This window comes from Melozone crissalis, unplaced genomic scaffold (assembly GCF_028551555.1).
Source record: "Melozone crissalis strain CALT ecotype California unplaced genomic scaffold, PUWL_Pcris_2 ptg000027l_1, whole genome shotgun sequence".
Taxonomy (NCBI): domain Eukaryota; kingdom Metazoa; phylum Chordata; class Aves; order Passeriformes; family Passerellidae; genus Melozone; species Melozone crissalis.
Genome location: NW_026535805.1, coordinates 82587075 through 82647952, shown reverse-complemented (window position 1 = coordinate 82647952; position 60878 = coordinate 82587075). Strand labels below are relative to the sequence as shown.

The following is a 60878-nucleotide window of genomic DNA, read 5'->3' as shown; positions in this document are numbered from 1 at the left end:
TCTTAGTGTGCATCCCCCCAACTCTGCAGGCTGACCTTTGTGATTCCCATTCCTACTGGCTGAGCTCCCTTCTTGGACCTTTGAAGTCAGTTCATCAAGGATCTTACTGTTAAAAATAAGAGGATAGATTGAATGAAATGCTTGTAATTCTTCTAAATTGAGGGGAAATGCTGGATACATTTCTCTCAGGTATAGAGAGCTATGTACATCAGGTGCAGCTATACATACATACATACATATATAAATACATACATACATACATACATACATATAAAAATACCTAACCAGGGTAGTCTAGAACACAGAGGACTTAGCTTAATCTCCCTTTGCAGGTAACTGAAAAATGCAGGAACTTCTAAAGCATGATTTGTTTGGTGTACAGCTAACATCTATTCCAGGCAAGAAGCGCTCCTAATTCCCTCCATCAGCTATAAAGTGAGCCTCAGGAATCAGCTCAGAAATCTCTATCCATAGTTTGCAAGTGTTCAGCAGAATTTCGCCCATATGTTTACTCTGACCTGGCCTCTCTTTCACAGTGGCAACACTTTCAATTGAAAAATTATTCATTTTTTCAAACCTTATGATTGTCATTAATTTTGTAATATTTTTTTGCACCAAAAGGGCCTATATGCTACTATGCTCTGAAGCTAGGTGGATCTGTTAGAGCTTTCATCCAGAGATAACTAGAGAAAAAAGTACACATAAACATGAGTAAAAACTTTCTGCACAGATTCAGTGTGGCATTAAACAACAAAATCTTTGTTGCAGCAATGTTCAGGCAAACTTTCAGTTTCTATGTGCTTCAGCTTGTTTATTTTTTCACCAAGTTAGATCATATGACAGGATACACAAGCTACATGAAGTGCTGCCAGCATGTAGAATTTGACTGCAGTTTTGCTACTATATTTGGCGTTTGGTTTTAAAACCCCACAAGTTCCAGTACAAAATGGCTTCTTCCTGCAAAAGTCTAAACAAAAGGCAGATGAAAAATCCAAAGGGTATTTTTAACCAGAGGCAGGAAGAGGAGGGAGGCTGCTGCTTCTGGACTGGCAACACTGACTGTGCAAGAGCTCTGCAGTGCCAGCTCCTCATGTGCCCCAGGCAGCTGCCGAGATGTGGGGCTGGGAATGAATCCCCAGATCTCTAACTGTATGCTGGCTACCTTGCAGGAATCAGCATTTTCATCTGGCAGCTCTGACTTTTAACTAATAGTACATCTGAAAATTAAAGCAGTCTTGTACTGCCAGCTCTGCACAATAGCTCACGGCAATTCCCCCAGCTCCCAGCCAGGCTGCTTTGTAGCTTACTTAAATGGGGAAAATATGCACCTTCTTTCAGGGTATTTCTCTTGCTTTCAGTTTATTCAGCTCATTTTCAGCAGTCCTCAGCTCTCATGCAGTTAGAGTGACTATATATCTTTTTTTAGCTGAAAGCCCAAGTTTCACATTAACTGCAGGTGTTTCCTCCTTGAACTATATAAAATGACACTGTAAGCACATCCAAGGGTCAAAGGCCAGAGCCCAGAAGGCAGAGCTGAACTCCACATTGTGCTTAAGTAGTTCATAATAACTACCACTTTATATACAACTTCAAAAATTATCTTCAACCAAAATAGATTCCAGAATTTTTACATGAAAATTCAGATTTCTGAAAGGAGAATACCTCTCTCCTACTTTGGGGAAGGGCACAATTTAGTGACAGATTGTGCCAATGCCCTTCTCCATCTGCACAGCAAGGTGGCTCTGGAAGACAAGGAAAGATAGTTATGACCAAAATAGTTTGTGAACCCAACAGCCAGTGCCTGCAGCTCACCATCTCAAGTGGTCAGATCAACCATTCTTGGCTAGAAATGCTGAAATGTCATCAGGAGTTGCTGGCCATTTAATGTATCTATGGTGCTTTGTTGTAAGAGGGAACCTCAAGGTCTGATGCCATCTTTTCCCATCTCTATACATTAATAACCCTTTATAGTATCCATAGTGCTTTGTCCTGTAAAAAGGACAATTGCTTTGCCCCTTTGAAAATTTTGCTAGCTCATGAGGAGTAAAGTTGCTTTCTTTACCTATTGCTGTTACCACATCACTGTGCAACAGAACAGGAAAGGAAACACTAACATGATTTTTTGTAATATTGAGAGAGTACATGATGGGGTGAAAAATATGCACCCACTCAAATGTTTTATTTACAACTGTTTGCCATTGCTGTTCAATCAAAGTGGGAAAAGGAGAACTGAGACCAAGAAAAAAAATTAATTTGTAAAACAGGATTATGAAGAATATAAAAGTAAGATGAAATTAAGAACAATTAATTTCACAGATTAAGGACAATATGAGCTAGATATGAGCTTCAAACTTGCTGAAGACAAGTACGTAAGAGGTTGATTCTTATTTACAGCTTATACTGAAACAAAAGGAAACAGAGACTGCTGAGATTCTGACCTCTTTAATTTAGATATTGACTGTATGTTCTTAAAAGTTCTATCCCAAATGTATTACACCTATAACCAGATGGAAGAGAAGCAGCTGAGATCTAAATATCTCTCTGTCACTGTGGCATGGAAAAGGTGACAATCAAGTCAAGCTCTTGCTGTTAATACTTGCCTAAAATAATAATCATTAACATATGACAACATTTCAGTCTTTCATGATCCTGAAAACCAACAAACAAGATGCTACTAAGTCCTACAGTGAAGCCTGTTGGGCGGGGAGTGTGTTGGGTCTGTGGGTTCCTGGAAGCCCCTTTTCCAAGCCCACAGTGTTCAAACCCGCCGAGGCCCGGAGGCACCTCGCCCCATCACCTCTGCGGTCGGGGCGGACAGGGCCCATTCTCGGGGCGGACAAAGCCCTTCTCGGGGCGGACAGAGCCCATTCTCGGGGCGGTCAAGCGCCATTCTCACCCGCGCAGCCGCCGCACCCGGAGTCCGCAGCACTCCGTCCCCGCCCGGCTGCCGTTCCAGGGCCGGGCCCGGGGCGGTCCCGGCGCGGCAGGTGCCTCCCCCCGCGGTCACGGCGGGGTTGTCGCCGCCGCTGCCACGTCAGGGGAGTGTCCCGCGGCGAGGCGGGCTGGGCTGGGCCGGGCCGGGCCGGGCCGGGGCCGGCCTTCCTCCTCCGCCCCCTGCCCCCGCCGCCGGAGCCGCCGCGGAGGGAGGGAGCGAGCGGTGCCCGCTGCCATGGAGGCCCGGTACAACCTCAAGAGCCCGGGTAGGCGGCGGCCGCGCCTTTACGAGCTGCCCGGGCGGCTGCGGGCGAGCTGGTCGCGGAGGGCTCGGGGACCGGGGCTGGGGCCGGGGCTGGGGCCGGGGCTGGGGCCGGGCCGCGGCGGGGAGGAGGGCCGGAGGCCGCGGCGGTGGCGGCGGTGGGTTCCCTGCGCTGGGGCGGTGGCGGCGTTCAGGCGCAGGCCGGCCGGGTTCGGTTTGCCTTCGCAGTGCGATGGCGTTGAAACCTTCCTCCGAGCTGTAATTCGGTTCAAAACACCCTGACCGCCAGGTCTGTGTGCCCACGCGTTTTGATGGATCGTGGAAACGTACCTTTGAACGTTTAGTCGGGTGGCCGTGCCCTGCTCCCCCGGGCATCGCCTGCTCTCTGAATAGGTGCGTGTGAGGGACGGCTTGCCAAGGGTGACTTGGCCTGCGTGGCGTCAGTTCGTTTTGCAGAAGTGTTGCTGTACAGGCTCTATTTACTTGCGCATCTGTGTTTGCTCCCATGTTTGGTTTGGCATGTTTGCATGTTAAAATTCATGCCTATAACTCCTGGGCTTTCTTTTGAATCCTTGAAGTGAGACAGATGCCTCAAGAGATGTGGAGAAAATAGCGCTAGAAGGGCAGGTTTGGGTTCCTGGGAAGCAAACAGTGGACAGGCCGTGTCTGTGTCGGAGCAGCGGCCTCTGACCGGCTGTGCCCGGGCTTCACCCCGGGAGCCGCTTGCACAGCCGGAGGCCTGGCTGGCACTGCCGGAGCAAAACCTCTTCTGCAGCTTGGAAGGGCTGGGAGGGTTTCGGTGTAGGTTGCTGTCCCTGCTTTCCCCTAACCGGGTGTTGAGAAATAGGCATTATCAGCTTCATGTTATTGTAATGAATAGTGGCTTTATTTTTTAATCATGCCGTCCTCTTACCAGCATGAGAGGTGAGGAGAAACTGAATGTTATGATGACTTGTACCTTACAAATGTCATGACACGCTTGTGTACAAACACACCTCATGCGGATAATGTGTCTGTTGTTAAATTATGTCCCTTAGCCTCACACCCAAGTTGCATAACTGAAAGATAAGAAGGATCACTAAGCAAATGATGAACTTGTTGTAATTTAAAATATCAGGAAGGAATACTTTTTTTTTAGGGAGATATGCAGGATGTGTGGCATATGTGAATTTCCAAGGCCACACAAACATGCTCCCTGGTTGTGGTTCGCCACGTCATGGGAAACAGTGGTGGTGTGCTGTATGACAAGCACCTAGGATCTGGGTGGAGACGACAAATATTTGTGGCTTAATTTAGAAATGTTCTTCCCCTTTGTTGCTACTTGTCTCCCCTGTATTCAAGAGAAAATTACCTTTACTGGAATTGATTTTCAGCACCTGTTGGTGCTGAAAACCAGGTGGAACCAGCTGTTCCATAGCAAAATGAACTTTATGTGGCAAAGACAAATAATTCATACAATGGTAATATTATTTCTCCAACTTAAGCATGTTTGGTTACATATTAATTTATTATTTATAAATTAATATTTATTTATTAAACTATTTCTTTCCATATAGATGGTGAGAGTTTGTAAATCATATAAATAACTTTTAAAATTTCTATAATGATTTAAAACATTGAGTTCAATAGTCAATATGTGTGAAATCGTTCACTGAACAGATGTGCAAAAAGGTGTTGAATAAATATAAACAAATATTTTAAATAAATATTGTTTCTTTCACCGTTGTCCATTTAAATGAGTTGACAGTAATTATGTATAGCCACTGCTTCTAGTCTGGCACTTTACTTGTTAACCAGGTAGATGAGCATATGCAATTACTTAATATTTCTGTGTATGTTTTACAAATTCCTATCTTGTTCCAGTTACCTGTGCACTTTAGTGCTGGTATCTTACTCTTGCCATTTGACTGAAGGCTTACAATGAACTCTACAATATTCTAATATTAAGGTAGTTTCAATTAATGTAAAGGCACTAAAATACATAAAAAGTGCACCATATTTTCTATTTCAAGAGGTTGTGTCATCTGTGGATGAAGGGATTACTTGGTAACTGAGCCCTCTAAGGCTTTAGAACAAGTAGCAGACCTTGTGCCTGTTGTTGCTTTGCCTTTAGTAGAGGAAGAACCAAGCTGCTAACCTTTAGATCAGCTTTAGGGATTTGGAACATGCTATCTTGAGACAGAGTGGAAAAAGTAATCGTTTTGTACCTGTACAAGAGGCTTCTACTGCTGAAATCTGCTGTTAGACTTGAGCAAACTGAAAACGATGACTTTGTCTGCTCAGTAGACTTTCAAAGGGCAAATCCTACTAACCCTTTTAGTATCAGTTGCTTTAATATAATGTTGTAGATGAAAATACATTTTAAATAGGAAAATATTGTTAAAAGAAACATGTGCCTTTATTGGTTTTTATTTTAACCCAAATTCTGCTGTAGAGTTGTGAAGGAGCTGATGGTCATCTGTGGTTAATACCTGGATCTTCTGTGAATGTGCTAGACCAGGTTGATGAGTGGGGATCAGTTAGGTTCTCCATTGCTGTACTTTGTGTGCTCTCAAGCAGACCACAAAAGAGCACTATTACTACACATCTTTGTCCTGCTTCTGATTGCTCCTAGGCAATGTGTTCATCTTCTTCCTTATCCCTGTTTCTACAGCCAGTTAGTTCATCCCAACGTATCAGAAAGGTGGTAGCTCTCCACAGCACAAAGCAAGTTGTTCCCCTCACGCCACGTCTCTGTCGCTGAGAGGCAGCGCAGCTCTGGCCCGTCTCTGTTTGCCTCAGGTACAGGCCATGGCCAGTGCAGGTCTGGGATGGCCCAGCAGCTCCTGTCACTTACCCTCTGTGAGAGCAAGGTGCCACGGGGGCATTCTCCTCATGCTGTCTTCTCACTCTGCCTATGAACTTGAGTTTCTTTTTTATTTCTTCCCAAAAAGACCATTAATTTTGGAAGAGATGAAATTTCACACTCCACACTTCAGGTTTCTTTGTATTGCTTCAATAAGGCAAAGCCTTGTAAGCTGTTACTTCATATTTTTGTGTGTATTTTCGGCAGTTGTAAAAGGGTAAGCTATTTTCTGTCTTAGGATTTCAAAATGGATTAGTCGATGTATATCAGCCTGCTACCACATGGCTGATAAACCTCTCCCATCAATATTAAAGCTCAGCTGACTAAAGTACAGGCTCATCCTCTTCATGCCTCAGGAACATCCCTATTTTCTGAAATTTATAAGACAGCTACTTGGAATAATCTCTTTACTTTTTTTTCCCCCAAGAGCTGTGACCCTTGGCCTGCTGTAGGAGCAGACACCAAATCTTGTAGTCACTGCTCTTGTTGTGACAATGTCTCGCTTTTGTCTAGGCTGTGACCAGGCATCTGAGTGGGTATTTGCACAGACACTTGAAGAATTATGAACACCTACTTGCAGTGCCTCACACAGAGCCCACTAACAACCATGCTTTTTAGTTTTTTGGGGAGCAGTTTGTTTTGCTTTCAGCAGACCAACTCATTGAGAATTTGGTTAGTGAGGGCACTGGAGGCGTAGGGAGAGCACGTGGAAGGAGGCATGGCCTGCTGTCCTGCATTTATTGCCCAGGGCAGTGATTTGGGAGCCTCAAGGCATAGGGAACATAATAATGCTGAGATTGTGATCCTCTTAGCTGTCATCTTCAATATGATTGCTGCTTTTCCTACAAACTCTACTTCTTTCTCCACTGCATATTTTGTACAAGCGATCCGTGCCAACAAGCACGCGTCAGTTCTTTGTTAACTAAACAGAGCTAATAGGAAATAGCTAGTAGCTGTTCCGTGTATGAAATAAGGATAGATTGTTTAAAAATAAAACGTTGAACAGATGTTAAAAATTTATTTATTGTTTGATGTTAGTGGATTCAACAAGCACCTTGGATTTTGTAAGTTTTACCCCCCTTTGTGTTGACTGAACAGTTGTTTTCAATTGCAACTACAAGCAGAGTGCTGTACTTCCTGCTGCCCTGAGGGAAATGAGGACTAAAGGTTGGCTGTTTCTGAGGGTGAGAGGAAAGCAAGACAAGACTAATTAAAAGTTTTTGTGTTTTTTTTAATACTTGTTAATGCTTTGTTGATCATGTGAAGGAATGTACGTCAGGCTGTGAAGATGTAAAGGAGCTATTCAGGAGGCTCATGGGTCTTGAGAAGGGAAGTATCTGAGACCCTGAGGATGGAAAACAGCTGGCCTGTTTCTTGGCAAATGGTGTTTACATTTGTTTTGTAGCAGAAGTCAAAGGAACTGCCGGAGGAATGTCCTGGTCTTGGCTGGGTGGAGTTAATTTTTTTCCTAGTAGCTGGTTCAGTGCTGTGTTTTGGATTTATTTCTATTATTTTTAGTTCACAAATGATCACACATCATTCACAGGTTCTAAGCTGTCTGGGAGAATCACATCCACAACATGTCATACAGGTCTTAGTGACACTGTGCAGGTTGCTGTGAACCTGTTAGAGTTTCTGTATGTTTAGATTTAATAAACCATTCTCTAGAGAGTACAGCAAAAAATATAATTGAAAAAATACCATTTTCCACATCAAAGAGCTACTGTGACTCTTTCTTTTAAATATATTTTCTTGTGTGTGTCAATGACCACATCACTTAAAATGGAGATTTTTTTTTTTAAACTTAAAATGTCAAAGCTCATCAAGTACTGCCATTTTATGAGCAATCCTAGGTACTTTACACATAAACTTAATCCTGATGGGTTTTTTAATGATGTGTAGTGGAGCTACTGACAGAGTGATTCACTGCTATTTTCCTCTTGCAAGAAATTTAAACCCTGCCTTTATTAAATGAGATTTTTTTTAAATGCCAATGCAGTTTGGGTTCCCAGGTGCTTTGGGCTGCTGTGGGTACTGGTGGTTCAGCAGGTGATGCTCTGCACTGTGACCTCTGAAGTCACTTGGGGGTTACACCAGCTGTGGGTCGGGCACTCTTGGCTCAGTGGTCAGCTACAGAGTGGAGGGGGGAAGAAAACAGAGCCAGCTGGATTTAAGAAGACCCTCCCAAAATGTCATCCATGACACCTCCATGTAATTGAAAGGACTTGATGCTTGTCTCAAACTGTTCATGTGATTTCATTTTTAAAATTTTTTTCTATTATTGTTGTGTAATATTTTTCCTAATTGTCGGTAGTAGCCTCATTAATAGAAAATCACATAACAAAGATGACTTGTGTTTTACTAATAACTTAAGTGGATTGAGTAGTTATAAAAGTTTCTCTGAGATGAAGGGTTTTGTGGGAGTTTTACTTTCTGGAAAACCTGTATTCAGTAAATAAATTGCATCTTTACTTGTGCTGTTTTGATTAGCAGAGCCATAGGGAAAAAGTTACTACTTCTGTATTTTTTCTGAATAGACCTCTAAATCTTGCTTAAAGTGAAAAAAAATAATAATAGCAGCCATAAATAAAAAGGTAGGAAACATTTGCCAAAGCAATAAAAGCTGTCAGGTTGTTTTACTCTTCTTTTCCCAGCTTAGATAAGTCATCTTGAAAGATTGAGAGATCTCTAGCTTTATGCCAGCTATTCTGGATTCCATTATTTATCTGTTCATTATATCCTTTCTTTTTCAAACAGTGGAACTGAAATTTCAAACTGAAGTTTGAGAATTCATTTCAGAATGAAAAGGTTGCTGTACGTTTGAGGAAGATACTGTCATGCACAACCACTTTTTTTTTTTAAGAAAAGACATAGTGACTTACTAAGAAAACACCACCGATGTTCAAATCCTGTCATCTCTTTAAGCAGTCACACTGACTGATCACTTTACAAAGACTGATCACTTGCATTTTCTGTGTCCAGAAGGTTTCCCCAGCCACTAGCTACAGACTTTTCTGGTTGGGCACACAGCAGGAGTACTTGAATGTGACCTGCAGATATATTCAAAGGAAGCAGTTGTGTGAACTGAAGTTTGAGGGTAGCTTGAAGTAAAGGATGACAAAAGTGGAATTTGATTGGACGTGGTTTTTGGCAGAAATGAATCTTTGATTCACATATGCATTTATTGTACAAATTTTGCTCATTAGTTGTTATTCCACCACCACTCCTAAAGCAAGCTGGTGGCTTGAAACTTGATTCTTAGATTTTTAATATCCATATTTTGCTTTTCAGAAAATTTTGTTCAGTGTAACAGAGGAGGCAGATTGTCAGGCAGAGCCTCTGACCTGTAGTATTCTGTCTTTCCTCCACAGAGCAGTAGAGAGCTCCCACACCTCCTGCTTGGTGGGAGCTCTCCTGTATTCTCTAGTCCAGAAACTTAATTTCCTCAGGATTTAATTTTGATGAACGTTAAGTGTTACTGGGTGTGTCTTTGAAAATGTGGTTATTTTTCATGCTGATGGTCATGTCACATTAAAAAATAACTTATTTTGTCTCTAAAACCTGTCTTAGACAAATTCTGTGTCTTGACTTTTCTTTTTTTTTTGGCTGAATTAGTGATACTCTTTGACTTTATTGACAGTCTGCAATTCTTTATTTCAAATGGGTCCAAACCGTTCTGATTTTTCAGAATTGCCATTGTCCAGTGTTTACTCAGTGACTCGGTATGACTTAAGTGGGTTGAAATACCACGACTTATTGCAGGCAGACTTTGTGAATTATGCTTGTTTCTTCCACTGCAGTATTTGGCAGCCAAAGGAAGAACTGTTTCATGAATACTGCAGCAGTGCTTAAAGAAGAAACAAATTTCGTGCTTTCTTCACTGGATCACGCGTTCTCAGGATGAACCTTTACCTCTCTGGGCTTCTCTTTGCAGCCTCTCAGTTGGTATTTTTCAGCGAGGTGGGAGGAGAAACACAAAATGGTTTGGTTTGGCAGGGATCTTTAAAGGTAATCTAGTTCAGCCTCCCTGCCTCAGGCAGGGACACCTTCTGCTGCACCACAGCTCAGAGCTTTGTCCAACTTTGCCTTCAGTGCTTCCAGGGATGAGGCCTCCCCAGCTTCTCTGGGCAGCTTGTTCCAGTGTCTCATTGCCCTCACTGTAGAGAATGTCCAATCTAAACCTACTTTCTTTGAGTTCAAAACCATTCCCTCTTCTCGCTACAGGCTGTGGTAAGAAGTTACTTCTTTCTTATAAGCATCTTCTAAGTGTTGAAAGGTCACAGTAAAGTCTCCCCAGAGCCTTTTTTTTGGGCTGAACAAGCCCAGCTCTCAGCCTTTCTGCATGCAGCAGGTGCTGCTTAGAATCATGGAATAATAGAAAGGCTTGGGTTGAAAGGCACTTTAAGGATCACCTACTTCCAACCCCATGAGCAGGGACACCTTTCACTAGACCACCTTGTTCTGAGCTCTGTCCAGCCTGGCCTGGAACACTTCCAGGGATGGGGCATCCACAACTTCACTGGATAGCTTGTTCCAGCACCTTACCATCCTCACAGGGAAGAAATTCTTCCTAATATACAATCTAAGTCTACTCTCTTTCAGTTTGAAGCAATTCCCCATCTTGTTGCTACATGCTCTTATAAAAATCCCTCTCCCATCTTATTGTAGGCTCTCTTCAGGTATTGGAAGGCTGAAGTTAGGTCACCTGGTAGATTTTTGAGATGTCCTGGGTTGCTTCATACTGAAAACTTCTTATAAGCAAATTATCTCTGATATTTGAGAGCTAAATTTGATGTTGCTGTGTTTCATGCCCTAAGAGTGGCATAGTATTATGCTCTAATAGGTTTCCCTTGGTGAATGTGGATGACTCCACATGGTGCTTTTATGGGGGGGTGTATTTCTGTTCTGTCCTGGTCTCTTAGCCAGGAAATCTCAGTAACAGTTGTCTGCCTTGTCCATGAGTGCTCTGTCTTTATTAGGGTTTGTTACATAGATTCTCAGTTTTCTCACAGTCACCGTTTTGCTTCATGGGGTGTTCCCTCCTGAATTAGCTCATCCTGCTGTGTGCCACTCTTCTTCTAAAGGTGTCCAGCCTTGTTGGCTGTGAAGCAGTGCTGGGTCCAAAGCCTTTTCTGGTCCAGACTGGTTTTCTTATATTCCTCTCTAATGAACTGGTGAACCTTAATGAAGATGAAAGAGACAAACTGTTACTCAGCAGAGCCTGAATGCTGCTGGCTGTGCCATGACCTTGTGGGATCTGTAGGGTGTTTAATTGACACCTCCCTGTGGCAGCAGCATGACTGAGGTAACTGGCAGCAGCAGATTTCCATGTAATTGGTTTTCTGTTTGAGTTCTAAGTGAAATTCTCAAACTTTGAGCCGTTGTTTACAGCTGTCCAAAAGTGTGAAGGAGGAAAAGAACTTTTCGCAGTAGATTGGAAGGAGAATTCCTGTGTGGGGAGGTCAGAGTTTTTTATTAATGTATGGTGCACATGAGGGCACCTGAAGTATAAGTGATGTAACAGAACTTGTGAAAGAGGGCACAAGAAGGAAATACAGAAAATACAGGTAGGTGATGCTGGTATTTCTGAAGTGGAAGGTTGGAGAAGGTTGCTAATGAGTATCCTGAAGTCATAATAGAATACCTGGGTGTTCACACTTGGTGGCAGGTTCCAACTGCAGAGGCCCTGGGTAAATTTTTCAGGCTGGGCATATGTGTTTTCAAATCTTACATAAAACTTCTTCTCCTCTTCCTGGTGATGTGTTGATTTCTCTCAAGTATTACTGTGACCACCCTTTGATCAACTAAAGGAGTATTCATGTAATTGTCATGGGAGGTGTCAGGATAAAGCTTTTCAGCAGTTGTTAAAGATGCACATGTATTGTAAAATATTGAGGTTGTTAGCCTTGTAAATCGTGTAGTCTGAAACTCTGTTAGTGATACATATGTTTTTCCTCCTGCTTGGTGCAATTACCAATATAAAGCTACCTTAGTCCAGGTGTTCAGTGTTGAGGAGCTCTGTGACCATGCACGGATTTTTCATAACTTTATGCTTGTATAACCCATTTAGGGTTTATTCATCATAAGTAGTTATATAGTATCTTGAATTATGAACTCCAGTGAAGAAACTGGAATCTGCTGGAGAAAATTAGTTAGCTGAAAAGAGTTCTTCAAGAAATGTTTTATGTATTTTTCTATGTAATGCGTATTAAGTTATTTTCTTCATTTTCATGTCTTGTGCTTTCCTTTTTTTCAGCTGTCAAACGTTTGATGAAAGAGGCTGCAGAACTGAAGGATCCTACAGATCATTATCATGCACAGCCTTTGGAGGTTTGTTTCTCTATATGTTTGCAAGAGCTTGTAATTAGGGTGTTTTATTAATATATACTCTTAATTAATATATACTTCTCTAAAATGCATATATATTTAAAATTTACATATTTAGATGATAGCAAACCGATTTTTTTTTCCCTATGATGGAAATCAGCAGCAGAATTCAACTTCAATGGTCTTCTAGTTCAGGGTATTGGTAAAAGTACTTAGTAACAGTTTTACATGGCACCTGTGTAGTTTTATAGCATGGGTGTGTTTATTCCCCCCCATTGCCTTCCCAAGACTGTGGAAATACTTGATATGTAAATCAAGCTTTTCGTACCCAAACCTGTCATCTGGCTCAGTTGCTGAGTTGGTCACTGAAACACTTAAGGTGATCTCTGAGGATTGTTGTTTTGCTTTTAAGAAAACCTGTGAAAAACACAAATGTGTACAATTCTGGATGCATTGTAAGAGAGAGGGATTTCACTTAAGGGGTAGCTTCTTGTCTAAACACCCAGTTAAGTTTTTGGATGGAGAGGACAGTGAAGTTCTGGTGATTAGAAGCTTAAACAGAAATCCCTTCTGACTTCAGTGGGTTAATTTAAAAAAGCAGTGTTCTGTGGTATTCAGTTGGGAGGTTTGATTTTTAGCTGTTTGCAGAAATGTATACCATGCTTGATGTGCTCACATAATAATGCATGTTCCTAGGTGCTATAAAATATTCCTTATTGTCTGCTGGTTTTTATCTGTAGCTTGCTTCTCCTTCCTGTGGTAAAATGAGAGGTTTAATTCTTGCTATTATTTGTAACCTACATGAACATCTTATTTCTGGATTAGAACAGTGTCTCACTGGGAAGAGAACACTGGCAGATGAAAGGAAATGCTGGAAACCTCGACAGTTATCTCCTAGACTTGAAAAACTGCAACTATGTGGGCAGTCCGAGTGCTGTGATACCAGTGTTTAGCATTAGCTGGGGGATCTCATTCACTGACAGCAAGCCTCATTTAGGCTCCTGTCCTAACAGTAGGAGTTGTTCTGCTTGTAAATATTTAGGAAGTTGTTGGCAGCACAAGTTCTGATACACAAATCTCAGCTCAAAGTTCAAAGAAATAATGTTTAGAGAGAAGTTATTTATATGTCCAATGATGATAAAACTCTAGATTTCAATGTGTATCTTTCAAAGTTGTGCAATAAGGCACAGTACCTGTTTCAAAATTGTTAGTGGAGGAGGGAGAATAGTTCTGTGGGGTGTGAGTCAAATCCCTGTGTTGACCAGGGCACGGAAGGAGCTTTGGGAAGGCTGTCATTAGTGTTCTTTCTTGGTGTAGGTCTCCCTTTGGTTCTCCAGAAATTATTGTTCACTGAGGCAAAGATCTAAAGATTTTGGATCTTACTCTTAATTGACTCAGTTTTCCATCTGTTGGGTAGTAAAGCTCTTCTAATAATTTGTACAGCTAGCATAAAGAATTTGGATAATGAATTTGAGGGTTTTGGCAAATTTTTGCACAAGAAAATTACCAGAACCCTACATTGCTTTATCCTTAGTGCTGCGTTCTCTTAACTCTCTACTTGATTTTGGCTTCATAAAACTTCTGCCTGTGTACTGGTTCTTCAGCCTGTCCTTGTTCAAGAAAATGACATCAACTTGTCTGTTTCTGTGATGAACACTTTTTCATTTTTTTTCCCCTCCCCCCTTCTTCCATTGATGGGGGCATTTTAGGACAATCTTTTTGAGTGGCACTTCACTGTTAGAGGCCCTCCAGATTCAGATTTTGATGGAGGGATTTATCATGGGCGAATAGTACTACCACCTGAATATCCCATGAAGCCACCCAGCATTATTTTGCTGACGGTAAGTAAGCATGCTTACTCATTTTTCCTTTTTATTGTTATCAGTTTTATCATAGAGAGATTCTTGGCATTTAAGATGATGTTATTTTTCTAAGAAAGGTGGCACATACAGTATAATTGAAGATGCAAAGTCTTCCAAGATTATTTTGGTAATCTCTGAATTGCGTGAAGCCTTATGCCTAATAAATGGAAGTTCTTTCCTCTGGGAGCAGTCACATTGCTGATGTGATTCTCTAGCCTTCTGTTCTCCCCATGGGCCTGCTTGGTTTCTATTGAATACATTGCTCAGATGTAGGAAGGCAGACCTGTAGTTTGAGGCAAAGGCCTTCCTTTGTGCATAGTTTTGTAGAAGGTTTTCTTCATGCATTAGTAGACTCAGATGACAGAGTTCTGTTTTCAGCAACTTGAAATTTTATGGTGTTGGCAGTAGTATAATTGTCACGTATTGTTTGTGTATGGAATTCTTTTGATCATGATTTTTACAACTTTAACAAAAACTCGAGAGTTAACTGCTGGCATGCTTTATTGTATCCTCCTTCTTCCTTTGAAGGCAAATGGCAGGTTTGAAGTGGGGAAGAAAATTTGTTTAAGCATCTCAGGGCATCATCCTGAAACATGGCAGCCTTCGTGGAGTAGTAAGTAACAGTTCCTTGATAAATGTTACCCCCATTAAACAACTTGTTCTTTAAACTAAAAAAAAATCTCCTGAAGAATGTTTATAGTGTAAGAGGAGACAGATTTTGAGGGTGTAAAATTATGGGAGAATTTGTCAAATGTAATGTCATAAAAGAGTGAAATTGAATGATTTGGAAATCTTACTAAGTAAATGCCAGGGCTGAGAAGCTGAGGGGTGATGGTAAGCTCTTCTTTACTTGGATACATAAGCCTTAAGAATTCTCAGACTACTTAGAATATTCTTTGTGTGTTTTGGTTAAAATTTTTCTTACAAAAATAAATCCTGTTACTTTACCCTGTTTTTGCATGATCGCTAAGCCAGCTTGAATAATAATAGAAGTGAGTTTTCAATTCTAATGATGTGGTTCTGAGCACTCAAGAGGAAGATAATGTGATCTGAGTTCAGAATAACTGAATCTTCTCTTTATTTTTAAAAATACTGTTATTACAGCTGGCACAGTTCATCCAAGGCAATATGCTTATGTTCAAGTAATTTTAGTTTTGCTGAGTACGGTATATAAATTATTTCTATATCAGTTTCACTTTTAAAATATGTTAGTAAGATTTTAGGACTTTTCTAGCAGACCACTCTTCAACTTTTGTTGAGTCTTGAATGTTCTTTTAAAGAGTAGAAAATACTGTGTTTCTAAGTAGTTGTATATATGCTGTCTCTTTTCTGGTACTTAATTTGATATGATATTTATTTACCAAATCTGTTGGCAAAGTGTCTTGAATTCTTAAATTTCATTACTTCTGTAAAACAAAGTCCAAGTACAGATGTTGTCAAAAGAGATGCTTCAGGTGAAATTGTATTACAAGCAGTTATTAATATTTTAAGTGAGCTCCTTTCCCTGTAATGATGACATAAAAGGAACAAATTCTGCAGTACTTTCCAAAAAAGAAAAACTCTGAGCACATGTACACTAAATTGCAAAATTCATGTCTAATAGAAAACAGACACACACAAAAAAAAATTCCCTGTGAACCATCTTATCTTTTTCCTCTCCCCCTGCTCCCCTTCTCCCCTTGACCACCTTTTTATATGTTAGTTCTGCTTTACCTTTTTTCCTCGTTTTTAAAGTCTGAAACACTCACCTTAATGCAACATTTTTGTGACAATTGATTTTTTTATTCTCTGTTGGCTGTTGGCTTTTTCTTTGTTTACAACCTGATGTTAAAACAGAATTGAGAGAGCCTTGCAGTGTACCAAAAAAACCCCAAACCAGTGCTGCTTGTAGGAAATTCAGACTTGGTAAAATGAAGTTTTGCAGTCAGAAATGCAACTTTGCCAAGTGTGGAATGAGATTACATAACTGTTGTTTCTGCCACCTTGTTTATATCTCTGTTTTCCCATTTTAGTAAGAACAGCTTTACTAGCCATCATTGGATTTATGCCAACCAAAGGTGAAGGAGCAATAGGATCTCTAGATTACACACCAGAAGAAAGAAGAGCTCTTGCAAAGAAGTAAGTGTTAAGTTTGTTATTGTAAGTACATTTACATTCACTCACTTTTAGGGTAATGCATTGAGTAGAAAATAAGCTATTTTAGTCTCTTATCTTCAGTCTTTATCTTATCTCTTCCAAATAAAACAAGTTCGATGCCTTGTATGCATGGTCACGTTTTTCTTGGAGTATTGTACAAACCTGGAACTTGCAGTCAAACAAAATATTTTGAGAGGACTTCATTCCTTCCAATATTGTGTGGTCATATTTGAAGTTTGTCTGAAGTTCAGTCTTGGAGATGTAATTAAATTGTGATACAGTACTAATTGCAGCATGGAGAGGAAGTGGATATGATGGAATTGATACTAAGGCAGGGAGAAAACAACCAAAATAATGATGTATAATTGTCTTTAAGTAATAATGAAATTAGTTCAGAATTCTGAAGCAACTTCTTCTAAATGATCTTTAGGAAGTTAATTTAAGATTAGGTTTGTGACTATGATGAAATTATTGGCTTAGTGGACAAAGGGAAGGCAGTGAGTGTTGTTTTTTGGACTTCAGCAAGGCTTTTGGTGTCCTTTCTCTTATCCTCACTTATGGAGTACAGCCTAGGTGGTTGGGGACAGTAAGGTAGATTAAGAACTGGCTGAGCTGCCTGGCTCAAAGGATTGTGATAAGCAGCACAAAATCCAGCTTCAGGCTGGTCACTATTGGTGTATTCCTGGTGTCAGTGCTGGGGCCAGTGCTATTCAGTGTCATTAATGACCTGGATAATGGGACAGGGTGCACCCTCAGCAAGTTTGCTGGTGATACGAGGCTGGGAGGAGTGGCTGATACACCAGAAGGTTGTACTGCCATCCAGAGGAGCCTCAGCTGGCTGGAGGAATGTAAGAGAAAAGTCCTGCCCCTGGAGAGGAATAGCACCAGCTGACCAGCTGACTAGAAGGGAGTTGGAAGGGAAGATTCTGGCGGTCACCATGCTGATCAGGAGGCAGCAGGGTGCCCTTGCAGCAGAGAAGGCCGATGGTGTCCTGGGTTGCACGAGGAGCAGCCTTGCCAGCAGGTCAGGGGAGGTGATCCTACTTCAGTACTCAGCACTGCTGAGACATCAGGAGTGCTGGGCTCAGGTGGGGCTGTGACCAGGTCAGAGTACAAGAAAGATAACACATCCTGGAGCAAATTCAGTGCAGTGCCACAGAGGTGATTGAGGGGCTGGAACATGTTTCATCCATGGAAATAGTAAACGAGCTGGGAGTGTTCAGCCTGGAGAAGGTTCAGGGGATCGTATCCATATGTACAGTTATCTGAAAGGAAATTGTAAAAAAGGTAGAGCCAGGCTCTTTTCAGTGGCATCCAGTAACAGGAGTGAGTCAGTGGGATAGCTTGGTCTTGATAGTGTGCTGTTGAGTCTCTGTGGTTCCTCACTGGCCTGGAGAGCCACTTGCAGTGTGCCCTATAGAGAGATGGTGTGGGAAGGTTATCTTCTCCAGGAAGCTGAAATTCCTGGATTGGAGGTGCAAGCTCCTGGGTCCAGTATAACATTTGTAATAACAGTTAAATCTTTATAATTTATAGTTTTTATTTGCTGCAGATATAAGTATTTTAATTGTAAGAAATTATTAATAAAGTATAAATAATAGTGATATTTAAGTCGGTTGTTAATACTTTCCTAAATGACATGAGAGAATTTGTGTTATATATAGATAATATAATATAGATAATTCTCAACATATTTTTTCAAGATAGTGTGATTTGAGGCAGAGGGAAGTACTTCTAAGTTACTGGCCTTGCTACCACTTGTCTTTCTGTGGATTGTTCTGCAAATAGTTTATTAAGCACACAGGAACACTGAGAACATGCTATTCTGAGCTATGTCATTTGTGGGCAGGTCACAAGACTTCTGTTGTGAAATGTGTGGCACATCTATGAAGACAGCCCTCTTACCACTGACATCTGGAAGTGTGTCAAGCCAGGCAGACAAGGAGGCTAAAGAGCTTGCCAGGCAAATCAGCTTCAAGGTAAAGTCATTGTTTAAACTTTTATCTCTCTTGTATAGAATTAGAAAAGAAAATACTGAGGGAAAAACTTGGAAATCACAGAAACATTCATCATTTCAGAAGACCTTCATCAATTGCTATGTGGAAGCCTGTTTATTTCAGTATAGTCTGAAAGAGAAAATAAGAATGGATTTCTTGGAATTTGCTGCTTAGTAAGTTGTGCATCTCAAGCACTGATTGATTAGTTTTAATTTTAGTGGTAACCACTGTGGTAAAAACTGCCTATGTTGCTTTTACTTCCACATTTTCCAACACTAATAACTTGATTAAATTCTCCAGAATTAGTTTTATCCAAAAAGTGTGACAAAAGTTTGGGCAAAGCTAACCTAAATTTTTTACCTTTGTGATTTTTTTTTTTTTCCTTTTGGCTTATGGAAGGAATAAAACATATTACTACTGAAAAATGGTTGCAAATTCTTTTGAACTACTCTGCTACAATCTGAAGATACTGAAAGTTGAACTCTGGTATGGAAGTTGCTGTGACCGAGAAATGTGTTCTCTAGCTTGTGTTTCAGTGAAAGCAAGGTTTGTTTAGACAAATACATTCCTTAGAGAATTGCATGTCTTGCATGCACAGTGTTGTTTTTCACTGGGTTTTCCACTAAACTCTTAAATCAGCCACTAAGGAAGACTACTGTGCATGAGGGCAGGGAGCTACAGTTACAATATGACAATGTGGCATTAGTGTAGAGCACATCCTCACTACGGTCAGGGCTGCCAATATGTTCCCTTTTATCACCCATGTTCTTCTAATAGTGTCCTAAAGGCTACTTTTTACTTCTTTTGTGTGTGCCAGGAAAGTAAAGATTGTCTTCTGAGCATTCCTGCCAGTTTTGCAGGACGTGCATATTCCTATGCCATAACACTTAGAATAAAAACATCTCCAAATATTTTACAAAGATACAAAAAACAGAGACAGAATTTTAAAGCTGAGCTGCTTGGAGAAACAATGGATTGCCTTTTCCTGGCTTTTTTACAGTATATAAGGGTTTAAAGTTGTAGGTTTGTTTTTTACTTAAGAACTGCTAATCTTCAAAGAAATTCTAGAAATATCAGAGTTTGGTTTTGTTTGGCTTTTTCTTTTGTGAGAAAGAACTCATAACTTACATGAAAACAATGTTTTCATGCCTTTTTCAGTTTTAAAATTAAAGGCTTAGAGGTATCAGTCTTTAAAGAATACAGGTGCTTTCCATGTATCTGTGTGCTTGACACCACCTTCTCAGAACAAGCACTTGTTAGGGGAAAAAATGAACAAAAGCCTTACGTTTCTGCAGCCTTTCACCATCCAGTGTGATTTTGTGTTTTTTTAAATAAAGTAAATCAGTTCTGTCCTCTGATTGCACTTTTCTTCCCTTCTCAAATCAAATTTTAGGGGTTGGCGTTTTTTAAGCTTCCTGCTTCTCTGCTTTGCTTGACTTTCTTATCTTTTGTTGTTAGGCAGAGGTGTTCAATTGATGTGTTTGTAATAAACTAATAGTATGAATTACTAGCAGAAAATAAAGAAGTTTTTAATCATTTGGATACATTTAATATCAATTTATGGGGTAATATTTAACATCAGATTGCTGATTGAGTGTATAATTTGAGAGAGTCTCTCTACTAGCAACCTCTGCATTCGTCCTTTAATAAGAGGTTTCCTAACTATGTGTAGATGATCCCAGGGTTATTGTGTTTCTTTCCAGCTTTAAACAAGATGGTAACTTTTTAAAAAGTTGTATTGAGATAGGAATATGAAATTCAGGAGGGGGAAAAGACCCCAACACATCTTCTCATTACAGTTTTCCTGATTCTGTGAGCATCCACCTTTGTTCCTGTCTGTTTTAATAGTAAATTGTATTTTGTATCAGTTTTATATTGACTTTTAAATAGTTTCCTGCATTTTAGGTATTATATAGCAAAAATTCTATTTTGCTTAAAACAAAGAAAAAGAAATTACTAATAGCATATGTGTCACTGTAAAACAGTATGGTTTACCTTCATGTTGCCATCACACAGCATATTTTGCAGTAAAATTAATTCTCTACTCAGCCTCATATGTTTAAAGATGTTGGTCATCTTTTGAATGTTAATCTCACTTCAGTCTAGATATTAGACTTAGTACTTTGATAAACTATAGTAAATCAAATGCACATTTGGTACTGCTTTATAGAGATTAACAGTTAAGATGAAATAAGCTCATCTTGAAAGGAGCAAGAGTATGAAAATTGGTAGTCTGGTTCTGGGGAACTTAAGATTGGATATAGGAAAGAAAGATTCACCCTGAGAGTTGTCAAATGCTGGAGCAGACTACCCAGAGAGACTCTGGAACCCCCAGCTTTGGAGATGCTCAAAACTTGTCTGGACATGACTCTAGAGAGAATTGGACCAGGAACATCTGGTTCCATTCCAGTCTAAATGTGTCATAATTCTGTGTTGCTTTGTTGATGATCCATATTTGAATCATAACTTTTCCTGTCTAATATTACAGTTCATAATAGTTAAGTGCAAAGACAAAGCAGTCTTCGTAGCAGATTCTAAATTTTCAAATGTTAAATCCATCTCCAGATTGTTTTGGTGTATTTTTTGGATTCTCTTGAGGTAATACATATAAAGAAACAGAGAACCTAATTTCCTCACACTAAATACTATCATGAAAGACTATTACACTGTGATCTTACCAGTTTGCTATCACTGTAACTGGTTGTTTTCTAATACACTGTTTGTATTTCTTGCTACTACTACCACCACTACCACCATGTCTGCATTTGAAGACTAGATTTGAAGTTGTCATTTGGTAATAAATTGGGATCTAGACACATGACTTGAGAGGTGACTTGGTTACTGATAAAAATTGATCTGGTCAAGACTTCCCTTTTTTTTTTGACTTGTGTAAATTTTAGAGGTATTCCAGTTCAGCACTATGATGGTATATCCTTTTCCATTCCCAGGAGATTATTGCTGGCAAATATTCTGGAGTTTGCATTCTTCTACATGTCCCTACTGGTCTCTTGTCTCAAATTTCCTACATGAAACCTAAATTCTGGGAAATAATGTGCAGTAGACATTTTGTAAATGTGTATGAAAGCAGTATTGAAAGACTTGAATTTTTTCTTTTACTCTGTGCTGAAATTTAAATAGTGGACACTGGTATGCAAATACTACCCAGTGTAGTGTCATGCATATATGCCCACTCTGTCTGTGAGGCAACTTTGTGCTGAAACCAGTACAGCCAGATTACACTGGCACTCACCAGAGGCTCTTTAGTCCTGCGGGGGAACAGGCTTTGCTAATTCACTTGTATCAACAGTATGCCAACATTGTCTTAAAGACATGCAAAACATAAGTTTTAAAAATTTAGTTATTCTGGCATAATGTCCTGGATCTTCTAAAGACTTTTATTTTTTGCTCTCTACCTGTGCTTTTTTTTGAATGTTACATTTGATATGTAACAAATGTAACCCAAACAAAATTGGGTTTTAAACTGTTGTTTGCACATTTGCAGTCTTATTTTTAAAGAATGAAAATTTCCTAAACTTATTACTGTGTCATCAGAATGCAACTGGCACACCTGATTATTACATTTTGGTAAGCCTCATATTCTCTACAAAGAAACACACGTTCCAAAATAAGCCAAATTGTTTTGGAGCAATTTTGATCTTGTCTCTGAAGTGTACATGTGTGCTTCTTGTAGGCAGAGGTCAATTCATCCAGGAGATCTGATGCTGGACCCTCAAACACATCAGGGCTGAACCCCTCTGCTGCTTCACGTGAGCCCCAGCAGGATGGTGCAGCCAGAGCATTCCCAGATCCAGCAAGTGCAACGGTATGGTCCATCTTTGAGCTTTATTGGGCATAGTCTGATTATTAAATTGTCCTCTTAAGCTGATTGGAGTCTTGATTAAAGTATGTAGTTCATATATTTATGCTGGAACTCCTGCATACTTTTGTATAAAATCTGCATTATGCAGTATTTCTCAGGAGTCTGAACTGAATGCAGAGAACACCTCTGACTAGACTACTTCTGACAGTACTTTATTTTATTTGTAGTAGCTGTTGATGTCTACTCAGGGCAAAGTGATGATACATTATTCTTGTTTGAGTATTCAAAGTGCAAGCAAGGTACTGCTGCTGAAAGCTGGCTTGATAGAAGTAACTCCTGTAGTATTAAGATGAAATCCTTCCACATCTGAGCAAAACAATGTTTTTGAAGGAATATATTGTAGATACTCAGGTGGGACTTGGGTCCAGTGGTCACCTAAATTTTGGTACCAAAACTCTGATCCCAGTGGGACTCATTAGTGGAGGCTGGAGAGCAGTGCAGATTGCTCAGCAGCAGAGGCTGGTGGGCTGCATTTCTGTCTCCCCCCCTGGCTGCACAGACTAAATCTGTGTGAATTATGGGTGTCTAAACTTCCACCAAATCTGTAGCAATACATTTAGTGCATTGATATGGAATGATGTCCCACCTTGGGGCTTATAGCTAATGAATAAAGTCGATGCTTTGTGAGCTTTATTAAGTAACAAGGTAAAAACTGTAGTTAGGCTGTTTTCTGACAACCTGGGAATGCATTAAGCCTCAGTACACCTGATATTAAGCAGTATCTTACAGTAGTGACTTGATAGCACTGATAGCACTGATAATAGTGACTGGATGAAGCATTATGAAGGTGATAAAATAAACAGTGTAACTGAAGCCAGCTACTCTTGAGCGGATGAAGGAGGTTTCTGTCAGAAAATGAGGCTATGTTCTGATGCATGAGATTTATAAAGCCCTTAACTTTAATTATAAGTTCTGAATGATATATTGGCAAAAAGTGTTACCTACCCTTTATCTCTGTTAAGTGATGTCTTAGTTATGTAATGCTACAGCAACCATTTTAAATGTCTTGACAATTGAGAATACTTGGCCCAACTTTGATTCATTAAAAACCTAACATTTTTTGTATTAGCCATTAAGCCATGCTGTGTCAAACTTCAGTGTTTCTTCAGTTGGAAGTTGTACAGGCAAACAAGTGTTTGACCTATCCTGATTTCTGCATCTCTTCCCCAGACCATTGGTATAAGTGAAAGAGGCTTCAGTAACCCAGAGGATTTATATGGTCCTGAGTTCCTGAGTTTGCTGTATTTTTAAAACATTCCTTCTAAGATTATTAAATATCCTTCTAGTATTCTGATAAAAAATTTTAAAATAATGGACTGAAGATATAAAGGATGCAATGAATTTTACCATTTTTCAGTAGACTGAACATGAAATAAATTTCATTACTTGCATTTTTTTAGATGGTACAAGTTTTTGTTAGTTCTGATAGAAGTATATTTTACTGAAATAGCTTATTCATCAAATAATTGTTTAGATGTCCTTGGAGCAAAGTTTTCTATCAGTCCTAACAGTTTTGGAAGCTTCAGAAATAATGTGACATGTAATAATATAAATAGTATGTAATAATGTGACATGTGTATTAAATGTCTATAAAGATCAGATGCTAAGGGTAGCTATAATGTAACTATTATTGAATATTTCTATCTTTAGTGTGTTAAGCCCTCATCTACATTTCCAGTATGGTTTGGCAGAAACCATTATTTGGCAGAAACAATGGAAATTGTGTCATGTGAGGTGTTGTGTTAGTCTAAAAATCTTGTAATGTTTGCTTACGAAGAGTTTAAAGACTTGCCATTAAGTTGAAGACAAGATGATTGTGATTTTTTTTTTTAATAGTGAAGCCCATCTGCCATTTTTTGGCATTCTTAACAATTTAGTCTTCAAACAAATTAAAAAATCAATCTACCTACCTACCTACCTATCTATCATCTCTATTACTTAAGATACTGTAGCACTTGGACCCAAATTTTTATTGGGTCATGATGATCACTCCTTTCTTAGCTTTGTTCTGCACATCTGGTAATAGTTGGCCATTGATTATGTTGGGAATCCCAAGGTGGTGCATTAGCTGAGCTTTGAGTGAAGCCTTTGGTCTGCTGCTGGCCCAATCCATCTATAATTTCCTCAGAAAAATAACTTAAAGCCTTGAAATTGTCAGTGAGATTTCTCTTGAATCACAGATCTGTTCATGTCAATATATGACAGCTTGTTCTATTCAGAACGGGGCCTTTCTGTTTTATTTTTAAGTTTTGCAATATTGAGAAGATGTGTGTGACAGTCAGTGCTAGTTACTTTTGTTAGTAAGATGAAGGATTAGGAAGATATCTAGACTTTTTTATATCTTTAAAAACTGTTTGAAGAAGAAAAACATTGCTTGCTGAATTGTTAGTTCTTGTGTCCTGAATTCACTTCTCTCCCTCTCACCTTCTGGGATTATGGGAATGTAGATGAATCTAGGAACTTCATTTCTCAAAGACTTGGCCTCTCCAAGTCTTTATTTTCCTTGGCATGAGGAGCTTTCAGGTGAGAAGCAGAATTGCTTTCTTCTGCAGTGTACTGGAAATCACAACAGGCTGCTTGTGGTGTTCTTGGCTGTCTCTGCTGATAAAACTTATCTTTTAAAAACACTTTTCTTTGAAGCTACCCAAGCTGCTTCGCTTATTTAGGCTAGACGCCTGTGTAAACAGCAAGTTATCAAATGTGGCGAGTAATTGCATCAGTACTTCCTTGCAAATGATAAACAGTGGGAAATAGAATGATGAGGTAGGAATGGAAGGCCTCTTCCCTTGGTGAGACAAATCACCGACTAGGTGGAAATTTTGAATTCTTTATCCACACACAGAAGTGTCACAAGCCCAAGTGCTGTTCACTGTCTTGTGGATTGTCAAATCTGATATGCAGTGAGGGCATTCCCCCATTAAGTCATGTGGAAAGGTTATCTTTTATGGGTATAGTAGATGGCTGAAGTAGTGCTTAAGGTTATGGATATTGGGTCCATTAAAAGGCTTTGGAAAAAAATCTGAAATGTCCAGAATTCTAGTTTAACCTGCTGTTACAATAATCTTTTAGAAGGAAAGGGGGAGAAAGCGAATTCTGGAAAATAGCTGCAAATTGGTTTGAGTAGGAATACCAGAAAACCTTATTTTCTGAGGAATGAAAATGAAACTTAAAATTTTTAAAAACCTGCAGTTTTTTCTCAGAGCTTTTTTTTTAAAACACTTTAAAACAGAACCTTGTGAAAATGCCTATTTCTAATGACTGCACTGTATTACTATTTTTAATATTAAACGTTGAAAGTTTGAGCTTTTTAGTATTGCATGCAGGATTAGTCTGGTGGGAGATCAGATGTCATATTTTCTAGTTCATAAGATTGAAACTTGTTTTCTTCAGCATAAAATTCTCATGAGCAGAACATCATTTGCTTAAGTGTATTTTTTAGTACGTGTCAGACCGAGTTTGCCCGGCAGAGGGCAATAGATAAGTGCCTGCACATGTGCTCCAGAACTCCTGCTGGGATCAGGTGGTTTGTGGTCAGGATTTTCGTTTTGTTTTTTCAGTGGTGGTGATGAGAGCAGACTTCTGGTCTCAGATGTCCACAAGAAGCACTGCAGCACTGCTTAACTGCAGTTCTTGGACTTCTCTCCATCCTTCTTTTGGCTTCCCTATCTTGTTTCCCCATCAGTATAGGTGACATTGCAAATCCTCAGAGATAGAACTACTTAGAGAATTTCTTGCGCAGCAAAGAGTTAAAACAAATCCTAGACAAAGATATTTGAAATATCTAACACAAATACGGTTTGGCAGACTTCCTTCAGCCTTCTCTTGTCTACAGAACTGCTGATGTTCAGCTTGAAATATACTTCTACTCAGGATAGCGTATGGGCAGAAACAACCAGCTATAACAATCCTGTAATAATTAGTGACATGTATTAACAGTTATCTGAAGAGCACGTTTTAGTCCTTATGATTTTATCTGTTGCTGACAAGAGATAAAATGTACTGTGTGACAGCTCCCACCCTTTGTGTTTCAGTCTGAAGGCCAGAGCAGCAGCGCAGCGGCCGGGCAGGAGCAGCCCCCAGCCGTGCCCAGCAGCAGCAGCTCGCTGAGCCCCCGGCAGCGCCGCGCGCAGCAGCAGAGCCAGAGACGCGCCCCGGCCTCGGCCGACCTCACCCGGGCACAGCAGCCCCGCGGCAACGCCAACCACACGGGCTCCACCGTGCTCATCGTCCTGCTCACCTTCGCCCTGGCCGCCCTCATATTCCGCAGAATATGTTTAGCTAACGAGTACGTGTTTGAGTTGTAAGGTTGTTTGTCCTAACAGCAGCGACTTGAGTGCTTCACTGAACGTTCTGTGTTGGCTATGACATGAGAACTGTTTACAAAGGTTACTTTTTGTATTTACGCTTAAATCCTTCTGAATGTTAATGTACCTACAGATACATTGCTTGTAGGAAAAGCAAAGCTGGACCTGTAAGCTATGAGTTTTGAGTGCCCACTAGATACTTGGAGAAACAGTGCAGTGGAATAGTAACATTAAGGCATGTGGGATGGGACTAAATTTGAATAATTTATTTAGTAAAAGATGATTTTTAAAAAATGGTTGATTCAATTTTTTATGGGGCATAAATGCTCGTATAAGTACCCCATCTAAGTTAGTATAAGATCTGACATTGAAGAGGGGATGATTAAATGAAACACTGCTATGTGTTTATGTCTGGTGAACTCCTAATTTAGAGGGAATACAGTTTTGTAACCACTTTTATTTGCCATGACACATTTCCAGAGGAGAAACACATGCAATTTGGTTGTGATGCTGCTTTGTGTGTGTGGAAGGGGGACGGGATTGTGGGAGCAAAGTAGGTGCCAGGAAACAACTTGCATTATTTTGGTTTTTATTTTTTGGAAGAAAGATTGGGTAGTCTTTTGAAAGATTTGAATGTCCTCTTCTAGTACTTTCAACTGTATATCTTGTTTTTAAAATTTGAAGATTATGCAAAACATGTCTATTCTTGCAATAGTTATAAATATGTAATATAAATATTTACCCAGAGCTGTTGTCTTTTAATTATACCAGAAATATACATAATGTGTTGAACTGAATGTTTTGTATGTGGTTTTATTTACTAAAGAAAATTTAAGCCTTATTACTTAAATTCTGATACATATGGGCATTCTTAACAGAAGTATTTATTACAGTCCTGCTAGTAATAAAGTTTCAAGCCAGTCTTTGGATATGTTTCAAGTATCACACGGCAGTTTGTTTCTTGTTTGTCTGAGGGTTTTTTTGGTTGGTTGGGTTTTTGTAAGGGGGTTTCTTTTCGTTCGTTGGTTTGTTTTTTCTTTGGGTTTTTTTTTTGTGTGTTTATTTGTTTGTTTGTTTGTTTTTGTTGCTGGTTTTTTTTGGAGGGTTCAATGTGTTTTGGTTTTTTTTTAGTCTAAAATCAATATTTTGTATCCAGGGATCTACTTATTATAATAAGTCCCTGGTATTATTAATGAATACTATGAAAAGGCATGTACAAGCAGTAGACCTACAGTTGTTAGGGTTTTGAGAAGTTTTGTCTTTGACTATTTAAATACTGAAGTAGAAGAAAGTGGGATAATTTTCCTCTTGTATTATTGCTCATATTACTGTTCAGTATGTTTATTTCAAAGACAAGGAAGTTTAGCTAGCTTTCATTTTGTTGCTGTCAAACATAATAGCACTGACTTAAGTGAGATTCTCATCCTGTTTTTCAGCAAGTATTTATCAAGTTAGCTAGAGCTTTCCTAAATTTTACCAACTGTAGTATATATTACTGTATTGCAACATTAAAGTAGCTATAACAACTTCTAAAATAGGGAAAACCCATTTTATGTCTAAGGGAGATGTGTAAATTTAGAAAATACCCAAAATTTGAGTCCTTTAACATTTCTCTGTATTGATAATCTTGTTTGCAGATATAATGGAAAAAAGGTGAAAAAATAGCTTTTGTAAGAAGACAGAAAAAAACCTATGTATTTGTGGAGCAGTTAGACTTTGTGCTGCAGACCAATTTGATGTCAATATATTAATTAACATATTTTTACGTAATTTGACTTACTAGAAATTGAATAAAAACAAGCAAAAAACCAATACACAAATGCCCCCCCCCCCAAAAAAAAACCAAAACAAAACACACCAAAAGCCTAAAAAACCTGTTCAGCTCGTGTAGCCTCTAAGATAGAAGCCCTGTGTTTCCTTGTTGGTGTGGTGCTCAAATCCTCGTTCAAGTACTGCATACGTGGGCTCACAGAGGGAGTTCTGGGAGAGGTGTGACCCTCAGGACCGTCCTGCTGGGTTTTCAGTCCCTCTGGAGTCCCTGCTCTGAGTGTGCTTTTGTTGTCCTGCAGGGTCCCTGCTGTGCCCGGCAGAGTTGTGTCCCTGTGCCACACACCGGCTGCTGTTAGCACAGCCCGGTGCTGCACACACAGGCCAAACCAGCATTGCCCTGTGCAAGGGCTGGGAGGAAATAAACGTTGAATGGATTTTGGAAACAGCCTCGTCATAGTCATTAAAGAAATAGCTGATTTTAATTTGAGTTTCGATCTCCTTTGATAAAAGTTAAAATGGCCGATTATGCAAATGCCTTTTGGAAAAAAAATGCATTAATGGTGACTTGATTTATGTAAAGGCGATTGCATGCATAGATTGGGGGTTACTGTTTTAATTTTGCTTTTAAGTTAACAGTAAATAAAATCAACTTTTTCAGAGGAAGTAGCTCATATTCTCTCTTCAACAACATGAGGATTCAGACAGAGCCTCAACTGCTCTAAATCCATTAAAATAGATACATTTTACAATGAGATACACGTCTGAAACGTGGCACAGGCAGTTACCAGTTGAGAAAGATGCCGTACAGAGGATCAAAAAATGTAGAAAGCCTAATGAAAAGGGACAGCCTGGCTTTACAGTCTGGCAGGAGGATAGCACTGAGATTAGGGGATTGAGCAAAAAGCCGGCGTGCAGAATTGCGGGTTTTTATATAATGGCTTTAGCGAGTATCCTTTAGGACCCGGTGGCAATGTGCAGCGAGGCAAACCTGGCGAGTAATGGCCAATCACTGGGCGGTGATGAGGGAACAGCGCCGGGTGCGAAGCCGCCGGGAGCCCGTGGATGCATCGCGCCGGGAACGCAGCGTGTCTGCCGCCGCTCGCCCACCGGGGCAACGCGCCAGAAGTGGAGTTGATTCAATGTTTAAGCCCGGGGGGACTTGTACTACAGCAGGTCACTGGAGTGCAGAGTGCTCGGCTCTCGTTTCCAACAAGATGCCTTATTTCACAAAACTCCTTTTATTAATTTTCTGCTTAGTTCTTCTCGTGGAAAGCAGAAGGCACAGGAGGAGGAGGTGGACGACCCATCCGGATGTGCAGAGGGCAAGGTAAGGGTTGCTAAACCATGTCTGTATCTTTTCCTGCAGTGTTACAAATATGTTAGTACAGGCATATAAAAACCTACTCTGTCAATGTCTTCATGTATACTGTGTGTGCAAACAGCTTTACAGGGAATGTTTTTGTAACAGTCTCTGGTAGTATAATCAGTTTTGTGGGTAAGTGGACAATTCTATGGCTAACCTTGATTAACTGTGAGTGAGGCAGGTTTTGCAGAGAAGTTCACTGCTTCGGTATGGATTGTGCTAAAATTATTCTTAGCCATACCTGCAAATTTCTGAGGGAATTCGGAGGAGTTGCAGTTAACAGAGATGGCCAAATGTGCATACCGTTTAATGTTTCAGCACTGTTTCTGGGCAGGTTATTCACCTGCTTGCTGCAATGTCCGTGTTACTTATATTCACTTGCCCATTATGCTCTGACAATTTGAGATGGGGATGTTGGTTAGCACACATAGTGGTAATTGATAACAAATTAAACCTTGGAAGTTAACCAGGGATTGTAAAATTAATTTATTTTTTTGTAATAAACACATGTAAGCATAAAAAAATGTATTTTAAAGTTAAGTGAAAGCACAAGAAGGAGTTAAAGGTCTTAGTAAAGTTTATTAGATTTACCGCTGCTGAGATTTGTCTAGAGGTTTACATTAGAAAAGATAATCTTCCAAACCTGCCAGACAGTCCAAAATATGTTATCCTTTTTTGTGGTTATGTCATCCAGTGGCAGTTATATCTTACAAGACTATTCATTGTTTGAAGGGCTCACAAATAAAATTGGGTTAATCCATCTTATTAAATGGTTTCACTATGGCAGTAAACTTCCAAATTTTCATTTATTTTTGTGGACTTTTTTGTTTATCACTCAACACTTTTATAGAGAGTGTTGTTACTTGAATGTTTTGAAAAGAAACATGATAAATTAGAAGCAAAAAACCTATAATATGCTATCAGATTTATACTACTTATTGAAAAAATACAGTGACATATGCTTTTAGTGACGTAAATGTTAAAAAGCTGAAACAGCCAGGGCCTGATCCTGAAATCCCATAGTCAACTGAAGTTTTACCACTGAAGTTTACAGAATCTTAATTATTGAATGAGATCTTTCATCGAACTCTGAAAATACTCCAATGCCTGTATTCTGAGGAACGTGGGGGATTGAACAGTAGCACTTCCGTGCAAACCTTTCTGTGTAGTAAAGATCACGTATTTTATAGTAATAAAATAGAGTAAATACTTCTTTAAATATTAATTTGCCCTGAAGTAAAAGTTTCCCTGCTTTAAAAGTTTTGTGCTTTATTTGAACTTGGAAAAAAGTTCTACAGTGCCGATTTTTTCATGAGTTGTAACGGACTGAAAGTCAATGCACCGCTAAAATTATTTCTATAAATATACTACAAAGAGTAACAATGCTATTTAGTATTCTATGGTGTTATGGTTTAAATTAACAATTTTCCGTCTAGGTAGGATCTGAGGAACTATATGCCATATATATATACACACATACATACGATTCCTATGCAATGTAGTTATTAAAAATTTTATAAAATCAGGTTTTAGAGATTGTCAAATGAGAATGGAATTTTAAATATGGAGAATTATGCAATGTTGCAACAAAAAGAAGTGTATGGACCAGTGTTGTTAATATTTTAATTTTCCTATTCAATTATATTTCAGTCTTTATATTTCAGTATTCAATTGTATTTATTTTAAATTTCATGTTCATTATCAATTATGTAGAAAAAAAAATTAATTGTCCCTAAAACAACAATGAATAGTGCACTATTCCAGTAAAAAGAAACTAAAGCTAGTTCCTAGGCTGGTTTCCTAGTCATATAAGAGAAATTGAAAGAATTATCTTTTAAATAATTCCATCACATTTTCTGCTTTGTATTTCTCTTGCTGACTTACCATAAGAAACAGAGTAAATTTTACAGTACAGTAAACTTTCCTTATTAAAGAAAATTTATTCCTATATTTGGGAGTCTCCAGCTGGTAAGTTTGATATTTTGTGTCCACTAAGGTGTGACCTAAAGATCTTTATATGGACTTCAAGAATATCGCTTGGGGTGTGCAGGTGCAGAGCTCCTTCAGCGCTGCAGTTTCCTGCTCAGGCACTGCACAGGGGTTCCCGGGTGCAGAGGTCCTTCAGCGGAGCTCTGGGCGCTCGGGGTGGCTGCTCCTGCGGGTTCTGGAACTGCTCTCTGCCACCATGTGGAAAAGTTGTTGAGTCTATGCCTAAGTGAGGAAGGAACAGAAAGGTTAGGAAGCCAAATTAAGAATTGCCAGGTTAAGTTGCCTGTGCATCGCTAATTACTCCTGGTTGTTTGTGTTAATAGCTTGTAACACATTATTTTTTTTCCATGTGCAGAGCCTCGCTCAGCGCGCTGAATGGATAATCCTTGCTTGATTAGAAACTGCCCTGCCTTTAATTTTCTCTTACTCCTGCATCTCCCCCCTCACTGATAACACATCTCTGCTCCTACAGATTGAGGTATAACATAAAGAAACAACTGCCTGTGTGCATCACTGCCCTGAGTGTTGCCCGAGACTGCCTCACTATGCTCTGGAGAGCCCAGGCTTTGTGTAGGAAATTGGGGTGTGCTCATCGAGTAGCAGCTCCTGCCTTCCTATTTTGATGGTAGTTTTTCACATTTTCCATGGTGTACAGTCCATGCCACTTAGATTGAGAAACTGAAGGACATCAGTGATACTTGTTTCTATGAAGCTGAGTGTGTTCTTGCTGATATACAGCAAGATGTACGAATGGTGCATGAAACCAAGGGCTCTAGAACTGTAACAGCATTGTTGGTTAAACAATTTTGCATTTCCTTTTGTTTGGAGAATTCAAGTGATAAATGAATTGTGAAGTAAAACATTTTGTTGGAGTCATCTGGGTGACTGCTGGGCAGGGCATTGTTGTTTGCCCCAGCCTTTCTTGCACACCAAAGAATAAATTTACACAGAGGAAGAACAGGCTGGCGCTGAAGAAAACAGTGTAAATATGGAAAGCTGCAGGTGTGTGTGTCAGACGGTCTGGGTTGCCAGGTTGATATCTGGGATTTTCCAGAGAGCTGTGTACACAGTTTGGGCTTGTGCTGCCAGGGCAGGTCAGACTTGCTGAGGGTAGAACTGGCTGCACAGTGTATGTAGCTGTGCTTGCATCTTCCTCAGAGCATCGATCTTACCCCAAGTGCCAAGCAAGTGCTGCTGGAATGTCCAGCACTGAGTTTTTTAAAGGGTTTTGGGTACTCTACAGTAGCTCAGCAGTGTCTGCCTCTAAGAAATGGTAAACAAATGCTGGCAATCCTGCTAGATTATCCAGCTGGACAGAATTTCCAAAAGACAGAAAGAAACTCTGAAAATTAGTGGTTTTGTTAATATTTACTGGTCTGTAAAAATTGCTGGTAATGCTTCTGGTAATGTTTATTGCTCGGCATAAATTGAGAACTCAGGAGACATTTACCATCTCTGTTGTGCCAGTGAATGCCATGTTTCCAGTGACCCGTGCCCACCCTACTCTCAGTCTGCCTGTTCCTCTCTCCTACCAGCCGTGTGAAGCCTTGTGCTTCAACAGCAGAAAAACTGAAAAACTGCCTTTGATACAGAAGTGGCTTTGGCCTGTTCTTACCTAAAGACTTCCTGCCAAGGTTTTTGGAAGTGGTCAGTCCTTTGGAGAATCTCATTAGAGATGCCATTTTCAGGGCATGCTACATGCCAGCCTTAGGCTGGGGCCCAGAAGCAGAAGGCAATCACCAGGACACGGCAGCACAAGGCTCAGCACACAAACCTTTTCCAAACATCATTCCACTGGAGCAAGCAGTCTGGTGATCCCTGCTGAAACTGCTGCTGCTGGCCGCAACTTCCCTCTGCTGCCTTGTGGAGCTGCATTTTCCCCCGTTTTTCAATGGATACTGCAGACACATCCTCCAGCCTGTGCTACCTCCCAGCCCTCACAGATCCTCTTTGCTCTATTGGCAGTTTCTCAAAAATGTGGAGTTTGTTAGTGCTGCAGTGATTGAAATGGAATAGCCGTTTTTTACAGGTGTAGGGCTAGCCTAGGACTCAATCCAGGGCACTGCTGAACCTCTGGTGCAGGGTGTGATGTCTACTGAAGCTTTTTTCCCAACACTGCAGCATCAGCCAGGGCCAAAGAACAATGTGAAACAAAAGCAGGGAGAGAAAGTGTATGATAGCAGTGATCATGCACACCCTTTGAGTTTGTGTCCATCCTTTTTCCAGAGTCAGATTTAGTTTTTCCAGAAATCTTGCAAGGAAAGTCACTTTCCCTTCCTTCCTGCTCCCAGCATAGACCCACAGATGAGTAAGTGTGAGGCATTTTACATCCAGAGGTAGGGCAACAGAGTGCCTCTTTCCTGAGACTCTGGAAGCAATAGCGACTGGTGTGGCCACCCAGCTCAAGACAGACCTATCTTGTGGAGATGCCAGGCCTTCCTGGGCAGCTGGGGCTCCTAAAGCACTTGAACTGGTGGCCTGGACAGGCACTGGAAAGATACTTTGCCAAAATTGAGGATCTTGATGTTCCCAGTTTGTCAGAAAATTCTCAACCATATCTGATCCCACATGATCCATGCATATTAAGCTTAAAGATGGACTCATAACACAGCGGTGAAAATATATTTGGAACTCTCATCTAGGAGTGAGCTAATCATTATGACAGTCATAAACTGTTCTTGTACTTTATTTAGTTCAGCTTCTAGGGCTTTGTGTTGCAGCAGTCACATCCTTTGGTGGTTAGATAAACAGGAGGCCTTGTACCTTCCTAGGTGCTGGGTTTTCACAGTGTGCATCTCCTCCAGCTTACTGTGGCTGCTACACAAAGTAAATGATGCTTTCACCTAATGTATTTTGGGATTTTTTCCCTCCCCAGAGAATATGCTGAAGAGTTGTAAGATTTTCACTGAAACTGTAGAATTATTTCTCTGCATCCCAATATGTAACTGGAGCCAAGGTCCCATGGCCATGAGTTACCATCTCGTGACCAAAATGCATCCTGAATTCTCCAGGGGAAGGTGCAGAAACCTGCCAGACTCTGGCTGCCAACAGCTGTGCCATGCTCAGGATGGAGACCACGCTTCCTTTCAGGCTCACCACATGAGCCATTGCCTCCTGCCCTACAGCACAAGACTGTTTCCAGTCTGAAAGTTCTTCACCTTGCTCTGGAAAGGTCTGAATGTCTACATAGACACCTACCCTTTTTTGCTGAGCTGTTATCTGTAATTTCTCATGCCATCAAGAATTAATTATCTTTGATATACTGGGCAATAGAAAAAACATCTATTTTATGCAATTGAGACAATTCTGAGTAAAAGTGGAAAGAAAAATATATTTTAAAAAATTAAGGCAACAATACAGAAGCCTTTACAGAAGCTCAATGAGTTATCGGTCACCTTCTCTCCTCTTTGAACAGAAACAATTCTTCACAGAAGTCAGATTTATCAAATTTATGCCCATTGAATGAAATAGAAAGAGCAATAAAATTATATATTAAAAATTGGGAAAAAAACCAAAAGGGGATGGGTGGATTTAAACAAATTGTGGTGAACTGTGGAGAATGCACAAAGCCGAAAGAAACCCTGACAAATCTATAATCAGAAATGCTAAAGACCATAAGTACATCAGGGAGGATTTATGAGATACTGGTGATCAGATTGTCAGCAAAGGCACCCTGTGGGCAGCAGTGTTCAGAGCACCCTTCAGCTCCACAAGAGCACTGGCAGCTGGTGTCACCTCTGCTGCAGGTGATGAGATGCTCCCTATGCCAAACAGCAGAGGGGCTGGCATGGGGTACTGCCAGAGAGGGGCAGAAGACAGCACAACTGATATCAAATGCTGTTATGAAGAAATTTTTTTTCAAACAAACTTGGTCTTGAATTGGATTAAATAGACAAAAGTAGTAATAAATTTTAAAGACTGTGTAGACTTCCTGTCATTAAAAATATTTCAATACAAAAACATTGTAAATGGATTAAATTGATTAAAAAGGGACTGTCAGAGCTCTTTCTGTACAATCTGAATTGGCTGTCATAATACCTGAAGGATTGGGCACAAACTGATGATTAAATGATGGTTATTAAATGCAGCCCCTGGCTCAGGACATGCCTGAAAACCTCTTTTCTTCCTAAGACAGTATCCATGTCCCCAGCCAGCCCTCTAAACCTCTGCAGCCACAGACTGCTTTCAGCAGCTCTCCTGTGTGCTCTTTGCTGTCTGATGATTTTTAAATAATTGATCAAAATGTAACATTTCAGTGAGGCTGAGCCATTGATTTGTAAGACAACACTGCCAGGGTTTTCCATACTAATTCCTTGTACAATGCATTCCAGTGTTTTATTGGATTTTTAATTTGACTTTTTCACCCCCTTCTTTGAGGAGAGAGACTCGATTGAGCATTCCCTGGTAGTTTGGCTTTTCCCTGATAATTAAAATCAAGCAGACACAGGAAGATGCCTTTCCTGACTTGCAGCCTTTCGGGCACAGAGGCCGAGCAGCACAGGGTGAAGGGGAGCGCTTTGGCAGCTGCCCTAACTCTGCAGCAAAACAAAGCTTCCCCCTGCAGCAAGCAGTTAAAAGCCAAGCTTTTGCCTCCAAGCGTTCCCATTAATGGCTGTGCTTGGTTTTACACCCCTGCTTTTAGGTGACCATAATGCAGCCCTGTCGGGAGGGCGCTTGTTCTGGCTGGCTCTTTCTCACAGCCAGCAGGGAGAGAAGCTCTGGCATCCCAAGTGAAATAGGAGCCCAAAATAACCGGAGGGAGATCCAACCCTTCCTATGTAGCATGTGCCCTGGGCTACAAGGGGTTATAGTCCTTCAAAGCATCTATTTGATACAAGTATTTTTGAATTCTGTTGCTTCCTGTTCATCTCCTTATAGTAAGGAAATGGGTTTTTGATGTTAGCTGCAGCTATCAACACCCTTTAGGTTTCATCATTTCTTTCTTGAACTTAGTGCTCTGATGGGAAACTATCCTTCTGATTTGTGATTTATGCTCCCTTTGGCTCATAATTATAGTGCTTAATATTTTAATGAAGCTAAGAACATCCCTTACTATACCCACATTTATGAGTGGGGTGATTGTTTTGTATTCTGAGTCCTTGTATTCTGAATTCTTGATCAAGACTTTAAGCCTAAGTAGTCTCTTTATTTTTCCTCCAAGATTTTTTGTTCTTTATTTTCAGTCATATCTTTTCCACATGAGAAAAGGAACCTGAACCTTTTGTATAAAGTTCTTTCTATTTATCATAATTGTTTTCAGTAAGTTACTGGAAACCAGCTAATTGCACCAGTACTTACAACCTTGTCAGCTCTTATGTCCAGAGCAAAGGGATTGAGGAACCTTCATGTTCCAAGTCTTCCCCTCACAGCACTGCAGAACAGTCAGGGATGCTGATCTGGATTTTCTTCCAGAAGTGCATGCAACTTGTTTATCTGCTAGTTAGTTATCCCCTTATGGGATTTTAGTGGCTATCTTGCACTTTTCTCGGGGGTTTGTTGTCATCCTTGTTCCACTGATATCATACAATATCTCAAATAAAAAGTTAGAATTTTTCCTACCTTAATGTTCAGAAAAGTGAGGGACTGAAGCCTTCGTTAGATAAAACTCCTCTCTTGCTGCTGTTGTGGGGAGGAATGGGTGGTTTTGCTGCTGCTGAAAGCCAGAATACCCTCTGTCCACACAAACTGCTGGCACTGAATTGGTGAAGTTGGTGGGACAGTTTCCAAGTGGTGTATGGCATTGCGTGACCAGCGCTGCAAAGAGCTTTTTCATGACAATGCTGCCTTGGTACCTGGCCAAATCCTGGCCAGGTAACGTGGGGCATGCAGCTGCTGCCCCTGGTGCCTGCTCTCAGCTGCAAAGGCATTCCCTGCATGCAGCTCCCCTGTGAGATGCTGTGCTCTGTGCCTTGTGCCTCCCTGCAGCCGGGGCATCTGGGGCAGAGGGAGCAGGGCTGCCTGTGGGCACAAAGGCCTGAGCTGATGCTGTGGAAAGGCAGCTCTGTGTCTGTGTTTGGTGCTGGCAGTGTCCCCACAGTCCCTGGGATTGTGCCTGCAAAGCTGCTGCTCCTGTGGCTCCGAAATTGGGCTGGCAGTTGTGGCACTTGGGCACAGAGACATCGGAGCAATGCTATTGCTGTGTTTAGCAGGTGTGGCACAGGGACATCAGAGCAATGCTGTTGTTGTGTTTTGCAGCTGTGGCACAGGGACATTGGAGCAATGCTATTGCTGTGTTTAGCAGGTGTGGCACAGGGACATCAGAGCAATGCTGTTGTTGTGTTTTGCAGCTGTGGCACAGGGACATTGGAGCAATGCTATTGCTGTGTTTTGCAGTTGTGGCACAGGGACATTGGAGCAATGCTGTTGTTGTGTTTTGCAGCCACATCTTTAAGAGGAATCGGGACTTGACCAAGGCCTGGAGAGGAAAGACGGAGCAGCTTCTCAGAGTGGACGAACACGACTTCACCATGCGGCCCGCCTTTGGAGGTGAGCATCAAATGGTTCTCTTGATGCTGTGCTAATCTAATTAAGATTAATCTAATTACCCAATTAACAATCTAATTAAAAACCAAGCAAACAAACCTGTGTCCAGAGGCATCAGTGTGAAGGGAAAAGGCTTGGTGCCAATTCAGAGAGGCCTCATGCTCATCCTCCTTGCCCTCTCTGCTCTGTACATTTCCTACATTTCCTCCTGTTGCTGCAGTTGGCTCTGGTTTTGGCTGGCATTCCCCAGAGTTTAGGATGGACCCTCCCAGTGAGTGTTTCATGCTGTTGAAAGAGGGACAAGCTGCAGGTTTTAATATTCACCTATGGTTGTGAGGTTGCAATGAGCTTTTCAGCTGATGTGGTTAAATTGCAAAGTAAAGGAACTCATTGGGTGGATCACAGCCTGCCATTACCAGGAGAAAACAAATCTAAAAATCCTGAAAAATGTTCTAAAAATCTTGTCTCAAACTCTCATAAGCAAATCAAAGAGTGGGAGGGGAGACCTCTGCCAGCTTCACTTCTGCCTCTGATCACACCCAGTTACAGGATGTGCTTGCCTGGCCTTTCTAGACTCACTACTGCAGAGAGAAGAGGGAACCTGAAAAAAACCTGCTGGAACACCAGTATGGCAATGCCTCTTCTGATTTCATCAATAACAAATCCCTCCAGAGCTAAGGGCAAAGTTTTCTGTAGCTTTCCCTGAATGACTAATGCTGCATCCTTTGTCAGTTGCCACCCAGGATGAAGGGCTGCCTCTCCCTGCCCAGCGGGACACAGAGTGTTGTGCCCTTTGCACCTGGTCCATAGAACAGAGCTTCTCAGACCTGCCCATTCCTGGTGTGGCTGAAAAAACTTTTCTTGCCCTCAGTGCAGATGTGCCATTCTGAGAGCACAGTGCTGACCCCTGCTCACAATTTTTATATATATTTTTAAACTCCAGAATTCAAAACCTTTCATAACCAGGGTTTCCTGCCCCTGCAGATGTTATTTATCAGCAAGTTGCACTCCAGCCTAAACATTGGAGTCAACTTTTTTTTAAATCAGTGTTATCTTGGTCTGCTGCTTCTGTGGTTGAAGAGTTTGCCCTAAATTGCCCTCTGGGTGGAGAATGGGCAGATCTCCCTGGGGCTGGTGGGACCACACCGAGCCCTGGGTGCAGCTGAGGCTCAAGGATGAGGTCTGGGAGCTGGCTCTGGAGGCACTGGGTTTCTTTATGAATTGGCTGTAAAAGTGTGAATTCACCAAAGTGCACATGCCTCCCTAAATCCCAGGTATGCCCTCCTGTGCTATGAGGTCAGAGGATGCTATCTTTGGTTTTCTGACCTTTTTTTTAATTTTTTTTTTTTTTAAGCCAACCTCAATTTTTGTAGCTTGGCTGTTGACTTCTGAGTGCCTGATATGGACAAACTGAAGGTGCTGATCTGTCCTCTCTGCAGCTGATGTGTCCAGGACAAAAGACCTGCTGGTCTGATGGGTGGGATGATGGGGCTTCTCTGGGAGGAAATTTGGACTCCCTACCTTGCCTCTGCTGGAGACAGCTGGGGAGCCATGGTGATTTTTGAACTTTTTCCCCCTAACTGTGTGTATGTCAGGGCATCCTGCCTGTTTTGGGGAGAAGCTGCAGGGTTTTGTTCTGTTGTGCTGATGGTTTGGCACCCAGTGGCACCACTGCACTGTATTTCTGGAAACATCTGAATTTTACTGTTTTCATCAGTGTCACAGGGTCCTTGAAGAACACATTTCAGCACAGGTCACATCAAACAGACACATGTAATTACACAGACACTCTTCTAGTGTTAATGGAACTGCATTTTAATCTCTCTTTTGCCTTGTTTTCCCATGCTACCTCCCATCACGATTCTTCTAGAGCCAAAATTTGGAATAACATTTATAAAACTGAGAAATACCCTAAGAGGCTTTGCTGAGAAGGTTCTTTTCTTCTATAAAGGAAAAACATGACGGGTTAAAAAATTTTTGTTTAAAACCTCCTTAACTTGCAGAGATTCTTGGGATGAAGATGTGACGTTAGCAAAGTTGTACTGAATTTGCATGGGATGAGGAGCAAAGCATGGAAACAGCTTTGTTGAGGCTTGGAAATCCTGACCCAGACACACAGAGACAGCAGGTGCTGCAGGTTCTTGCTCAGCTGCAGAATTGCATGGTGTGTTTTTAGTGGCAGATGATAAATCTAGTGGAAAAAAACCATAAAGGAAAAGGAACAAAAGTCTGGCAAGAGGTGATGCTCATAGTTTTGTCTCCAATGCTATTCCTCAGGCAGTCACAGTGATTTGCTGTGCACCATGAGTCCTTCCAGCCAGGCTGTGGCACTGTCAGTCAGACTGATGTGGTCTGACCTGGGGAGGATGAAAAGGCTTTTCATGAAACAGCCAAAGTGAAGAGCAGCCTGTGGGGTACACATGACTGTAACTGGTCACTGGTCTAACTGAGATTCCAGCTCTATGGCATTGCACTGGGCCTGTGGTGTTGCCTTGCAGGTGGGAAAGCCACCTCAGTTCTGGAAAATTAAAATAATACCATAAGTAAATGGTGAGTGGCGTTAAGACTAAAAGAAAACCAGTACTGTTGATGGTTCCCAAGTTTGGTGGGCCAGCCTGCAGTTCCACGTTTAGCTAAAAAGGGGATGGGGTATGAGCTGTTTTATGGTGGCCAGGTGACACTTGCTGGTCTGCACAGGACAACCAGCAAGCTGCCAGCCCAACACAGCTGTGACCACTGGGCAGAGCAGGCTGGGGTTATGCAAGGTGGAATGAAAAAACCTCAATGTTAGAGAAAGATGAAGGGGTTTTCAAGAAAAAGTATCTTTGTAAAGAGCAAGTGAGCAAACAAATGTTGCGTAAGTTGTGTTATTAACAGCCCAATAAGCATGGCTGTCTTGCCTGCCCGCAGCCCATTAGAGACAGGCAATTGGGTACAGAGGCAATGACAAAGATTTTTGCTTTGATTATGGTCAAAGACCATTCATAAGCTAAAAGAGACTGCAGGGTTTTTGACCCTTAGGGGGTTATCTCCATGTCAGTGACCTTGTTCTAGGTGGCAGATGTTCAGGTATTATTTACTATTATTAATATTTAAAGATTATGTAAATGTTTGTTGTGCTGCCTTCCTTAAACACCCATTTTAAGCATTTCATTTATGACATCTCGTATTTTACAGGGAGCCTGTGAGTAAGCAGCTTTAGTTGATACTTAAAATAGCTGTATCTTCTTTATTGAGGACCAGCCTAATGCTTCACTTTCATTATATTTGCTCATAGCCAAGTAGCCTAACGTCAGCTGGTCCTTGCTGCCCTTTCTGGGCAGTGCTTTTGCCAGGATGGATGAACAGTGGGATGAATAAAGCAGCAGTAGTTCACTGAGTGGTTTTTAGTGACAAGGGCTGGAACAGAATTTGCTCCCCTGCTGATGAGCAGCCGTCTGTGAGGCACAGAGGGACACAGCCCTGCAGCCATGAGGAGGGTGATGAGCATGTCCTGGTGCTCCTCCTGGGAGCTGGCCACTCCTAAGAGGTCCCACAGTGGTTTGCAGTCTCTCTGAGTGTGCATGAGATACCTGTCAGTAAGGAAACCTCAAACCCACTCGTTTCTCATGGACATGTTCTTATCTCGGGCCTTCATCTGCCTCCCTCCTTCAAAGATAGATGAGTGGACACTGTCTCAGAGAGAAACAGCAGCCTTTGAGAGCACTGCCAAAGAGAAAAATTAAAGACGTGTCACAAAGCTTTACTCTCAGAGGTGGAGTGGAAAACTGACTCCAGGCATCTTCATGGCAGCACGCTGTTCCCTCTCTTCCAAAGTCTGCTCCAGTGCTCAGAAATAAAAACCATGTTTGTCCCAGTTCTGCTTGGGAACTGACTCACACTTAGAGGCTTTCATGCTGCTCACTGGTTGGTGGTTTTATGTGTGGAGACACACTGGGATGTAACAGGCTTCAATGTTGGGCTCCTGAAGTCATTCCTGCACAGGACTTGTGGAAACCTCCTGGGTTCCCTGGAGAGGTTAGCCCAAGGCCAGACATCCCTTTCAGTCTGGGGCAGAGTTTGATACTCAGTCTGGAGTTTTTGCAATATGAAACAAGACACAAAGTCTTCTTTGTGTCAGAACCAACCCAAAATCCCATTAATTTGGCTGATACTTTTCAGAGACTCTAAAGTGTGATCTGAAAAACTCTGCTGGATTGCAGGCTTTGAGCACAGCAGCACTGCTTCCTTTTACCAGCCATATCCCCAGCTTTCACATGGATCCAGCAGTGAACATCCTGGAGAGGAGCCCAAGCTTTGAGGTCTCTCCAGTCTTAACGTAGTCAAGTCTTTTATTGCTTACAATTCTCTAGGATGATCCTAGATTTTCTATATTGATGATTCTATATTTTCTCTTTCTGAAGAAAATGTGAATATTAATAAAATGTTGTTTATAACAAAGAAAGCCTGGTTGATGAGGGCTTTTTTGCATCTAATGCTGTAATCAAATTTAATTGTTCTGTCTACCAGTTCAGTTTGTCATATACCATCTGAGCTGTTCTTGTTCCTTCACATTCACACCCTCCTCACACTCTGCTCCCTCTCAGTACAGAAGTATTTTTTCTTTTTGCTCATCCCTAGTGGCATTTGATGAGGAATTTGGCAAAACACCCTGAACCTCCATGGTTCAACTGTTCAGTTGCCAGAGGGACAAGATTTAAAAGCTAGCAGCTCCTAATTGACTCCATGGGTTAGAGAGATCAAAGATCTCCTGACATTTCTCTCTGGGTGATCAACAGCCATTTAATTCAATGGTATGTGCTGTAGCCAACATGACCTTTAGGGAAACCCAGGGTTTGTTTCTGTGGTTTAAAGAGGTTTAAAGAGGTAATTTCTAGACAGGGCTTCTGCTTTGCTTCAGATGCTGCAAGCACTTTCAATGTTGTTTGTATCAAGTACCTCTACAAAAGTGCATCTTGATGTTTTGCAGAGTGATGGGCAGAGTGAATACACAATTACCTTTATCACTTATGCTCATTGCCAAGAGCAGCACATGGTGATCCTTTGATTCCTGTGGCTGCCTCACAAGCAGCAACATTGGCACTGGCCCTTCACTCACCCTGCCCTGCTCAGTCCAGCTTCTTGTCTAAACCTCCTCCAGAGTGTCTTTGTGTCTCATCATATCCTCATTCACATTTGTGTGCTCTCTCATTGCCTCAGCCCCAGGAGCTAAGTGAGGAGCAGGGAGAAGGAAAAAGCAGTGATTACTCCTGCTGATTGTAGTAGCATTTTGCTCCAAAAAAGGCAGAGTAGATATTTCTGCTGATAAATTGGTTTTGCAGATTCATCTTTATGTTTCTGTATCAAACACTAAACATTTGAGTCCAATGTTCAAATAATTTCTCCTTCTTTCTATTACAATCACTGTTTTATCATTCCCCAAATTTGTGAGTAACTGGAGAAAAGACACCTAATCCAGCCTTGGACCTCTTCTCTCAAGAACTTCCCAGACCATCCAGCATAATGTGGAACACCCTTTATTTTGGATTTAATAAAGCTTTGTGTCAGTTCCAGACTGAAACTTAGGCTTTGTTCTTGCAATGAGATAACTGCTGATTACTGAGTGTTTGATGCAGGAACATGAACAAAGAAAAGAACATGGTGTTTTATTGTCAAGGGCAGATGGGGAAGGAATAGGAGAGCAGGACAGATATCAGCTTGGCAGTGTTCTTATGTTTATGGGTTTGGGTTTTAGTTGTTTGTTTGGGTTTTTTGGGTTTTTTAAATCTGTGATTAGTGTTCAGAGAAGCATAGAAAACACAGTAAATAGACTTTGTGTGGGTGTTGATTTCCTGGATCAAGGCTAAATTAAGGATTCACACACAGAGAGTCTCTCTTGCAGTCTGGAAGTCGTGGGGGGCTGCCCAGCATGTGTTGGGCACACAGCCCTCAGCCTGTGCTGTTTCTCTGTTGATTGTACTGCACATCAAAGTGTCTCTTGTCACCACAGACACAGTGCTTCTTGCTACCTTGTTAGGTACCCAAGAAACCAAAAAATGTTTTACTGAGCAAGAGAAATGTCACAGAAAAATTCTTTCACTCGGTTGCAAATGATTGCTGGCCATTTTTTTAAAGTGTGCAGTGCACAGCTGTGTGTCTGAATGTGACATGAAGGTGTTTGTGAGCATCTGGGAGTCACCTCAGAGTTCTGGGTTAGCCGTGTTTGAGCTTCCCTGCTGGGGGCTACAGCCACTCAGACTGGAATTGGTGGTTCTGGGGAGCCTGGTCCTGCTCCACAGGGCCTGTTCAGGGTGCCTGCTCCCAGCACTGCTGCTGACAGACACCCTGGGCAAAACGAGCTGGAGCTGAGCGTGTGGGAAGGGGACAGCGCCACCAGCAGTGTGCTCTGCTGTAATCAGTGGGGCTGGCTAACCAAAGCCCTGCAAACCTGCACTGGGGCTGGTCACAGCCTGGCTCATGGGGGATCAGCCTTTCCCTCCTGAGGCTGAGCTGGTGCCTCTTTCTCCTCCAGCAGAGGCAAACACAAGGCTGTGCTCAAAAGCCCTGCAGATGTGTGGGAGTGTGTACATGCTGCTGCAGGTACAGAGCATGATGGATAGCAGCTTGAAAAATGTGCTGCTCTCTCAGTAACATTTCTGCTCTCTGGTTGGACTTGTAGTGTATTTAAAGCTTTGATGTGGTCTCCAGAAAGATGCTGCTCCACCTAAATGAATGCATGCAGCAGGCCCTGCTGTTTGTGGCACTGCAAATATGGGTCTGAATCCATAAAGGGATTGTGGTGCACCTTATGTGTTATCTGACTGCTAATCAGATTCAAAATCTAGGAGATAAAAGTCTTTGGAAATCTTCATGGGGGCCACTGTGGTCCTTGGAAGACTAATTTGTGCTGGACAAGCCTCAGACATGTCTGGAGAGCTTCTGCTTCCTTTGGCATGGTGTTTCTCACCGGCAGTGCCCAGGCTGAGGCACGCCCTGGACATCACCAGTGTGAGCCCTGTGAGTCCCACAGCCACAGCATCCCTGGGAGCACCAGGCAGCCCTGGATCCCCCTGGGCTGCTCCTCCTGCTGGCCACGCTTGCTGTGCTGGTCTCAGAAGGCATTAACCACCAGAATTTGGGAAAGCTGCGTGAGGGAACACTGTGGGGATCTTGTGCAGGTCCTGGTCATTAGTGAGCAGCAGTCTGCAGTGAGGTGTGACACAGGGTTTCTATTAATAAAGGAGTGTCCATGTATTATGGGATGTTTTCTGCTTATTTGCTCTTTGTGAGCTCTCTGATTGCTAATTTGAAAATTACTGTGGAAAACTAGCAATATCATCAGTGAGTAATATGAATCAAGATGGTGATGAGCTCTTGAGAATTATTGAGGCTTGCCTTGTTGATAAAAAATGAGAAACCTCCAATGAAGAGCTCGTTGCTTGCCTTGTCTTCATCTCAGTTCCCTGTCCTTGGGGCTAAATTTGTTCATAAAGACCTAAAATTTAAGATGGGATGGCTCAGTTTTTAAAAACATAGGCAAATGTTTCATCCAAGCTCTGGACTAACTGGCAAAGTGTCAACATTGCAGCATGTGCCAAGGGGAAGATAATTCAATGTTTCAGAAGGGCCCTTACATGGTTATTCACGAACTCATTCCCAGCCCCTTCCTGAAGAACCATTGACAGAAATGCACAACATAAGCTCAGAAATGTTTGCATGTCACCTTAGGAGTGCTAATTAAATGCAGATGATGTGAAAGAACATTTATTTACATATCTGAATCTCATTCTCTTTCAGGCCCTGCCATTCCTGTTGGGGTGGATGTGCAAGTTGAAAGCTTGGACAGTATTTCTGAGGTTGACATGGTACGTAATGCTCTTCTAAGCCTCAGTTAATTCTCAGCATAAAAAGACCTCCTGACTTGAAACCCATGGGCTTGTAATCATTGGTCAGATGAAAGAAATAGCAGCATCTCCAAAATCCAAAGAGGCTGATAATTAGAACCAAGGACTTGATAAAACCAGATGATCAAAGTCTTACCTCTCCACCTCCAGAGGAAAAAGATTAAAAGCATGAAGAGAAAAGGGACCTTGAATGGGAGAGTAATCAGTGCTGTGAAAGATCCATCACAACTAAAACATAAGCAGCTGCATATGAAGGTTTGAAGCTATATGGTGAAATTCACATAAGCTATGTTTGCTGCAGGAGTTTTCTTCCTTAGGGAACCATTCAATTCACATGAGTGTCACACACACTTTACTGTGTGGTTTGGGGTTGTTTCATGGGGATTTTTTCATTTTTAATTGTAGGAAATGGAATAAAAAACACTAGAAAGAGAAGTGGAAAAGGGAACATAGAGGAATAGAGGAAGCTTCTGGGCTCCTTCCTCTTTCTGCCTTTTCCTCCCTGTTCTTGTGCACCTTTTGTGGTCTAGACAAAACATAAAGACAAAGGAAGAGCTTTAGGTTGATTTTTTTTTTTAATATGGTGCAATTACATCTTCATGCCATTTTGGAGGGGTTGGTGTAGATGACCTTTAAAGGTCCTTTCCAACCCAAAATATTCTATGTTCTGTGATTAAAAGCAGGCAGCTTGCCTGCCTGGATATTGAAAGAGAGGGTTTGGGGATATGCACGCAGTGAGGTGTGTGGGAGGGGAGCACAGGGAATGGCTGCCAGGAGGAGAACTGGGGCTCTAATACATCAAGATAATGTCAGAGCAGCAAAGAGGCCTAATTAGTGCAAGTAAAAAACTCACAGTGCTTTCTGTCAGGATTCAATGAGAATCTTGCCTGTCAGAAGCCTTGGAGGTCAGTTCTCTCCCTTGGCTGTCGACAGTTCCTATTTTCCCAGGTCATGACAAACACTTTCTTCAGCAGTTGCTGACATATATTGGGGTGGAAGAATGCTCTCCCAGATCAGTCTGAGTTGTGTTGGTGTGTTCTTCCAACAGACTGTCCAGCATGGGTGTTTGAGGGAGGAGAGTGGGCAGCAAGCTCCCTGCCTGGCCAGGGGACAGGGCTGGCTGTGCCTGCAGCAGGGAGCCCTCCTTGTCTCTCACTGCAGGCAGGGCTTGTTTCAAACTGCTCTGAAGTGGCCCTGAAAATCAGCTACCCTGGGCTGGGCGGGCCTCACCTCTCACTGCCTGAGCAGGCTCCTGGTGCCCCAAAGAAGAACCAGACTGAGGAATCACCAGCCCCAACCCACTGTATCTGCAGGACTGTGCATGGCAGGGAGAGCGGCCAGGGGCTGTTTAAGGCATGTGGGTTTAAAACCAGTGCCTGTCTGGTTGATGTGGATGGGCTGCTGCTGTGTGCAGTGCAGGACACGCTCTTGAGGCTGCCTGGAGCTTGGAACAAACATGAAATAGGCTGCCAAAATTCAGGTACTTGTGTAGACTCATTGGCAGTGCCTCTGGCAGGTACTATCATTCTCCCAATCTGTTGTAAAACCTTGTTTTTCAAGAGACTTTCCTATTTGTGGGTGCTGAAATAAACCCCTTTTCTTGCTTATAAATAGTGTGTGTGCTGGTCAGAAAGGAACAAGCGGTCAGCACACTGCCTCTTTTGAACCATGCCATGAAAAAGCCTCTTTAAGTTGGATTTTATACTTAGAAGCTGCTGTCAGCTGCCACTTTGTCTCTCTGCGTTGGCAGCATTGGGTGCACCAGGCTGGCCATTGGAGGCAGAGGAGAGGTGGCCACTGCAGAGGCCACTGTGCTGCCTGTTTGGAGAGAGGAAGGGGCTGAAGGTGAGAGATGAGAAGCTCCTGTGTGGTAGGACAGGGAGAGAAGTGGCCTGGAAAGCAGGAAAGTGAGTTCCCTCCTGTGCTGTGCCTTCTGACAGCCTCTGCCCCCTCCTCTAGAGTGGCTGTAAGCAGTGTGAGGCTGCCTGGCTGATGGTCCCCTATGCTCTGATGATGGAGCTGCCCAGAGGCATTTTGCAGCCACAGCCTCAGGCTGCCTGGCTGTCCTGATTCTGGCTGGGATAGAGCTAATTTTCTTCTTAGCAGCTGGTACAGTGCTGGTTTTGGATTTAGTATGAGAATGATACTGATAACACAGTGTTTTATTTGTGGCTCAGCAGTGCTTACCCTGAGTCAAGGACTTATCAGTGTCCTGTGCTCTGCCAGGGAGGAGGGGAGCATGGCCAGGACAGCTGACCTGAGGTGGCCAAAGGGATATTCCAGATATTCCACACTACAGAACATCATGCCTGTTTATACATCAGTGTATAAACTGGGGGGAGTTGGCTGAGAGGGGATGATCACTGCTGGAGGATGTGCTGGGCATCTGTCAGCAACTCTATTGTGCATCACCTGTTTTTCTGGAGTTTTGCCCCTCTCTTTTCATCTTCCTTTTCATTACTCTTCTTATTGCTATTTATTTCAATTATTAAACTGTTTTTATCTCAACCCAGCTTCTTCTAAGTCTACTCCCCATCAGATTGGCTGGAGGTGGTGGGAGAGGGGAGTGAGCAAGTGTCTGTGCTGTACTGAGCTGCTGGCTGGAGTTAAACTATGAGAATGGTGCTCCTCTCCTGCAGCCCCATGTCCCTCTGCCTCATGTCATGGCCAGGCAATTAGCAACCCTGAATTGCCAGGCTCTTCTTTACTCCTTTTTTGAGTTTTAATATAACCTGCTCTGGCCCCTAAGAAAGCAGCAATTGTGCCCCTTCCTTGGTTCCCTTTTTCCCAGCTCTACTCAAACTGATGAGTTTGATGTCCGGTCCCTGAGGCTGACTCTTCTAGCTGGGTTGTAACCTAAGCTCTGCATTGGCAGGAGCTGCTGGAAGTGTTTCTTTGGGACTGTGGATGTAAGGGGAAGGTGGCCAGTGTCCAGCAGGGAGCAGGAGCTAGCAGCATCCCTGGGATGAGCAGTGAAGGAGCCTTGGACCAGTGTGATAAGGTGGGGACTTGCAGGTGGGTGAGCAGAAGTGTCCCCCTGGCCATTCTCTGCCATGGTCAGAGCGGTCTGGCCAGCTCTGTGCTGTGCCAGGCATCAAGGGGAGGACTGGCACCAGAGCCTGCTCTGACCGATGAAAAACCTACTGGCAATGCATGGCCATTGTGAGACAGCCCTTTGAAGTAGAGGGTCAGGGAAACTGATTGTCACTGTCACCAAACTCATTTGCTGTGGTTTGAGAAAGTGGGTTAGGGAGAAACCCTGGCCTGTGTTGCTGCCTGCTCAGACTAAGCAGCTGCAGCTCCCATAACCACTTGCTTAATTGGGAATATAAAGGAAATAAGTGTCCTTGATCTCTCACCATGAGAGTAGATTCAGCTCTAAAAGCAGCAACTGCCAGGTTGGGATAACAAATAGATGTTTTCCTTTATGTCACTGAAGCTCCTGCCCCATCAACAAACCTAAAAGGGAATTGTATTTACACACTCATATGTTAGGAAACACAGTTCCCTCACCTGGTTGCTGTTTACAACAATTTAGTCCTTTTGGGGGTAAATTGCTTAGTGTTTAGCATGACCATTAAGCTAACTTTCAGTTTTTCCTCTTGATCATCCTATTGCTACCATAGTCCTGTAAGATAATTTTGCCAGAACTGAAGAATCATTTCTGCAGGGCATTGCTTCTCTTGGGGCATATTTATATCCTGTTTGGGACTGAACATTACTGGGTACTGTAATAAATTCAATAGTTAGCCATGCATTGTTTTGGCTGAAATTATTTTGTCAGGAAAATCAAGTGACAGAGAGCATTGACAGAGGAAAGAATCAGGAGCTGAGAGTGGAGAGATCTCATCTGTCTGGTGGGAGTGAGTTTTCTTTCTGGTGTGCCCTAGTTTAGAGTGCAGCACTGACAGAGCTCTCTTCCTTTATTGGTTCTCTTCCCTTTTTTGAAGGATTTCACCATGACCTTGTACTTAAGGCACTACTGGAAGGATGAGCGTCTCTCGTTTCCCAGCACCAACAACAAGAGCATGACCTTTGATGGCAGGCTGGTGAAGAAGATCTGGGTCCCTGATGTCTTCTTTGTGCATTCCAAGAGGTCCTTCATCCATGACACCACCACGGACAACATCATGCTGCGAGTGTTCCCCGATGGGCACGTCCTCTACAGCATGAGGTACAGGGCAGCCCTGCCTCCCCTGGGCATCCCCTGGGGCTTTGCTGCCAGTTTGGCTCCAGGCTTGACTTTGGTGATCACCAGGACTGCTACTGCCAGTCCTGCTACTCCTGCTGCTGATGCAGAGCCCTGCTGCCAGAATGTCCAGCACAAAATGCTGTGCAGGAAACTCTGAGAGCCCATGCTGTGGGCAGTAACAGGGTAATCTCCTCCTGGGGGAAGCATGCCCCCAACTCTTTGCAGTCAGTGGAGGGCTTAGTCAAGCAGGAATGTTCATCCCAGGGTCAGTGTGTGATTAAACTGGAAGCTGCTGATATACCAGATGGTGACCTCTATAATTATCCTATTTTCCTTCTTGTTTGTCTAGAATTTTTTTCAGTTGTTCTGCTTTCCTGTTGATGTAAATGTTTAGGTTTATTGAAGCTGAAATGGCAATATTAAAGACATCCTGGTTTTCTAGCAGATTTATTGGCTGGAGGAACACTGAGGGATGCCTGTCATGACCTGGAGGGTTATCCATCCTGCGGGTGTACACTGATCCTGACTGTGGGTTTGCAGGACTCTGTAATACACAAGGACATGGAGGCTTAATCCTCTAAACTTCTCTACCTTTATACAGATTATCAAAAATACCACAAAAATCACCACTAGCAAGCAAACTACCACAAAATCACCACTGGCAACTACACCCATGATTAATAAAGTGACTGCATATCCATATCACTCTATTGCAAATTGCTGTCAGCAATCAATAATTTAGCATCTGTCAGTCATGTGGCAACAGCCAATTACTAACCAGGGTATTTCCTGTTACAGGTTACTTTACATTACATGAATTTACATTTCATCCACAATACACCCTCAGGTACCCTTAGGACAGGTTGCTTGTGCAGGTGCACAGCGCTGGTATCAGTGATACCACCATGAAGTGATCCACATCATCCAAGGGATGGAAGGAAGGACAAACCGAAACAGCCTCCAAAGTGGGCTCAGAGGGCACCTGTGAGACAGCAGTGTCTCGTTTCAGAGATGCTCTGAGTCACAGGGTGTGGAGTCAGCCAGGAGTCCTTGGTGGGTGTCCAAGAGCTGGTAGGAAGTTCATGCACCGAATTCAACCCTCTAAGGAGCAGAAAAGTGTGTGGAGCATGGAAAGGTCTCAGAGGAAGGCTACATTTTGGATAAAAATTAAGGCCTCCTTATATCCAGAGAGATAAGAGGGTGTAGGATGCCACCAATTTGAATAGACAATAGATGCTGGTAATTTTTATTTTTCACCTGTAACAGACAATAGTTAATGATGTTTTCTGTTCTCCCAGACTCTTTTTTATTTTCAAGATAATCTCCTACCTTTTCTTACAATAAAGTGCCTGTAAAAGCACCTTTTTTTTTGGCAGTAATTGATGGTATTTCAGGATGTCTCCAGTTTCTAGGTACCCTATCTGCATGTCAGAGAGGCCAGCTGAGCTTCTCAGGGATTTGTCTTGTTCCCTTTCTCTGTCCATATTTTTCATCAGACATTTTTTGCTCAGTAGTTTCCCCTTCTAACCAGCCCACCTTTATGACTGCTCACAGCAGCATCCCTGCAGATTTAATTTCCTTCAGAAGAATGAAAAAAGAGAAGCAGAGAAAAATATACTGCCAGAGGAGAAAAGCTCAAGAGCCCAAAAAATTGGATATTTCCCCAGGACAGAAAATACGTTCTGAGTGTTCAGTGACCTTTTAATATTTTGTAGCCAAGGATTTCTGTTCTAGGATCTTTCTGGAACTTATTCATTTCATCCATGGTAAAATGATTTTCAAAAACTTGGAAAAGTTTTCTATTAAGTTTGCTTCTGTGGTCTGCTGGGGAGGTGATGTGACTTTTTAATTTTACCCACAAGAGAGAAGTCTGTGAGTTAACCACAGCTGATTGCACAATTGTCAAATTGATAATTTGATACGTAAAATCAAAGGAGAAAGAAAATCTCCATGGCATTTGGGCCCGCTGGTGTTTAGCAGAACAGAACAGAACAGAACAGAACAGAACAGTATCCAGCTGAAAAAGCATGGATGTCCAGCGGTGCTGGGAATGCCCTCAGGTATCTTGAGATGTCTGCATGGGATTGGCAGTGGGCTGGGGAACATTTCATTCCTGTTTTGGGCCTTGGGCCTTCAAAGCCACCTGGACACTGCACTCTAATTGAGGAATATCATACTGATGAGCCGAGTTTCTGTTCTGCCCCTGACTATCAAACTGTTATTGACCACAGGTTGTGCCACAGTTCAGGTGATGCTGGAGGAAGAAAATAACACACTTTAACGAGGCTGAGTTATGCAGTGCTTAAATGCTGCACACAGTTAGGGGAGGCCATCACTGCAGGACACCTTCTGGAGCATATCCCCAAAAACATTCTTTAAATTTTGCTCAAATGGCAAAATTTTGCTGTAGTTTATAGTCAAAATGAACAGCATGTGCCTTTCAGGGGTGATGAGTGTGTAGGTCAGGGTAGGATTTGGATCACAATCCCTGGAACAGAGGAAAAGTCCTTTATCAACATCTGGAATGCATCTAGAAAATGGTCACAACCAACGTAAGTTGGCCTCTGAAACGATGAGTCACAGCTGATTTGCCCCTCCTAAATCGGGAGCTCCACTGCAAATCCGTCTGCAGGGAAAGTTCACTGACCCACTGGAAAACTTCTTATGTAACATTGTGCACAACTGGACTACTTTAAAAACTGGAGCTGTGATTGCTGCAGCTTTTTAGCTAAGACAAAAACTTAACAGAAGCAAATCTCACTCGCTGAAAACCAGCTGCACCCATTTTACAACCCCTGCCCCAGAAAAACACCCCTCAGATTAAAAGGGTTTATTGAGAGCTGTAAGAAACTGCCTTTGCCTTAATAATATATGTACTGAAGGAATTGTGTGGCTTGCAATAAGGATGGCCATATTCCTCAGGCTTGGGTCATTCTGGGGTGACTATGGAAGGAACTGAGCCAAGAGGAAAATGTGGAAACCTGAATTAAACTGCACATAAGGGAATATTCAAAAGTAAATGGTGAAGTTACTTTACATTGTAGTCTTGTAGGCAAATGGTTGGATGTAAAACACAGTGGAAATATCTGTACTGACATTAGTATAACAGTAACATCCAAGATAGTGCTTTAGTTCCTTGATATTGAAATTACATTTTTTTGAGCTTCTATGTATAATCCATCTAGCTTGAACATGGAGAATTGGTAGGCATTTTCCTGTGGATTTTTTGCAAACATCATGCAATGTTTCTGGCTTAAAAGCTGCAGAATAATTATCCGTGATAACATTCTCTCTTGATTGCTTATCGTAGAGACCAGCTTTTCTTGTTTTTGATTTCTAGGGTCACAGTGACAGCAATGTGCAACATGGACTTCAGCCACTTTCCCCTGGACTCTCAGACATGTTCTCTGGAGCTGGAAAGCTGTAAGTTGTATCCGTGTTTCTAGATAGATGTTCTCCATGGCTGGCTGCACAAACATTTCACTGGACATGTTTCAGAATGCTCTCTATTTTAGAGCCTGAAATAATAGCTCATCACAGTTACTAGCAGTCCTGTTGGCTCAGCAGTATTGCGATCTAGTCCTTGTGCTGCAAGACCAGAATTTGCAAGGAAAACATCCTATGACATAATCCTGATCCTGCAAACACTGTGGTCTGGGCTCAGCTTCTTTGGTGGAGAAAGCAATGTGAACACTAGGATTTTTTTGTAGACTTTCTCCGGGGTATGGCAAGACTAATATCTGGTTGTTTTGAGATCCTCCCAGCTATTTAACTGAATGTTCCTCTGCAAAAATCAGAATCAGAAGATAATTTTCACTGACCTTGAGGTCAGTGCTCAATACCCTGAATACCCTGCTGAGAGCAGGGAGTTCTTCATGATGGGCTGCTTGGAGCTGTGCCCAGCTGGGTTTTGAGCAAGTTAATTCAGCATTCACAACTTTTCTCTGCAACATGCTCAAATATTTGACAGCCCTGATCCTGAAAATGTTTCCTTTTACCTGCTTGGGAACAATCCTTTGCTGAGACTTGCAGCCTTTGCCTCTTGTCCTTTTGTTCTCCATTTTGTCAAAGCATGGGAAAAGGCTGCTGCCTCCTTCTCCATGAGGGTCAGCAGGGCAGCAGCTGGAACAGATTGCTCTTCTCCCACCACAGACTGCTCTTCTCCCACCACAGATTGCTCTTCTCCCATCACAGACTTCTCTTCTCCCAGCTGAACAAGTTCCCCCAGCCTCATGTCCCTAAGCCATGTGCTCCTGTCCCTGATGATCTTAATAACCCTCTTCTCATTTCCCATTCCTGTTACTTAGTGAACAAATTGTCTATGTTCTTCATTTATAGTTTTAACATATTTATTTTGCTTCTCACCTGTCCCTTTTGCTTTTACCATTCTAAGACTGTTTGAAGTGTCCACGCTTCCTCCTTCCTCTAAATTAAGGTGTTTTACCCATTACTATTTCCTGAGCTATTATCTATTTTTAGTCTGCGATGTTCAGAAGAGTACCATTCTAAATGTCATTTCAATGTGAAGTAAAAAGAGGATTTGTTTTCTTGAATCTTGAATTCAGATTTTTGTTGTTGTCACAGTATATTATATGACAAGATCTTTTGAACTCCGTAGTTGTTGGCAAACTTACTTGTGGCATTAGTTCATGGCAAAGACTGGATGTATTAACTTTTGTTGAACCTCTAAGCTAAAGTCACATCACATTGTATTTCTTCTTTCCCTTAGATGCTTACACTGATGAAGATCTGATGCTGTATTGGAAAAATGGGAATGAATCTCTGAAAACTGATGAAAAAATTTCTTTGTCTCAGTTTTTGATACAAAAGTTCCACACCACATCAAGACTGGCTTTCTACAGTAGCACAGGTATTGGCCTTTTCTGATATCTTACTACTGCTAAACCTAATACTCTATTAACTGCTTTAGAGGGGGCTCTTGGGGTTATGTCACTGAAGTGTAGTCTCCACAGTCTGTTTGAAAACCCAGTTTCTTGTTTTATAAGTCTTATAAATAAAAGAACCAAAGAAGGTTTTGTCTCTCTGTACCTGCTGTCCAGGCTGGTCTCACTGATTCTGGCTCTCCTCCTCTCTCCAAGGTTGGTACAATCGCCTCTATATAAACTTCACCTTACGCCGACACATCTTCTTCTTCCTGCTCCAAACCTATTTCCCTGCCACTCTCATGGTCATGCTGTCCTGGGTGTCCTTCTGGATCGACCGACGAGCAGTTCCTGCCAGAGTCTCTTTGGGTGAGAACAGCTGCAACAAGCCGTGGCTGTGTGAAAAGCTTTGAATGTGAAGGTTTTGGCAGGAAAGGGAACTGCTCATTTTGATGGTTAAAGATATTGTGCAAGCAAATGGTGGTTTTATCTGATGGTTAATACAATGTATAACTTGCACCTTGTCTTGAGTCCTTCATCATTTAGCAGTCTTCCTCACTTATATGTAGCTCAGAACAGAAAGTGGTGTGGTCTTAAAAATGAAGCTGTAACACAGAATGGTACAGCTAGGAAACAGGCATCCTTGTCACCACTGGTCTGAGCAGATCTGATCTTAGGATTAGGTGTGTAAAAATACGTTTTAACAGCATTGTGTTTAAACCCTGGAGTTTAAGGAGGGAGTTAAATGCTGCTTGTTAAATGTAAAATGTTGACTGCTCCATTGCTCCTCAAAACTCAGCCCATCATAAGCACAAAAATGTAGGCAGGGGAACAATTCTGCATTAGCTGAAGAGCTACTTTACACATATTTGTCTTACACTGAACATGTTTCAGAGCATCATGTAGGCCATAATTTCTGTTTCTCTAGAGATAAAACCCCTCATGGTATCAGTCAATGACATTTCTTTCTTTTGGTTCTCTCCAGGGATAACCACCGTGCTGACCATGTCCACGATCATCACTGGGGTGAATGCCTCCATGCCTCGTGTTTCCTACATCAAAGCAGTGGACATTTACCTGTGGGTCAGTTTTGTGTTTGTTTTCCTCTCGGTGCTGGAATACGCAGCTGTGAATTACCTGACAACAGTGCAGGAGCGGAAGGAGAGGAAACTGCGGGAGAGGGTGAGAAACACTTTTGTCATCCACTTTTTTTTTTTTTTTTTCCCCTTACAGCTGATCTGGTCTTTATATTGACTGTCTGTTAATGGGAAATAATTGACAACCATGTGTGTAATTGGGTCTGTTTAGACCACTCCACCTCAGGCTGAATTGCTGACACAGAAAAACAGGATTTGATCGGCAAGAGGGGAAAGTATAAAATCTAATGCTTTGCTGCAGCTGCCACAATTCTTGTTTAGTAAGCTAAAGGTCTTATTTGGTGCAAATTAGTTTCCTTCCTCTACAGGTAAAATTATTCTGGAAACTGGATTTAATGGATGTAATAGTGGAGGTGTTTCCCATCACCAAGCACAAACACAAACAACAGTCAGCCAAGTTTATGCTTGTATTTCTTAATGTGCTATAAAAGGTCTTATCCTGCATCCTTGGAGTGTTTCAAGACTTGATACATCCTGACCATCTTGGCCCTGCAACGAGCAGGACATAGTACTAGAGATGCCCTCAAGTCCTTTCCAGCTTGAGGTATCTTACAGAGCTCTAGGCCCTTTGTGGTTAATCAAAGCACCATTGCCTTTTGAACACTAAGGCTTGGAGCCAAACTTTTTTCAGTCACTGTTTTTTTCAGTCAAATTTTTAAGTTTTTTCAATTTTTTGTGCTCAGTTTTTTCCATACACCCAGGACATCACCATGTTTTATGATTGCTTTCTTCCTGGTAGGAACTCACCATGTTAGTCTACTGGTAACCTACTATCTATGACTCCTGGAGAAATTTGTATAAGCTTGTTGGAAATGCCAATGCAGACATCATCTTTCATACAATTTAAGCATGCTATTTCCCTCTATGAACTACCCTTTTAGTTTTGCATGTCCTTCTCTTTCCCTTCCTTTTCTCCCCATGACTTTCTTGAAGAACAGCACAAGCCCCATAACAGCCCAGCACCTTTCCTAGTTGGCACACCATAAAAAATGTAATTAGATACATTTAAAAAGCCAGTTGGATAAATTTACCAGACTCCTGTGGTGAAATTTTACCTCTCTTCAAGGCCTTCTCAACAGCACTATGATTCTGGAAAGCTGCTTGAACAGCTTCTGAGTATCTTAATTTATCCATGTCCCTGCAAGCCCCCACCTGGGGCCCAGGAGTTCTCTACAACCCAAGGCAGAGATGCTCTGTGCAAGGAGGTGTCTGACTTGCTGCATGTGAGCAGTGGTCTATGGCATTTTAGCCAGCCCTGCTCAGGCATCCCATGTCCAAAGAATATGATGTCTTGGCAGGTCGTGGGAAGTAACAAGAAATATCCTTGCTAAGTTTGACTTGCCTAGAACAAACCTATATTTTTTTAAGATGAAAGCTCTTCTCCTTTATTTTGAACTGTACTAGAGGGATGAAATGAACTTCAGAGGGTTTGTTAATTTTCTGCTAAGTTTTCTGGAATGTTTTGCCACATCCAGCGATGGTGTAGCTTGTTATTTATATAATAAATCTGCCCTTGAATTCTATATTCAGCAAACACCTTTTTACTGCACAAGGGAAAATTGTGCTCAGTCTTCAACGAGTGACAATATTATTCTTCAGTAGGGGAAACAGGAACGGAGATAATAAATAGCATTATTTGAGGAAGAAGCTCTTGAAGAAGCAGAAGAGACATTTCTCACAGTAGATGTAGGTTTTGTCAGCCAGAGCTGCTCCCCTACGAAAGACCCCAAAAGTTCTGGTATGAACATGTAAGCTCTCTCCAGAAGAGAGCTTTATGTTATGTCTACATTAAGAAATTGCCAGGGACAAAGACAGGCAGTATCCAAAACTAAACCTTCTCTCCCTGAAGATCACAGGAGCTGCTGTGAAATGCCTGTGGTAAAGGGTCTGTGGCCCCATGCTTATTGCCAGCCTATACCTGGGAACTTTTTGGTGCTTGCTGGGCTGAGAGAGGCCAGAGACCTTTCTGGCGCTTTAATAGTGCTGTCAGCTGCATTCCCATGTCCAAGGAGGCTCTTTGGCAATCCTTGAATTATTATTGTAGACATAGGTTAAAAGTCCAGCAGGATGGAATTATGTAGTGCACCTCTGTGTGTACACCCATGTGAGGATGAGTGCAATTTTAGGTTCTGTGGAGGTGGGTTTCTAGCACATCAGGCTCTCTTGCCCATAGAGGTGGCTGTCATCACACGTGCATGAAGCCATGGGAACTCTAATTTGACCTGGGGGCTGACAGTAAATCTGCAGAATTGCTTTGTCTGCTGAGTCCTGCAGCGATTGGATTGTCATTGTAGCTGCTGTCCCTCACAGGCAGCCACCATCTCCTGGACCTGTCAGCTCCTGATAGAGAGCCTGATGTGTAATTCTCCCCTGTGGTTTTTGTGTTGTTTGCTGTTATTCTGGTTTGGGCTGGCATAGAGTTAGTTTCTTTTCAGTAGCTGGTACAGTGCTGTGTTTTGAATTCAGTGTGAGAATAATGTTGTAACGCATTGATGTTGTTGCTAAATTGTGTTTATCCTGAGTCAAGGACGTTTTTGTGTCTCATGCTCTGCCAGTAAGAAGGTAAACTAAAAAAGTTGGGAGGGAACATGACCAGGACAGGTGACCCAAATGAGCCAAAGGGATATTCCACACCATAGAACACATTTCAATTATTAAACTATTCTTATCTCAATCTGCAAGTTTTACATTTGATTCTTCTCCACAACCTTCTGAAGTTCGGGGGGAAGATGGGTTAAATGAGCAACTGCATGATTCTTATTTGTCAGCTGGGGTTAAATCACAGCAGTCCTTTTTGGGGAGCTGCACTCTGGTTTAGTTCTGTTTTGGTTTGGTTTTGTTAGTTTTGGGGGTGGGGTTTTCAAAGTGTGCCTGCTTAGAGTAAAATGTGTCTCAAAACCCGGTTGATCTTCAGTTGTACTCATGGAGTGATCAAAAAAAGTAAAGTAAGAAGGCTACTAACTTGTCATGCTTTCTGAACGTGACCTGCTGATACCAAACCTTTTGGTTATGCCAAGAACACAGAAAACAATCCTTAAGTTGATATTAAGGTTTTCAATAAGCAGTGTGATCTGTTGTTTAAATAATTTAAAGGAAAAGCCTTGACCGCAGGGTTTTCCAATGGCATCCTGAATATAATATATTGATTTTATATACATTTTTACATATGTCTGTATTCAGATATATATATTTGTTTTAGCTGAACATATCCTTGAAAACAAGTTCTTGGAAAACCCACACATCAAAGTTGGTGGAGTATTGGATAAGGAAATTGGTCTGCAGGAAATCAGAGACAGGAACTCCTAACAGAAAGGACATTTTGGAGTCCATTTTCATTGGATGCAAATACATAATCCATATTCTGGGACAGGAAAACGTTTTGACTGGTCAAAGACTGCATCTTCTATTCAAAATTCTATCTGAATGCATTGGAATTTTTTAGACTTGTGGGATGCATGCTGGTGCTGCTGAAGTCAGTACAAGTTTTGCTATTAGCTCCAACTGGGATTTGACATTATGCTTTTAGCTGGCCCTCTGCTTGGTTTAAAATCAGATTTATGAAAAAAGCATATGTATCTGTAAAAGCAGAACTTGGCCCTTTTCTTCCTGTAACATGTACTGGATAAGCCATTTCCACAGATTAAACTGCATGTTATCCATGAATATTTATAAACACAAAGAATGAATAATAAGGAATAACAAGACAGTAAGGCTGAACAACAGCTACCTAAGAAAACCTTCTGCTTAGACTATATGTCTGCTAAAGCATTTTTCTAATATTTTCTGAAGCTCTTTGTCCAAGCAGTGCAGATAAACCCTGTCTCTTCCTTTTGAAAACAAGAAAAAAAAAGACTCTTTGTTCAAGGAGAAACTTAAAATATCTCAATCAAAATTTTGAACTCAACTGTTTACAAGCTGTCTGTTAATAGAAAGGCATCATTTTGGTTGCTTACATGTTTTTCCAATATTCAGCTATATTTCTTGCTTATGTCTCCAGTTTTCGTGTTCGTGTGGAATACCTCACTCGAAAACTATGATGCTGGATGGAAACTACAGTGAATCTGATGCCAACAGCCTGGCAGGGTACACAAGAAACCAGATGGCAGCAGAAGAGGAAAAACCAGAAAAGATGGTTGTGCATCTAGCTATGAGCAATGAATCTAATTCATCAAGGAAGAGAGGCCTGAAGGGCCACGTGGGCTTGCGCATCATCCAGAACACTCATGCAATTGATAAATATTCAAGGCTAATATTCCCAGGCACCTATATATTTTTTAATTTGATATATTGGTCTGTCTTTAGCTAAGCATGCTGGCACTTCTGAATCAGAAGATGTCTACAAAACACTCTTTTGTTGGTACTTTGTTTTTGGTCTAATCTGGACACAAAACTAGAAACCTGATTATTGTATTGCTTCTTTGAAGTGTAAATGGGAGGACACATCCCCCAGGAGGCAATTGCATGTGCAGGCCTCATGGAGGAACTCTCTGTGCTGGTTGATTTCCAGCCCACCCCCTGCTCCTGTGTGCTTTATGACACATGACATTTCTCATACTTGAAAATACATGTCCGCCATACAGCCAAAAGTGCTGGATGCTCGTTTGGGGCTGG

General features: G+C 41.8%; 2 protein-coding genes across 3 annotated transcripts; both read left to right on the top strand.

Moving 5' to 3' along the window:
- Positions 1-3093: 3093 nt before the first annotated feature.
- UBE2J1 (ubiquitin conjugating enzyme E2 J1) lies at positions 3094-27486 on the top strand. Of its 2 annotated transcripts, none has more exons than XM_054280366.1 (8): positions 3094-3200; positions 12298-12371; positions 14078-14209; positions 14759-14843; positions 16243-16348; positions 18216-18345; positions 22055-22186; positions 26275-27486. In XM_054280366.1, exons 1-8 carry the CDS (start codon positions 3170-3172, stop codon positions 26545-26547), a joined length of 963 nt encoding a protein of 320 aa, XP_054136341.1. In that variant the 5' UTR covers positions 3094-3169; the 3' UTR covers positions 26548-27486. The 2 variants fall into 2 exon arrangements, with proteins under 2 accessions (XP_054136341.1, XP_054136342.1); XM_054280367.1 differs by lacking the exon at positions 3094-3200 and adding an exon at positions 3476-3589.
- A 2030-nt stretch (positions 27487-29516) lies between these two features.
- Positions 29517-60573, top strand: LOC128939200 (gamma-aminobutyric acid receptor subunit rho-2). The gene is made up of 9 exons (XM_054280033.1): positions 29517-29644; positions 38049-38155; positions 45929-45996; positions 49986-50209; positions 53568-53650; positions 54957-55097; positions 55327-55479; positions 56096-56292; positions 60265-60573. Exons 1-9 carry the CDS (start codon positions 29532-29534, stop codon positions 60571-60573), a joined length of 1395 nt encoding a protein of 464 aa, XP_054136008.1. The 5' UTR covers positions 29517-29531.
- The last annotated feature ends 305 nt before the right edge of the window (positions 60574-60878 follow it).

What these genes read in the sequence shown, in the direction of transcription:
- UBE2J1 (XM_054280366.1), top strand. Translation starts at nt 3,170, where the DNA reads ATGGAGGCCCGGTACAACCTCAAGAGCCCGG. An exon ending in GTACAACCTCAAGAGCCCGG is followed by an intron (nt 3,201 to 12,297) that starts GTAGGCGGCGGC and finishes CCTTTTTTTCAG; the next exon opens with CTGTCAAACGTTTGATGAAA. An exon ending in AGAAGAGCTCTTGCAAAGAA is followed by an intron (nt 16,349 to 18,215) that starts GTAAGTGTTAAG and finishes ATTTGTGGGCAG; the next exon opens with GTCACAAGACTTCTGTTGTG.
- LOC128939200 (XM_054280033.1), top strand. Translation starts at nt 29,532, where the DNA reads ATGCCTTATTTCACAAAACTCCTTTTATTAATTTTCTGCTTAGTTCTT. An exon ending in CATGCGGCCCGCCTTTGGAG is followed by an intron (nt 38,156 to 45,928) that starts GTGAGCATCAAA and finishes ATTCTCTTTCAG; the next exon opens with GCCCTGCCATTCCTGTTGGG. An exon ending in GGCTTTCTACAGTAGCACAG is followed by an intron (nt 55,098 to 55,326) that starts GTATTGGCCTTT and finishes CCTCTCTCCAAG; the next exon opens with GTTGGTACAATCGCCTCTAT.